A 70767-nucleotide genomic window follows, 5' to 3' on the forward strand; every position below is an offset into this window, starting at 1 on the left:
CCAGGCCAACCTAGCCATTCAGGAAATCCGGCTAAGAGTGCCTAATAATGAGCTAGGCAAGGCTGAGGCTCAGCTGGCCGACAAGCAAGCAGAGTTTGACAAAGTCAAGGCCAAATGTGATGCTGCCATGAAAGAGAAACACGTTTGATTCAGCCTTATAAAACATTTTTAATATTGCTCTTACTTCAAGCTAGACATTTAAATAAATCCTTTAAAAAATCCTGTTTTTCAGGACTTGTTGGATGATACTGAGTCTAGTAAAAATCTGGGTCTAGTTTCAAGGTAATCAGCTGTGATACCCACTTGAAATGAACAATGCAACTGTGAAATGTGTCCTCTCTTAAATTCTTGGATTTTTCTTGTGTAGGTAAAAGTGGGAGACAAAAAAGTAAATGTGATGGATGGCTTCCAGCTCTATATAACCACCTTACTGCCTAATCCAGCATACACCTTAGAAGTCAGTGCCCAGACACCCATCATTGATTTCATTGTAAACATGAAGGGCCTGGAGAACCAGCTACTAGGTCGCATCTTCCTCAGAGAGAAACATGTAAGTGTCTATTTTTTCCATGTTGTACAAGACAGGTTTTACTCACATGGATCTTTTATTAGCGGTAAATAATATAACACTAAAACAACAGTAACAACTTTAGCTCATGACCTAGCAATGGTGTTTTAGGGGCATCACGTGGCAGCCTCCAAAGGGTCAGTTGTGTTAGGCTAGCTGAATCAATGTTTTCCCTTATGCAGTCTTACGTTGTTATTACAGTATTGAGCATGTAATATTGATCGTGCCTAGGGCTGCACATGAATTTTAGTTGACTTACAGAATAACAAAAGAGAGCGTAACAAATTCCAGATTCTTATTGAAGATAAGATAATCCTCACTGCTAGTAAAATTTAATGCACCTTTTTGTTATGGCATTTTAGAACATTAGAACTTCTTTGAATGTACAAATAGGTGGCACAGTGCTTGACCTGAAGACCTGCCCCTCAAAGCCATTCAGTTGGATCCTGGATATGGTATGGCTAAATTTGGTAGAACTCAGCAAATTGTTCACTAACATCATAACCCAGGTAAGCTTAAGTTCCATGTGTCATACATATGAATCCTCCGTGAAAGTCCTTACAAGTTGTTGCTATTGACATATTTTGTAGGTGTCTCAAAATGGGAAACCCTGGAAAGCGTGGCTCTATCTTGATGCCCCAGATGAAGGTGTCATCTCAGATGGATTCAACTCCCTGGATGTCTTCCATAAACGTTTGCTAATAAGATTGGATCATGTTACTTATGTGTTCAATACACAATATGATATTTAATACCTTGTCTCAGGCCAAAAAGAATGTAGGAGAATCCATGGGCATGATGTTTGCTGAGCCGGTCATCTTCAACCTTCACAGCACGTGGGAGGAGGGTGACCCTCGCTCCCTGAGGGGGACCCTTGCACCCCTCTGATTTGCTTCCTTTCTATGGGCTCGGATCCCACCGACCAAATTGAAGCACTTGCTAAGAAACTTCAACTTGGTAAGCTTTACTGCCCTATTAAACTTACAACTTTTATAAGCTTCACATCTTAACCCTGAAGAATCATACACATGCGGCACATCATGACCTCACTACATTGTTGTGTCTTATAGAATGCAGAGCTATATCCATGGGGCAGGGGCAAGAGATGCATGCAAGGAAGCGTGTTCAGACATCGATGACACAGGTGTGTATTCTAAGTCAATTAAGTATGCGTTGTATGAATGAGTACTGTTTATGTGATGGCTGACCATTTCATCTGATCTGTGGCTCCTGTATCTGAATATCTATAGGGAGGCTCGGTCCTTCTGAAAACCAGATCCCGGAGTTTATGGATGAGTTGCAAGAAACTATCTCAACTGCAGAGATCATGCATGATACTTTCAGAGTGTGGGTCACCACAGAACCACACGATCAATTCTCCATCACACTCCTACAGGTGACACTTTACGAAGCTTTAATGTAAGGTAAGTAATTTATTACTTCATGTATTACTTTATTTCCTGACCTAACCTCTACAATTTCTGTGGTGCACTTCTATACAGTACATGTACAAGCTTAGAGCTATTGTTTCTCTCCTCCTTACCTTTAGTCCTCTATCAAGTTTACCAATGATCCACCCCATGGAGTGCGCGCTGGCTTGAAACGAGCATTTGCAGGAATTTCACAGAACCAGTTGGAAGTCAGTGACCTGCCAAAGTGGAAGCCTTTGCTGTACAGTGTGGCCTTTCTCCACACTGCTGTGCAGGTACTGTCCATTCCAAAGTCACAAATGAGGTAGTAAGTTCAGACTAGAAGCAGAGCAAAAAATTAAAGGAATCCTGACATTTCCCTACTTCCTTAAGTTATTCTTAGTTATTGTTTGGAAAGGGAGTAGAAAGAAAGAGATAGATGTGTAATATTGCTTAAAGGGAAAATAAACATTCCTTCCAAATGTCTGTCGAGAAGTATATTTAAGATAGTTGCTAGTTATATTGCAGTGTATTACACAAAAACGCTATAAAGCTATACTATTTAGAATGGATGGTCTACTGGTTGACAAATCTTTCCAGTGGTATATAGTAATGAGGTTATCTTTTGCCCTTTTATGCATTTAAAGTGCCAGCAATCAGTATAATGGCCAGGTAGTGTGAGTGACTTCTCAGATGTTGCAGTTAAATGTAATGCTTATTGAATAACTGATCACCGAAATGCTTCACTCAGAACAGTCTGATTGCTGTTGGTGAATCTAGTCTTTGATATTAACAGAAAATTCCATTGATATCAAAATCACCAATCATGTCAGCAGCACTACAGGTAAATGATACTTGTGTTTGAAAATGTTGTATTAAACATAAATTCTTGCATGCGTTTTGTACTCAGTTCATTCACACATGCACGTAAACCTACAGTATGTCAACATGTGAAAAGAAAACCCTAATGTGTACAATTCTTTAGCAGTCTGAAACTACCACCACTAACAAGAATCAAAGAGGGGAATGGGCAGAAGGATTAATGCTCATAGGACAGCAGTTACTGCATTCACGTGGGGAGGGACCCTGGACTGGACAGGTCACAGGTACATCAAGTTAATACTTCATGTCTGTTCTATATTCACAGGACCTGACGCAGATAAATGGCTTCAAACAGTATGGACAGATCACTTCTTCAGAGGACAGAGCGGTCAAGTGTTCCACCAACATGTTTCTGTTGCCATCCCATGAAGCCAACAACGAGACCACTTGGGCCCACTCTCATACCAGCACCAAAATTCAGGTGAGGAGACCAAGAGAAGAGTACTAGTGAGCAGTTATCTGGGCACCAAATTCTAATTCAGCACTAATTACAGTTTAGGTATAATCAAGCTCTTGTCAGTCACTTCCTGTAAAATTGTGCTTCTGACACGAGACAGGTATTCTGATGTGCACAAACTAATGCATCGCTGTTGTGGCTAAGGATTGAAACAAGCTGTGGCAAAGAGGAACAGACTCAAGCCAGTTGATTGTCTATATTGAAGACAAACCTTGTGTTGCCAGCCTGATTTTCCCTTTGGTTATATTCAGTACTAGCTAATATGGCTTCTAAAGGTCAGTGTTAAGGTTAGTTAAGCATCTATTAGTCAGTTAAGGTTAAGATGCATTACAGGGAGTGAATGTTAGTCAATGGAATGAATGCAAAATTAATCCATGAACATGTGTGCCGGTGCATGTTATGCACATGTGTGTAAGGCAAGAGAGGGAGTGCTGTTTGAGTGACATGTCCTTTTTCTGAACACTGTGAACACTGGGGCGAAGACGAGCAACTGGCGCCAGCCATCAAACACCCCCCCACCCTGTGAGTGATCCCCAATTATGTCAAGAGGGGAAAATGGTGTCCCTTTGAAAAGTGTTCTTAATCAAACCCAATTAATTCCGCTCCTTTACCTTATTATTTCCACCGAGGACCATGTCCCGCTAGTCAGCCTGTTAACTAGAGCCTGGGCCCCAGCGAAGGTCACGCTTGGCCACGCAAAATAACATAATAACGTGTGTAATTAATTGCTAGTTTTGAGTGCGTCGCTAGCAAATTCTGGGTGATGCTACATTAAGTCTTTCTGACAAAGGTGTGGTGAGAGAGGGTTATCACTAAATATAGCACAGTCTAACACTTTTCATCTACATCCTTTTCAGTGATTTATTATGCCAAACTGCTGGGGCATATAAATGGTATGAGTATTTAGCAGTTGCTCTCCCTGCAAAACTAAAGGGTAGCAATTACTGGCAGGGCAGTGAGAGAAATAACTTTATTAGGTGCATTATGTCCTATCCTGGGCAATTATTTTCATAGTACAGAGGTTCTAAGATGCCTACATTTTCTTTGGTTTGATATAATTGTTCTTATTATTATGTTCCCAAGAGTTAACTAAGCCAAGAGTCTGTAAGAAAACATCCAAGGCTCAAAGACTAGTATTAACTTACTGACAAGTCTAAAATAGTTGATATGTACAGTATAGACAGGAAGCAAGTTTCCCTATCTAGTGGCTAAACAACGTCCTTAAGGGTTTGAGCAGCAGCAGTCCATTAAACATGGTAAAAGCTAGGTCAGTATTTATTTTTGTCCTATTTCAAATGTGTATTTTAAAAGATCACAGGTTTTAACCCAACTCATCATCAGTATGTTACTGATGCAATGCTGCCTAGGCAAGCAGGTGGCTTTGATACTTTCAGGTCTTACTTCTTCAGCACTGACACTATAAACGGAGACATCTGCCTTACTAAGACTCAATAACAGTACATACAAAAATATTTCACTTTCTTTTTAAGGTACTATTTTCCCAACAGTTTCTCATATTGTCCTACCTGCCTCTCCTACCTGTTATCAAATCAAATATAATAATCACAACGCTGCACATAGAAGAGTTTTTCATTTTCACCCCTTCCCCTTAGAGAATCTGCACACCATTGTTCCTTTGTAATATACTGAGCTGAACACCTCTCATAAAGCCACTGTTTCAGTAGCTACCCTAAATCTATTTTACTACAGATAGAAACTGTGAAGCATCTAACAGAAGAATCAAATTGATGTCAACATAAAAGAAGAAGTTGACTGTGTCACAAAAAATGGCAGGTGTTGAGTTTAGGTTGTCTACCTATTAATACATTATTGGAAAAGTACTCAGATGCAAAATAGATCTCTATACAAACCTCCATCCAAAAATAAATTGGAGCAGCTAAGCCACACAGGCTACTGGAGGGCAATTAGAGCTTGAGCCCTTGTGGCCTCTGCAGCCTAGCAGGCGGGGCCACCTGACACCCCTGGTTGGGCCTGATGGAGTGGAGCTTCATCTGTCTAACAGCCTGGCAAAGCTCCACAGGCCTGGACGAACACAACAGGCCTCCATCAGGCCAGCTCGCTCTGTCACAGCTTACATGGCCTATTGTACACCAGCGCTCATTAACGGCACTAAGTCATGTTGGTGGCTCACTAATGTGTAGAAAGAAAAACAAGATCCACAATCAAAGTGCTTCTACAGTGGTGCTACTGTAACTTTATTCTGTGTAAAATAAAAGTCACATTCTAAAAACCTGAAAGGACTAGAAATTAGTATATAATGATATCGAAAACTGATGAAAAAAATATTTAAAAAATAATAAACATCCTCACACATTTATAAATGTGTGTTCTAGTAATAAGAAATGTTTTTTTTATGTCTTTGGCTTTTTAGTCCACTGTTGTCAACAGGGATATAACAAAATAAACAACAAAACCTATAAAACTGACAGTGTGAATGCTGCCATTTCTAAAGGCCATGATATACAGATAGTGTTTTGAAATGATGTAAGTGTAACTCTTTCTTACACTGATGGTGTCCACAGGGGGATCCATTGCCAGATCAATTTCCCTCAAAGCATTGCCACAGGACTCAGTATCATATTTAGGTAGGTATTGATAACACTAACTAAAGCATGAAATTGTACTTTGCTAGCCCAGCACCCCTCTGCACACACACCAAATACACACTTACAGTATTAAACACACAAGCAATATCACCATGATCGTATGTCTCTGACAAACACCATTTCCTTCTAGTTGTGGTCCAACAGTTATGTCAGACTTTGCTACTTTCAATAGGTAAGAGAGGCTGCCAGCACCCATTAACTTTCCACCTGCCTTAAGTGAATATTTTGTCAACAATGCATTGAGGTGCATCCGTTATCAATTAGGATGAAGATTAAGATTTAGATTAAGAAATTGAGATGCATAATAAAAAACAAAATTGATATGTTGTGCTGTATCTGTAAATTATAAATGGTGAAGTTTGAGGGGAGGGGCAAAGTTAATCAGGTCTTGAAAAGGGTTTTTTAGGGGCATCTGAGGGCATTCTGTCTGTGGCTGAGAATCCGGGGTTAATCGCTTTAAAAGCAGTAATTAGGTGTTAAGAGGCATGCTTGTCTGTTTAAATTAGCCTCTGAGCCAGATTATGCTCTGTGACTTCCGATAACCTCCCCTATCAGGGCTCAATGCTCTCCAAAAGGCCAGTTTAATGATTTCAATAAAAAGCACACATATCGCCTTTAAACCTAATCAAACTTAAATTTAAATTGGAGAAGTGGTTTTAAACTACACATTTGTGCCCACTCTCAAAGAAACTGTCCAGTTGCTGTCCAGAAATGATAGATAGACAATAGAAAGCCAACCAAACAGATATTCAGGGAGAAAAACCTCTTTGAACAACCTCTTTGTCTGGTTCTGAGGATTTAGATAGCAGCAAATGACCTCAACAGTCATTGATCATTGTTAAGATATTGTGTCTTCAAGGGAACAGGAATATCAGGACAGCAAACTTTTATAAATTTGTTGAAATTTCTCATCAAGTAATAAGTCCAAATACAAAAACGTTGCTACTACTGACCACATGGCTCTACGTAGCCTCTCATATACTACATTGCAGGTTGTCAGTACTGTCTGAAATTGATCAGAAATATACAAAATTAAAGTTGACACCAAAATGTTAAAACATTCATGTTGAAGATTTTCTCTTACTCAAACAAGAGTCTATTCCCAAACCTTTTGAGCTAAACCAAAATAAATGACCCCCAGAGGTTTGGGGCTATGGTTCATTAAAAATTAATTACATCTTTAAAGTGATTTTTTTTTTTAAATCACAAGAACTTCATTTTCAGAGTTGCTTAATAGTGTCAGTGAAAAATATCTGACTCCTTTGGTGTCATGTACCCACTTCGTTGGTACATGAAACAAAAAGCAGTTTGTAAACATTTACGGGAGCAGCTCAAAAATCCGTCCACAGTGCCTCATCAGATCACATGTGCTGCCAGGTTTTATCCATTGACTGAATGTGCTCTTTGGCCTTCATCCTGAGTGCTGCAATGCTGGAACTCCTGTCGTCCTCCATCGGGTATTTATCGTTGAAGCTGGGTGGGCACTGGTAGGGAGGAGGGCCCATTGGCTGCATACCTTGGACCATGCCAGGAGGGGTGTTGAGGAAGCTGTGGCTTGGATAGGCAGGCTGCAGGCCCTGTGGTGAACCCATGAACCCTGGGATCGTATGCATGGGCGTGGCACTGGAGATAGGCGAGGTCAGCCAGGGATCTAGGGGCATCGGGTTGGCCACTGGCCCCACGCTAGGAGGCATTGGGGGACGATTGAAGGATAGCATGGGGGAATCATGGAGCTTCATGGTGCTAGTGTCCATCTTTTCTTGACGTCTCCACTTGGCCCTCCGGTTCTGGAACCACACCTGGACAGAGAGAAATTAAATAAGATGAGATGGTGCAGCGAGGCACTGAGACACAATAGCAAAAATCATGCACCAGAAAATAAAATGTTGCACAGATTGTGTATTTTCTGATACTGCCAATGGGTGGTGCAGAAATCAGAAACTTTCAAATATATTTTGGTGTCCACAATAATTTCCATTTAAATAAACTTTCAACCTTGATAGCAAATAGTACACCATTAAGATATCACAAACTGTATTCCTTACCTGAACTCGAACCTCAGGCAAGTTAACCTTCATTGCCAACTCCTCACGGCTGTAGACGTCTGGGTAGTGGGACTTTTCAAAGGCTCGCTCCAGCTCATGAAGCTGATAGGTGGTGAAGGTGGTACGGTTTCTTCTGTGTTTCTTTTTTGTGTGCTCTTCCTCTTTAATGGTGTCTGGAGACCCCTCAGCAACATCCACTTCATTCTGCAGGTTGCCCATTTCTTCATCACATTTGTCATCGGAGAAAAGGTCAGATTCTAAAATGAAGGACAGGATACATATAGTAAGATGTGTCAGATGTAAGAAAACGTATGTCCATTAACACCTATCAGAGTTGATTTAATAATTTAAACAACCAACGAACCATCTTGACAAATCTAAAGCCAAGGACGTAGGACAGAGCGAGGTGGAGCTAAAAGAGCTATTAAGGATCTTAGAGAGCTAGGACTACTGAAATTTAAAACCACAACAGCAAACCTCTCAGCCAAGGAGTCATTTTAGGGGCAATCAGTTTTGTGCACCGCCCTACCTACGACTGCAAAGTCAAGAGTCATAACATGACATATCGGTGAATCTTTGAAAGTTAAAACCTCAAAGTTTCTTTTGGTTTTCCAAAGACAACTTGGTCGGTATTTATTTATACTAAATAATTCAAAGGTTTTCACACCTGAAGATAATAGATAAAGCATTTCACAGAGCAGCGAGTCACAAAGTAAAACCTTCCGTGTTTTTTATGGACAAACTAAGGCAATGTGTGTGTGTGTGTGTGGCTTTTCAAAAGTCACTCCCCACATTACTTCTCGTGTGTCACCTTGTTTCAACCAGAAATGTGCTTATCTATCTGGACTTAACTGCATGAACACGGTTACATTCCACAGCTTTTCCAAAGATTGAGTCTTTTATTTAATTAATTCTGGAGACAGTCACAAGAATAAAACCTAGAAAATGACTGTATAGTATTCTGTATACTAGTTGTAATACCCTTTATGTCTGTCTTTTATATCAAATAAATAATGAATGCATTATATTTGATCTACTATATGTTTTCTTTTGTCTAGTTTTAAGACAAAGATGTGTTACCAGAAGAAAACATATTTACTTAGATTCGAACAAAAACATGATCAAAAAGTGAAATCTTAACTCTTCTCCTCATGATGAAACAGCTTAATGACTGGAGCCCTTTATATAGTTTGTAAACACCATGGGGTTCGGCATGTCCAAATTACATCACGTCTTTCACTGAATTCTTCCCTTGCAGTAATCCCATAGTAACAGATGCTACCAGTTAAACCTGCGAGTCCCCGCCTCCTCTTATAACAAGGGACTTTAGTTGGCTAAACAGTCATAGTCCAGATTGTGTCTTCCAAGAAATGGATGTAGAGCAAGTGAGCCATGTGTGTGATGCACCAAAGCTCGTTAATCATACCAAATCGTTTAAGGCAATATGGTCAACAGATCACTGGTTTGAAATAATGACCAAGCAGCAATAGCTTTGGGTTCAAGGTAGTTTGTGAAATCCTTAAAGTACGATTGTTTTAAATGAGTGGGGAATGTGTGGGATGATGGCTTTTTATACCCATCAAAAGTTGCTGCCATTTGATGTTTTTTATGTTCTTTGTGTTATTGTTGACCATAATATGATGGCCTCTAAATTAAACATGAAACTCTTGATACATTTTTGTCAAGATGAAAGTTTCAAAGTTTGTCAGGAACCACTCTTGCAGCTCTGTGGTTTTGGAATATTATCTGTCGCATAATCTCATAAATTACAGGCATTAAGCACCTTCATAGAGGTGCGTAGTCTGCCCTGTCAGTCATGCCTACAGAGCAAATTGTGATTTTAATCTCCACTACTGCGTGATACAAAAAATGTTTTAAATGATCTAAATTGAGGTGCAAATCTTGCAGATAGATCTCAAGTTAATTTTCTCTAAGGGCTCATATAAAAGTCTTCAAAATATTGCTTTGGTATACTTAAACAGTGGCAGTAAGTAGGAGAGTAGATGCTGTGGTCAGCTGGGATTACTTACAATGGAACCTGAAAATGAAAACATTTCACAACAGAAAAAAGTATCAATACGTCATAGAAACACAAATCACTCTTGTCTCATAGAGTATTCTACTTCTCCGCTGTCCATCCATTCGCGCTCCTCCATTGGTCAGACCTGCCCTTGGCGTTTGTCTGCTATGGCTGCTGGACTGTCAAGTCAATACACCATTCATATTTTCAGATATTAAGCTTAAACAACAGTTGCATAGCAGGATATATTCAGACAGTCAAGCTTTATTACGTCCTACATATACTTTGAATTGCTGTGTGTCTTGGTTATGTAGAAATCTGTAGTTTCCACGTGTCCACAGGACCCATGTGAATAACATCAGGCCACATTCAGGCATAGACTCTGGGAGAGAATATGATTTGCAGTTTCTTATAGATATGCAGGTATTATTATTCTACATCACTCTAACTATTCTGTTTTTAGCTTTTTTCTATGAAGCAGTCATTTTGTTACCAAATACCAAACCAGCTTCATCATGTCCATAAATTATATATACAGCAGGTGAGTAGCTTCCTATCGTTTGAAGGGTCATCAGACATTAGTGTACAAGTAGTTGTAAAACAAAGTGGATGAAAACTATATATATAAAGAGTATGTATCAAACAACCGTAATCTCTTATTACACTCAAATTTATCTTAGATTTGCAGTGGGTCCAAACTTACAAAACAGCTGTCCAACATCCCAAAGTTACAAAAGATAACTAGTGTGCCAACATCAATGGAGCTTTCTTAAGGTGGAGAGCGTAGGTGTAACTAATTACATTAATCTTGGCTCTTTGCCATTTAGATGCGCCATCGAGATAGTATGCACAGTCCCAGGGCCCTGGCACTAAAACACTTGAATGGAATGTAACCGTTAGTCATATTAGCACTGTAGCTACACGTGTGTGTCATAAGTCAAAAGAAAAACTGAAAGACCTGTTGCAGGGAAGTGTGTGTAAACATTTAATATATTATTATTATTATTATTAATATTTATGTACGTTAAAGATGTCACCATAATAAAATCTCCATCTTTGACACAGTCTATATGTGATATTCTCAGTCTGCACTTTAATGTAGTGCAATGCTTTTCCACTCACCAAAACTGCTGCTATTATTGCTAATTTCTCTACTTTTGTTATTAAGATCAATGTCAGACAACCAAGACATCATCAGAGTGGTTTCTAATACATTGGGAAAACTGTATGGGAGTATTTAAACCGGACATACGAGACTCTGACAAAGTTGGTACAGCTCTAATTCCACTTGTTGACCAGTTAAAGACAAAGTCCCCTGAAATCATTACGATCCTGACGAAATATATTAGAGAGTGTTTGTGCCTGACGATAGTTTCTTTTCTGAAAAGACTCACCATGGAAGGAAGAATGTTGGGAGCTGTCACCCAGTTCTGGAAGGTGCCCATAGGGGTCCGACGCGACCTGCTTCTCAGAGTGCTGTGAGTTTTCTACGTTTGTTTTCTGGCTGTCATCATCTCCTACTGAATGGAGTAAAGGGTCTTGGTCTTTAGTGAATCCCAGTATGACATCGATACTGTGGACCCTGCCTCCACCGCTCGACCCGGCACCTTTTGCCATGTCATAGTTGTCCAGGCAACTATCGTCCACTATTCCCAGGGTATCCATTGACAAATGCATCCGATCCTTTTGAGACACTTTATCTGTTCTTTGTCAGAAAAGAGCAAAATGCTTCCAAGTGAGACGAGGCAGAGCAGTTGTTGTACAGAGCTGTTGTTCTGCTTCACGTGCGATGGAGCAGATTTACTGTGTGTGAGGCGTGAGGGCCGTATCCTTCAAGGATCGCTCCGGTGAAGCTGAATGTATTGTTTACACAAAAGCAGTAAAAACTCACATCTTTGTCTGCAAAGGAATGAGAGAAAAGAAAAGAAGACATGACAAATACAGTAAAGCTGTGCATTTAAGAATAATTGAATGACTTGGGAATATTCTTTGTAGATGGTTTTTACATGTAAGAGTTGTAGTGAAAATTATTAGCAAGCAAGTTCCCTTGTTTACTTGAAATAGCGAGTGAATATTTTCCTTTTTATACCATAAGAAACTTCTCCAAGTTATGCTATGTTAGTATCATTTCCATTACGATGGATAATCACAATCACAAAGAGTCATGTGTTGCCTACACGCAGGCCTCTTTTTCGGCAAAATACTAAAATAAAGAAAGAAAAAAATAAAAGTAGGAATTCAAAAGTGAATCAGTGAAGAATCTTTGCTCTGCACACTGACACTTTTTGGATCAGTGAATATGTTTTGTTTATCATGTCTGGCTTCCATTAGTTTTTACTTTTAGACCTCAGCATTTTGCAAGTTTTTGCACAGGTATGCAGTTAATTTGGTTTAGAATCTTCCCCAAAACGCTGCACTTGGACAATATTTTCATCTCTTACTTGAATACAAATGAGCATTATGGAAACCCATACATCAATAGATGCCATAATTGACAGAATGCACGTTAAGGAATTACATAAAGTAATCTTACCTTCCTTCAGGTTCCTACCACAGGCTACGCTACGCACATGGTGTTTCTGTAGTCCATAAGTAGACGATTGACACTAACAATATCTACTGTAGGCACTTGTTGCTCCCAGTTAAGTCCTTGAAATCCCCTGCACACAAGTGAGCAAAGGACCTACTATTGGAGTCCTGTGCATCGAGCACATGTAATGTCTTTCTCTCCTGACAAAACTCTACTTAACCACACAAGACACCAAAGCTTGTGGGGGAATGGTAGTAAAACCAAAGGGTTTAAGAGGTTTATTAATTGGAATCCTCCCCCTTTAAGAATGACTGACAGTTGTTTTCTGGTCAAGTAATTGCTCCAAATGTGTCCTGCATTCAGACCACAGAGGGAGGCCATTGCTAATGAAGCCTCGACAAAACTTTCTTTCAAAAAATCTATTGTCTGAAAGATAATGGCTTGTACTGAGAGTTTTCTCTAATCCCTTCATTATAGACAATGTAAGGGAGAAAAGACAGAGATGGACTTTTAACTTGAATGGCTACACACTGTAAAGACTTATATTGAAAACACTTTTCATTCAAGTAGGCACTTATTTCTTTATGAGCATTATTGCTTTTGGAATAAACAAAATAAATAATCACTTCTTAGAAACAAAGCAAACTGATTACATTAGATTTTGTGGTGGAAAAAAATAAGCAATGTTATAATGGTTTCCTATTTTGGATTTTTTTTCTAATTGTACAGCATTACAATAAATACTACACAACTAATATAATATTGTATATTGATAATAATAATCACATTTCTGATGCTGTGTTTTTCATGTATATACCAGGGGGACCTACAAGAAGCCAAAAAAGCAGTGTGTTAAAGTACAGGTCTAGAGAAGCAATGTAATGAGAGACAATCCTCTATTTAACATAATTAATTCAAACACAAGCAAATTGTGGACAGCCTTTAAACCTTTAAAAATGTTCAATTGAGACTATAACATACGATCATATTGCCTAATAATGTTTCTAATGAATACATAACAAATAACTGTTTCACGAATAATCTTGTTGCTCAGCCTCTGATAGTTCACAGTGGAATTGGGTTGGGGGCACCAGGGAGCATTTTGTCCTGCAGCCTGCAAGTTTCTCTTTTGCCAGCTGGCACTACCAAAGCTGTGGCAGCTACAGTAGGTGTTGCAGAGATCAATCCCATCCTTAATGAGCCTAAAGACTTCACTAGAGATTTCCTCTGACCTCACTCCGCCTATCGGAAGCTATATTTAGGAGTTTTTTGTACGCCAAACAAAAGATCCAACAGCATGTTGTTGAGAAAACAAATGTTTCACAAATGCAAATTAAGGGGTTTTCCCATTGATTTAAGTCTCATGCATAAACCAAGCCACATCAAGAGCATACTCAGATTATGTTAATGTTCCTTTAACACCCCCACCCTTTTGGGGGTGGTCTTCTTATATTAAGACAATATTGTATTGAAAGTTAGGGTAAGACCCTTGCAATGAAGTTTTTTACCTGGATAATTTTTGCAACAGGGCATTGTTTTTGTCATGACCACAATGACCAAAAATACAAAAGTCTAAAACTAATACTTAATATATATTGCAAGTTCATATTCATAACATTTTTATGGTACTAGCTGTCTGTGAAAGTTCTGCAGTGCTAGCATTCCACGAAACACCATCTTCTGCCAGTGTGCCATTGCTGCCATATGGCGACTATAAAAAGAGTCAGGCCTGTGGGGTGTTTTGTAGAGCCGTCTTTCACCACCTTTCAATATAAGCACAAAAACGAAAGAGCATGCAAAAACATCTTATTTTCTTCACTCATTTATTCATTAATGAATAAGGCACTATCACATTTATGCAGTTTTTAAATGATTTCAGTCAAGGATTTCAAAACAGCAAGGTAGACATTGAAAGGAGCAGTAATTGCCTTAGTAAGCTAATACCATAAAACAGTCAGTGGATTTAGTGGATGATAATTAGTCTCAATTAGTGATGCAAGTGAGAAGATTCATTATGAGTCATTAAGTACATTCAGTTGTCAAGAAATGTATATTTAATAAGAAACAGTATGCACTCATTAAATTATTTTCCCTTTCCCTTGGTTTGAGGTATCACATTCATTTTATAGGCCAACATTAAACCTGGCATACCTGGCAACCATGTTGACACGTCATAGCAAGAAAGTCATAGCTGTAATTAAGAACATTAATGAAGGCTCAGTTCCATTTAAATGTTTTAGTGCGCCAGCATGTACAATGCAAGACTTGAAATGGTATATGGAATTCAGCCTATAAGGAATTGTTTTTAATTACACCTATTTGAAGTAGTCAAAAGGTCTGCTCTTACATTTGTGTTTGGACAGTTGGACTTGGAAATGCTATTCCAGTGTGGACAGATAATGTTTAACATATTCTTAGATCTAATTCAAATATTTTTGATGACCTTTACTGTTTGGCCCACTTCATTAAAGGCTAATATTTATATGAGACTTGCAAGATGCTCCTAACACCACCCAAGTCGTTGGCAAGGGAAATTGATAATCATTTTATCACATTAATATATTAAAGCTGTCCCTCTTTGCTTGTTTCCCCATTATCCTAATTGAGTACAAATTGGTTAAGAGGGTGCAGCATAGCTATCAAGCTCCTTAGTTTTATCAGATGACAATTTAAGCCCCTGAGATCCTATTAGGAAGAAAGCGGCTAATGTTTAAAGGCGCTGTGTCAGCTTACTGGGGGAAAGGGGGATGGTGAGCAGCAGGGGGATGACAGGGAGATGATGGAAAGGGAGGGTAAAATGCTGAGAGACTGGTCATGTGATCAGCTTGAGCTGAAATGTGAGGAACTCTGTTACATCTTGTACAGTCGTAGAAGTTCCGGTTCATGATCATTTTGTGTGAGCCAGTTAGAAAAAATATTTTCTTATATATATATTTTTTTACTTTTAAAGAACTTTAAACCTTTATTCACTAAATGGTCTAATTAAAATTTTATTTTGTTCAAAATTTAAAATGTCAGTTTTGGATATTTCACATGGCTATAGAAGTAAAAAAAAAAAAAAAGGTACATTTTTTATCATCTAAAACAAGTAATCTAATGTGGCTGTCAAGTAACAAAGCGGACAAATAAGTATCAGGTTAAAAAGTTAAATACTAGATTGAACAGTTTGTCCTACATATAATGTGTTCTATAGGTACAAGCTACTCAAAATCTGTGCACATACAAGCCACATCCAGGGACAACGAGCTGTACTGTAGTTGAAGTGCATCCTTGATGGATGTACAGTAAGTTCATGAACTACCTTATTTTTAACCCAGTAAAAGTAAATATTTTGAGCACTAGGGTATTTACAGGTATCTATTAACCTTTTGGTCTGTCATAATAGTCAAAGGAGTTAACCCTCCCTCCACTCATCAAGATTAGGACCTTCCTTGTGTCCCTCACTTTAAGTCCAACTTAAACCCTTTTAACACAGCTGATGAGCGAATGCCCCAAAAATAATCACTTCTTAGCACTTCAAAGACTGTATATTTTATATTTTAAGAGATTTGGATGAAAAGCAACAATTTATCAACTGTAAACAAAGCGAATTAGTTCTAACATAAAGATGGCAAAGGAAGTAACTTAAGATCCGTGAGGTAGAGAAGGCCTGCATAGCTAAAATCAGTTTACAACTGTAATACCTGCAAAAGAGGAAAGATGGATGTTGCCTGACAGAAATCATTAGCCGTTAAATGCACATTGAACTTGAATGGTCACTTTTCCTCTGCAGTCTGCTTTATACCCGTCACTCTGGCCTGGGTTTTGGTTTTCAGTGTATCCACACTCCATATTTTGAAGTTTATTGAGGAATTAATCATTGGTCTCCTCCTCTTCCTCATCTTAGTCCACCATTTTGCCAGTCCTCTGGCAGGTGTCATCTCAGCCATCTGAACTGTTGCAGTGTCTTGAACACTCTGTAGAAGACGTAAAATATTATTACATTCAGATGATGAGACCATCTGCGCTTTCTGAATGATCCAGTTGTGTTTATGTTAATGTTGTTTTAGATGGTGGCAATGCACATTAAATCTTACAGTCCTGTGACACCAAAATGTTTTGTACAGTAATAAAGGCAGAATGAGTAGGATTTGTCCATTGAGGTTCATTAACACAACATTCATAGTTGGCCCCTCCTCCCCGGCTTGTAGCTTCCAAGGTGCTTACGATCCAGCAACTGGTCACTATACGTTTTTATAGAGTTCCGCCCTCACACCCTGTGTGCTGTTTTTGGTTAGGGGCTACTCACCTGGTGTCCAAAGGATGATGCCCAGAAACATCCCAAACACAGCAAAATAAGAAAATACAGGAAGAGGGTAGAGACACCGCCACACACGTCTAGGGGGTCATAAGTGTATCCTAGTAAGCAATGCCATGAGCCAGGATACACAATACCACACCCTTAGAAATAGCATACTCAAATGAATTACAGTTATGAATCACACTTGTGCTTTTCCTGCTATGATATGTCAACATGTCTGCCATAAAAAGGCCTTTTTACAAAAAAACTGAATTTCCTACAAAATAATGAAAGTAGCACAGGAATATTATTAAGTAGAAGTACTGTTATTTCCATTATTATTATTGAGTAAGGGTATAATTAACTTTGGAAAGTACTCAAGTAAACACGCGAAAGTAGCTCTTTTGTAGACTGTGTCAACTGACAGTTGCAATGGCCTCTGCAAAAGTAGCTGTATTAGCATGTAGTATAATAAATGATAAACTTCATTCTAAAAATGTTATGAAAGTAGAATTATTGAGAATTATTCAGCTAAATAGTCATTTTTATCTTCGCAATCCATTAATTGTATAAATTGTATGAATGTTGTTGTGCATTTGAATGTGTCCCATATCTCTGTATCCTGTCTGTCTTGTGTCCAAGAGGCCTAAACCCAAACAATGTGTCCTAGCATAAGGACAGTGTATTAAAAGGTTAAAGGGGAGACAAAGAAGCAGGTGGCTTTGAGTAAAGCTTTCCTTAAGGATCAGTGTCTTGTCATTAGCAGCATTACCACATTAGAGTAATGTTGTTAGCAAGGGAAAACAAATCACACCAGGAATGCCTGATCAGAGTCAATAAGATAATTCTATGAAACATTATCTTAATAATCTGATCAACTACTCACATTGCACTGTTTTGATTTGGGTAAGAAAGCTGTATACCTGTCGTCCCCAACTGTAAATGACGTGTGGATCTCTGCGTGGATGTAATCGCTCTCATTTTCTCTCATGTGCTATTCTACACTTTTTCTCCTCTTCTGCTTGTACTTCATCCTCATTTTATTCACAAAGCTATGAGGGAGGGCTTGTGCTTTGTCTTTTACAACTGAGTACAGATTGACCTGAATTTTGACAAACTTTGACAAATATGTGTAACAACCACAAATTTGAACATTTCACCTAACTTTGCCTTTGTGCCTCTGTGGTTACCTTTTAATTCAGTGTTTCATAAAGGGTAAAGTTTTGGTCCTGATTTGGCTTTGTTTAATGTAATCCACATTTGAGTTAGACTGTGTGAACCAGGTAGAAAACTAGACATTTGTTTTCATTAAAAATTTGTAGTGAACAGTTTGGTTTATCTAATTTAAATAAGGCAGAAAAAACAGTTACGTATTCACCTCCTCAATCCAGATTTATGTGTCTGGAAAAATTTAACTTGACCGTCATTTGTGTTATAAGCCCACGTCTATGTAGTAATTCTGTAGTGATGTCTTCATCAGTACTATACGGCAGTTTCCATATTGGTACTAGATTTGACCCGTGTCTATTTAAGGGTGGTCTACTCAGGCCCTGACCCTTTTTTAATAAGATTAGCTGCACCAAGAGCTGCGGCTTGGCACAGATCCGCGGTTACTTGATGTCTTGGCCAGTCGTGCACTCCTTCACCTTATTCCCTTACACTGCCATGTCATCAATACACAAAGATCATCTCAGCATTTACTGAGATATTGTTTTGTGCTGAGTCAAAAACACAAACCAGTATCAATTCCTGCTCCAATGAAATCACAGAAACTGCAGAAGGCAAATTTACTGAACTCAGTCAGTGAGTGGCTGTGACCCAGCCACAGACCTAGATACTGTTTCTTACATAGATTAAATTAAATGACGACTTGTATCTTATCCTTCTGTTGTCTGTTTAATTAGTTTGTTTAATAAAAATCAAAAAGGGGCTGTGAAACAAATATTTCCTACTTTTACCCTAGCTCAGATGAAGGATATAGCTTGAATAATCTTCAAATAAAATGTCTTATTAAACAACAAGAAATGACTGACATGTCTTATTCAGACTGCCACACTTTAAATTGCACAGTGAGACCTTAACTCCATTACTGTTTGCCTTTTTACTTAATTGAAGATAACTAACACATCAGCATTACCTGAGATGGTAAGGTGATTAAATAATTATTGTTTTAAAGCACACTGGCTAAGAGACGTGTTTAATGGCGGCTTCTTGAAACCAAGCCCTGACGAGTTATTACACACAGAGCCTAATCTGCTTCTCTGGCTAATTTGAGCCCCAAGGAAATAAACCCCCACCCAAAGCTACCTTATAAGCCTCGCTCGCATCCGTTGATGTCACACATGCAAACATAGCCACACAGGAAGCGACTTCAAACTGCCTAATTCTCACCCACACACTTGTACATTTTGGGATCTGATTATAACACACAACATTATAATAGATTATGTAAGACTTGGGTTTAATGGATGGCTCTCTGAAAGCAGTATGTTACTGTCCAGATATCAAATGTGATGAGATATTAGAAAGCTATAATAATGGGGTTAAATTAGTGCATGTTTACAATTACAAAAGAAAAATAAAGTAAGATTAGGATCTTGTTTTCATCATTTTAATGATACCTTTATAATCACACTTTTTTAGTTTAAGGATATACAGTCACAACTCAGTTTCTGTGTAACAATGTTAAATCTGGGCGGGAAAATACTTTTCTCTAAACTGTGTGGTAATATGACTGTAAACTCAACATCACTGACAGTGTCAATACTCAATACAGATGTAGGTTTCTGTGTAATAACCATGAATCATAGCTGGAAAGTGCAAACCCAGCTGTTTCATTTTACTGTAAGTGCTACCAGCATGGTCCACATTGCAATAGCACCCTGTGTCAATGGATGTACTTGGTCCAGATTCAAATGTGGACGTTTAGAGAAGAAAGAAGGCTGTATACCAATATTATATTATTCCGTCACTGTTATCTCATGTTTTGTTTTGTTTATGTCTGTGTTTATATCTGTGGCTCTGACACAAACATGAAGTGGGAGCCTACCCTAAGTAATACTAATCACACCTGCTAATCCCTGCTTAATGGATATGTAGGTCATATTTTCTCTTTACAACCACTTTCCACTCTATTCAATAATTCAGTATGAAACAATCTCACATTAATTATGCTCACTTTTGTGCATAAAATAATACAGCTCATTGTTATCTATTGTGCAAATTGCTTTCAGGCATACACACTAAAACATTTAAGCATTTTAATGTTATTTGAGATCCCTGGCATGTGTGTACACTCTGTCCTCAACACAAAGCACACATTGATTAACCATTTTTAAGAAGGATATCATGTTTAGTTTACCTGTTGTTCTACATCAGTCATTTAGCATCAGTCTTTCTATGAAGATATAAGCATCTCTGCTTACCATCTGCCTCTGGTGCTCCTCAAACTCCTCCCTGGACATGCCTTTTGGACTCTGGGGTTTCCTTTCCTTCTTCTCCTGCTTTACTGACATCTTCATCACCTCCTCTGGAAAAACTCTTCAATTTGTTAACCAACATTTGATTCATGAGAAACACCATAGCTCAGTTCAAATAAATGTCATTCAGTCCTTTAGGGAAAGGTGGAAGGGAAGCCGAGGGCTGGTGGAAGGGAGAAGGGTAACGCTAAAACCAATCTTCTTAACAACAACAAATTATTAACAAGAGCTGCTGCTATTCAAACTCCCCAATATGAAACCTTGGCTATTGTGTGTCAAGATGATTAGACTGTATTGATAACTTGTGGCTGGAGTAAAACCGATAAAGAGCTTAGCTCATAATTGGAAGCCTACAGACAATGGAGAGTCTGTACCTTGTCTGTCAGATGCAGCAGAACAGGATATAGGCCTGAATAAATATAAATAAATCCCATAATGCAATAATAGCACACAGATTCAAATTGTTTGTACCGTCCTCCATCCTTTCTGCTTCCTTCTTACAGTGTTGCCCGTCACTCAAAACCTCATTAGCATGTCAGACCTCTTCAATCATAGGGCACAATGTTGACAACTTTCACTATATATTGGACTTGATATTTGGGAAGTCATAGACATTTAATCATGTTGATCTTAGTATAATCCTTTGCAGTCACACATGAATCACAGTTCACACACTAGTTAAAGGATATTTTGTGGATTATTAGCATGTCCTGGTGGGACTTCTGTCACTAGTGGATTTGTGATTTAAGGGGACTCAAGAAGCTGTAAGATACTTAAAATCTCCTTGATCAGCCCCTGTGTCCACTACTGCTGCCATATATTGCCTTCTAAGACTCAGTATTTTAGGGACGCTGTGGACTTAAAACCTCCGTGACCTAAACCTCTGTACCTAACACAGAACTAATAAGGCTATGGACATTAAGCTCGTGGGACTTAAGATCACCTAATTACAGAAGATCTATTCAAATGATTCTCCTGTTTTGTGGACTGAAGCCAATTTGTCAACTTTAAGGGGTTATTGTAAAATGGACAATTCCAGATTTGATATCTATCGTTTGTTGAGTGTCTTCAGACTTATTGTAATACAAAATACACACCTGAAACGTATTGCCAAAGTATGCCCAAGTAAGGACTTGTGTCTCTGTGTGTCTCAGGGCTCTATGCTATCCCCATTAAGCAAACGGCAAATACATGGGTTGTGCTGCAGGACTGGTTTATCAGCTTTATATGGATATTTTGATATTTTGTATATTTGATGTTACCAAATTTTCTACTTGCTGGAAATAGCAACCAAGAGCAAAAGTTGAAGCCTGAACAAGTGATGTTTTTATTCAAGAATGAGCAGCGTAAAGAAAGGTTATTTAACCTTGCCTTAAAAGCTATGTATAATGTATATTTATTCAGAGAAGATCAGAACTTCACCCGAGGGAGGGGTGAGGACACAAAGTTGATGATTGATGGAGTGAATCCACCAAAAGGAAGCTGTCTTTACTGTGGTGGCTGAACTTCATGCATCAAGACTGTTCAAGGAATAGCATTTCAAAGGTGATCTTTTTTCCATCTGTACCACTAGACTGAGGACAATGTGAGATTTATTTTTTTTAATTCACTTTTCATAATACTTGCATGTTACTTCCATTGACATGTTTTTGTCACTGTTAAAGTCTCTTTATTTTAACTATATGTTAATTCTCATAATACTAACCTGCTTTTGTGTTGTATATTCTAGCTTTTATGTCTTTTGACAAACTTTGTAAACTCTATTAAGATTAATATCTTAATGGTACTTGTCCTAGTAATGCCAGTAAGAGACCTTCTTTTTCTGCAGTCTAAACTACTTGGAGGGACTGAATATCAAAGAGATGCTGCCAGGCCCTAATGACCTGCATGAGCTGGACTCAATAGAGGTTACAGAGCCCCAAGAAACCCAAACATACCACAGATGTAATAAGCCCTCAGGTCATGTATCTTCATCCCAGAATGGATGTAATGTTATGGCTTTTCTCAAGAGAAATACTTTTGTTGTTCTCACAATGGCTGCTGTTGCATTAGGTAAGTGGTTTTCAAACACACCGCTATATGTATTGACTCTTCTACATTTGGCATTTGGGACTCACCCTTTGACACCATTCTGTGTTTCTCTGAGGGATTGGTCTGGGCTTTGCTCTGCGAAACATTAACATGTCAGCCAGGGATATACAATATTTAACCTTTCCTGGAGAGCTGATGATGAGAATCCTGCAGATGTTGGTGCTTCCTCTCATAATTTCCAGTCTGATTACAGGTTAGATCCACACTTTTTCAATCAATCGGGAAAAAAATGGTTTGACCCACATTACACATAGCAATAGCTTCATTATAATAATCACCAGAGAAGATAAACACACAATAGAAAAACACAGTTTAAGAACAGTTTGTGTGTAGAGCTGAGGCTCACAAACTAAGTCTAAGATGTCCTAAAATTGCCACTATATAGAGAATAAACTAATTTCATTTAGGTATCAACATGGCTTTTGGTCAAGCACCACTCTCAAACCAAACATGTTTTGTCCCCCTTGTGGTAAGGGTCTACAGTAAGAATGAGATGTTGTTTCCCCATTATTCATCCATACAGCACCTTTTTTCTGGTATAGTTCCATGGGGCCACTATGGACTTCAGTTTCCCCAGAAAAGATATCTAGTGACGACAATGTTTTCAGCTAGTGTGTAGTAAAAGAAATGATTGTTTTAATGAAACCAACCCTGGACCATCTGATTTGCTTGAGTTTACATAGCAGACAAGGATTTGTTTAATTTATTATAATAGAAATGATTAATACAGCCACGCCTTTTTTATTTCAGGAATATCATCTGTGAACAAGAGGGCTTATGGGAAAATTGGGCTAAGGGCCTTCACCTATTACATGGTCACCACAATTATTGCTGCATTCACTGGCATTGTCCTAGCTGTTCTTATTCAACCAGGGAAATCATCCAGGACTGCCTCAGTGTCCTCTAGTGGTAATGCAGAGGCTGTGCAGGCTGTGGATTCCTTCCTAGATCTAATCAGGTGTGTATCAATATCTTACTAGGAAACTGAACAGGGCAACAAGGCAACTTGTAATGATACAGTTAAAACACCTAACTGGTGTTTTTTATTTTTAGAAACATGATTCCCTCAAATCTGGTGGAAGCTTGCTTCAGAAAGGTATGATCTACAATAGCTATGAATTGTGTTTATATTCATACTGTCCCTGTTTCATACTTATCAAAGATTAACATTTAATTACACTTTTTATCTAGTATAAAACAGTTTATTCTAAGAAGAGTCTTGGTGTCATCAATATGACTGAGACCACTCAAAACAGTGAGATTCCTTTTTTTTCCTGTAATTGAAACCAAATCATTTTCCCTTATGTCGTAATGTAAGACATGTAATATGTCGTCTGCCTGATCTTCATTATTGTTGTTACATTGTCACCACACCACCTACTCTGATCAATATTCCTGTGACCCCTAAAGATGACAGAGCACCAGTGCCGGGCACCTCAAACGGAGTCAATATTTTGGGTCTGGTGGTCTTCTCCGTTGCCTTTGGCCTCATCCTGGGCAATATGGAGACTGAGGGGAAACCTCTGAGGGTTTTTTTTGACTGTCTGAATAAAGCCATCATGCATCTGGTTGACATAGTCATCTGGTAAGTACAGGAGGCTATCATGTAGATGAACTGGCTGTGTGTTGTCCTGTTGATGCACCATTTCATTTGCATTAGCTATATATTTTATGCTAATACCTGTCCAAAGACTGAGGCCTAGGAGAGGTAATCACTAGTGCTTACTGTTAATTATGGTGCTGTTTAACTGCTGTGTTTTATTTTGCTTGGTCATAAGGTTTTGGGACATGATAAACAATCAATTGCCCAGGTGTTTGTTACATACCTGAGGTTGATTGCTTGTGATTTACTGCTTAGGTAATAATCTGTGTGCACTTACAGTGTGTGCTCCATCACACTAGCTATGAAACCTTGTGAGAACATACTCAAATATGGATATACTCACTGACTTTACATTGAGCCTCTCTCATTGCCACTCCTCTGCTGTGTCTCACTTCCATATTGCAGGTATTCTCCAGCAGGAATCCTCTTCCTGCTGGCAGGACAGATTGTGAAGATGACAGACACTGGAGAGATAGGTCGCGAAATTGCCATGTATACTCTCACTGTGATCACTGGCCTGCTAATCCACAGCATCTTCACCCTTCCCCTCATCTATGTCATTGCCACACGCAAGAATCCCTTCAGGTTTATGGGTGGTCTACTCCAGCCTCTCACCACCGCCTTTGGGACTTCGTCCAGGTGAGCCAGAGTCTTGATATTCAATGTATTAAACACATTGCAGACACATGAACGATGGTGGAATGTCGTCTTCCTTCACATACTATATGGGGTTTTTTCACAGCTCTGCAACCCTACCTGTTACCTTACACTGTATGGAGGAAAATCACAACATGGACAAACAAGTGACACGCTTCGTGCTCCCTATTGGGGCCACAATGAACATGGATGGGGCAGCACTCTATGAAGCTGTAGCTGCTTTATTCATTGCCCAGGTTAATGATATGGAGTTTAACGTGGGTCAAATCATTGTCCTCAGGTAAGCTTAGGTAAACACATTTAGCTTGAGAAGCTCAGACTAATAAATTATATTTTTTTCAATTAATCCATTAACTAATTTCCATGAGTTACTGAAGAATTAGCAGATATGCATCCCTTACTTAGGACTAGTTCCCATGGAGTTGAGTGGGTTTCTTCTCAATGCTTAAACATAAATGCAGGCTGTCAGAGCGTGGATCCACAAACATGAGTGGTCAAACGCACTGTTAATGTTTTGTTCCTGTTTTCTGATACACTAACAAGGATTACATCACATAACCACTGCTGTTTCTGCAGTTTGATTGTCACAGCTGCAAGCACTGGTGCGGCAGGCATCCCACAGGCTGGCATGGTATCCTTGGTGATTGTGTTGGCATCAGCTGGACTGCCCACTGAAGACATATCACTGCTCATGATTGTTGATTGGATTCTGTAAGTGCTCGTGCAACCAACATCAGTGTCAGATCTTGGGAGTGAGAACTTTTTGGAAAATGTGGACATTTTGATGGTTTGATCTTCACTTCTTCACGGTGTTTGAGGTTTTGGAGTTTAAGTTAAGGTGAGGGTAAAGGTTGGTATGGGTATGTAGTTATATACTATGTAATATCTAACGGTTAGTGAGTACACTACATCAATGATCTTTACAAGTAGAAAAATACAAAGCTGCATATTTTATCCTGTCTGTTTTTACAGGAAAAAAATATAAAACTTTGAGACAATTTTCAACTAATCCAGTGAATAATGTTAATGGTTTCACCTGTAACATGGTTACCTACATTTGTGTGTAATTGAGGTCAAGTCACACTGAAGTTCCTCCTATAACCTCAGATCCTCTTGCATGTTTGTTGATAGGGATCGTCTAAGGACTGCCACCAACGTGCTGGGTGACTGCATCGGTGCGGGTGTAGTGCAGCATCTGTCCAGACATGAGCTACAGAGCTTCCAGCTCACTTCCTGCAGCACTGCAGTTTAAGCTTTTGTATTAGGCATTATTATAGGCTGACAGTATTGGATGCTTAGGTACAGCACAGTATGCTTTGTAAATGAGATTTGTCACACTTAGGTTGGGTAAGTGTGTTTTTGTTTTGTTTTTTAGATTTAGAGAGAAATTGGCTCTGTAACCCCATTAGTAACATCAACTACTATCCTGTACTCTTAAATTACTTTCTCAAACTCCATATTATTTGTACTACTGCTGAATAGTCAACAGGACTTTATAGAAACACTGTTTAAATTAGGGTGCTCAATATGCTAACTTTGTAAAATATAACACAGGCTTTACATGAGGTTATCAAGAGGTCAGTCCAACATAAACATGAGTGGACCAGCACATAATTTCCAGCCTTGAGGCGTTGCGGTTGTGTCTTTCATAGATAGGGATCACTCTACCACCATCTGGTGGCAGGAAAGTCAACATGCAAGACAAAATGAATATCTCTGTGACCTAGTTGCACATGGGCGATGCATATAAATACATAAAGAACTGTTTAATACTTTATGGTACTGCATTTACACACAATAAAATGTGGACCTGCAACTGAAACAACAGGGGTGTACAGTTATTAAGGAAAATAAATGATAATTAAAAGATAACATCACCTTATTGAAAATAAAAAAAGGTACTTAAAGATCTTTAGATAGCCAAGTACTCAAAACAAGATGAGCCACAATTTAAATCTGGGTAAGCCTGTCTTGGAAATAAGATAGAAAGACTTATATATTAACCTATTAACTTTATTACAGTTGGTCATTAAAACAATGTTGGGATGTTCTTAAACATCTATAGCTATGTACTCTAAATTCAGCATGGCTCAACTGCACTGAATCTGTGGGAAAACAAAGAGTTTTAGTCACAAGTCTGGGCATGTTGCAGTATTTCATTGCTGTGCAAAGTAGCGTTATTAATAGAAAACTGTAAAAACACCCAAAATGCATTTTCTGCCAAACAGACAATGGCAGGAGAAGAATAGGAAACTGTGGCCGCTCCCACTGGGCGATGAGTGTAATGCCAGAGAGATGCTACTGACATCGCCCAGAGCTCAGTGCAGCTGTGAGGAGAGCAGGAGAGCAGGAGAGAAAGGGGAAGGAGGGGGTGTGAGCTTCACAGCTAGTGAGCAAGAGAAATGGAGGGGGATTGTGTGGTAGGAGGGGTTTCGTCAGGAGTGAGAGAGCTTAAAAGAGATGGTGAGAAAAAGCAAGAGAGGGAGAGATACTGTGTGTGTGTGTGTGTGTGTGTGTGTGCGTGTGTGAGGGAGGAAGATGCTGTTGCCAGGGAACAGCGGTGAAGTAGAAACGTCCATCTTTTCCAGCTCGCAGGAGGATGAAAACACATTGAATCATGAATGCAAAATGGACTGAATGTGAGGAGAAGGAAAACCGCTGATCCTGACTCCGAGCAGCTGAAGAGAATCAAAGAGAAGGTAGGCAGGTGTGATTACATAACCACCACAACACAGCTCCCATATGGGTGACATCATCACAGCAGGATTAGAGCCCGGGGTTGGGGCATTAGTGTTGGTGGAGGGAGGAGGGGGATGGAGACGAGCAGAAGTAAATGGGAGGAAGAGATACAGAATGATCATCATGACACGGGCTAAAAGCGCAGGGTGAGGATTATCTTTTGTCCAAAAAGCAGAACGGGATCTGACTGGCAGAGGAGACTGAAAAGATGAGAGCAGGATGGCATTTGCGGTGTGATGTCTCTGACTCTCCTAACCGTTCTCCTCTCTGCAGGAGGACACGATTTCTCTCTCAGCCTCCATTCACGGCATCAGTAAACAGCGAGAATTGACCCGCAGCCCAGGTCCTGAGCACACGAGTGTCCCACCTGCAGATGTAAACAAAGATGACCCTCAATCTGCTCAGGCGGATTTAAGGAGGAGGAGGAAGGAAAGAAAGAGGAGCATCGGAAAGCAAAACAGGGAAGCTTTCAAAACAGCGAAGAGGAAGTCTTCCTCATTACAGTATGTGAGTAACCTGCCTTTACACGAGCCGTGATTTTTCTGGTTTTGACTGGATAAAGCGCTCTTTTTTGGGGCAGATTCTCAATCAATGACATGATATTTAGTGCTTTGTTTCATTCTGCTACTATGATTCAAATTACTGAGACAGTTTCTGTTTCCATCTGTCAGGTAAGGAAAGGATGGCAGTCGTGACAGCATAGCTTCTCTCCTCTCACACACACTTTAAGGCCCTGAAAATGTAATTTCTCAATCAGCTTCTTAACATAAGTAACCTACATTACATGAGCACACATTCTTCTACCAAATTTAGAACAGTTTTTGTTATTTCACATTAGATATTATAAATGTTTCTCTGTGCTCTCACTGATTTGAAGTGGACAGGCCTCATTTGGAACGAGGTGGTCACTTCCTTCTGTGTACCAATCAAACCTGATCAAACCACAGCCCTTCAGTCCTGATAAATGATACCTAAAGATGTAACTTTGATTCTTACTTATTTAGTCAAAAATATATATAGAGAAATACTTAAGACTGTCCTCTTGTCTGTAAATTGCAATCAGACAAGTTGAGGAAGGCTGTACTCGATCATGACATCCCGCCTCACCTTGTCTTTTATCATCATTGGCTCTAATGATGTTTATCTCCAAGCTGCAAGCCATGTAAATCATTTCATAATGCAGAGAAGGAAAGAATACAATGATGTTCAATTCAAGTCGAAGCTCTGCTGCTTCACTTACATTTTGTGTACTATATGTCAAAGAAGGAGACTTTTCCAGAAAAATTTAGTAAAAAAAAATGCACGAGTATAGCTTCTGTATTTGGAGCATTTTCAACTATTTGCTTTCAATCTCTGAGACAGATTGTTAGGTGTTTGGTTTGATAAGCACAACACAGTGAATAGCTCACGAGATAGTGTTTGGGAAAGGAAGGCTGCTCTGCCATCTGGACTCAAATCCCTACCAAACACATGCTACTGCAACATTACTTTGTGTCCATCAATCAGCTGTATGAGCAGATGAGCGTTGGCAAGAGACATCTGCACAAACAACAAACCACACGCACTGATCTGCTGCTTCCGTGTGAATTTTCCACTTCATTCTCGGCTAGTCACACCCATCGTTCATTCTGAATTTAGCAGTGTGTGTCAGAAAGCTTTTTTAAAAGATTGGAGTGTGAGAACAGAGGAAGGTGACTCAACGTGTGATGTAGCCAGAACAATCTTCATTAATGTGGCACTTAAGGAGTTCCCCATCAAGCTCACATCAAACACTGCAACTTTCTCATGGGATGATACAGTGTAAACACTGAACCAATCGTTTAGAATCCAATCACAACACAGCAGCATGTAGCCTGAGGACCTGTGCCTTTTAGCCCACATTTTCTCAATACACGCTCTGATGTGTCTCACTATAGCACATCAGTGCCATCCCAGTGGACAAATGGACTGTGGTAACGTCTGCTGCAGCATGAACTCTGGCTGGGACAGTGACTTAGGAAGGATACTCCTCCCCCATACTCACATTTCTGACACGAGACCCACACATGACGTTCACATGCATGACTGATCTTTATATGACAGCCTTCAATGACTGATCCAAACACGAGACACTGTGAACCAAGAAAAAGACACGCATTCTGTCATTTCTCATTCTCTGGTTATGTAAAATGTGGAAGTTCAGATCTCTATCTGCTTTATGGCGACACTTTATGATTTGTTTGTATCGCCCTGAGGTACTGTATGAGCAATGTGCTGTTTTATTTTTGTCTCCTCCACCAGAGATACAGGGAAAGGAAATCCACTGAGACTTACTTTTGCCAATCTTTTATTTATTATGACTTCATTATACAATAAGTGCCCATGGCAAAACAGCACTAGCGTTTTCAGAAATTGTAGACTTTTGTCCGGTGTAAACTAACCATCAGATCTCACATTTGCTTTGTCTTTTACTTGGCCTATTTAAGGGGTACTCCAGCAATTTCGCTTGCATACACTTGTAGGACTTGTGGTTAAGATTTAGATTCAATACTTTATTGCCATTTCAACATTGTCGATAGAAATTTGGTTTGGTGAGCTTACACAAAACAAAAACAACCACCTCACATACAGTGACCACCATAGGAAATAAAAGTCAATTAAGTAATAAGTAACAATAATAAATAATTAAGATAAGCATTCCCGTGGGGATGCTATCAGAAAAAAAGAATGATTCAAGCTCCATAAACATTGAATCCTACATTTCCCATAATGCAATTGAATACCGTCTTTCATTAAACCCTCCCTGCCGGAGTTTGTAACGCTGGCTTGCTGTCATAAGTATGTAAAATGGGTGGAGTGTCTCTTTAAGACCGCGACAAGTCCTGCATGTTTTAACAAAGTTTTAACTTGGTTTTCCTGCTGAATGACATTGTTTTATCTGTTTGTCAAACACAGTGAGCTGAAGCCCGTCCTCCCTGGCAGAGGATGGGTACAGCAGAAGCCACTTTACGCATGGACAGCATGGAGGTTAAGGACGAGTGGCAGGATGAGGACTTCCCCAGGTAATCCTGTGTGTATGTGTGAGTGTGTGTGTGTGTGTGTAGTTTGTCTGATTTGTGTACAGGCTCAGCTATGATGGGAAGTTAGTCACATGTGTTGAATGCTGAAAGGCAGCAGGTGTGTTCTTTTCTTGATGTAGTCGTTGGACGTTACGTGACGATGTTGTATCGTGTCAGTGAACAAAACAGCACCTAGCACAGGAAAAAAAAGAAGAAAAGTCAAACACATCACACTGTCCAGCAAATGAAAAATAGTCGGCCACCCACACTCTTTTACTGACAAGAATAATTTCTACAGTAGAAGTAGAAGAAGATGCGAGAAAAAGGACCAGAGGAAACAGATTATTGAAGACATCCATGTCCATGTTTGATATCTATCTACTGCAAGTCATCTCGGTATTTATAAGATATAACAATATAACTATGGTATTCTGGTAACTAATAAAATTAGATGAAGGAAGAAGAGGAGTCAGCAGAGGAAAATTAGACAAATTAAGTGTTTATTTCTATTTCACCTTGATCTCAACCATGTGTATAGTCCTAGAGAGCAACGTTTAAGAATGCTTTTACTCTGCAAATCGTTTTTCTCCTCCCCACTGTTTAATCCCCTCTTGAGTATCTGTTGGTGCTGTCTTTACCTTACCAATACAAAGCTGCTGACAACATAATAACAGCAATTATTCCAGCCGCTCCATCAACTAGCCCATACTTGTGGTGTTTTAGGGTGTGTTTGTCTGCGTCTTTGTGTTAATGTCGTTGTCTTTCTCTGTTTGTGTCCAGTGTGTGTGTGTGTGTGTGTGTGTGTGTGTGTGTGTCTGTATGTGTGTGTTTGGATGAGTGCTATCTCCTATAATCTAGCCTTCTTGTCCCCCAGCACTAAGGGTTCAGCTGTCTTATTATAATGTCAGAGGGGAGTTGGTAATCACTGGTGTTGCTTTCTCAAACAACACATGTTGTTCCCAAGGACACACTGTAGTTAAATCACAACAGAGACATTCCAAAAACAAAAGGCTGAGAGCGTTAATGCTACGAAGAACTGCGCATAATTTGTAGTTTATTTCAGTTTTTTTAATCATCAATTTATTTTTAATGTTAATGCTTATAACTAGTAATTATAAAAAAGACCAAAACAATCATTAACTTGGTAGCAGGAAAACAATAGGCCAAAGAGAAACTATAATTCCTATGTATGTGAATGTCATTTCATTTGTGATTGAAACTGTTTCCGTTATCGTTGTATTTATGCTCTAGGCCACTACCAGAGGATGGAGATGTCGATTCACCATGTGGCCTCACTGACAACAGAACCAGTAAGTGGAATAAATACAGTGCATTAGATATAACTTATTTTACTATATTCAGTGTCTAAACGTTCCTGACCTGCCTGTCCAGATCCTCCCACCTCTCTGAATGTGGGCGAGTCCATGGCCCAGCGTAAGCGTCGCACTCTGGTCGCCCCCGACATGAACCTCTCCCTGGATCAGAGTGAGGGGTCGGTGCTCTCTGATGACTTCCTGGAAACGCCCGACGACTTGGACATCAACGTGGACGACATAGAGACTCCCGATGAGACGGACTCGCTGGAGTTCATCAACAATGGAAACGAGCTGGAGTGGGAAGGTCAGACAGAGGTCAAATTACATTGACATTTTTAGAAACATTTAGATGGTCAGTACTGAGGGTGGTACAGATTTTTTTAACGTAAAGGGATGCATGTTGGAATTTATTTGACAAGCAAATCATATTACCTGCAGTGTCTCTGGTTTGAGTCCTGCCTCAGACGTCATACGTTATCTTCATTTGGCTGTCCAGTCACAAATTGCTGCTAACTGTCAAATACAGCAATAAATTAAACATGAAAACAAACACTGAATGCCATAATCTCATTTCTGTCAAATTGTTCACTCTAGAGCAGCTGGCTGTTTTTCATTCCCTGCTTTGTCTTCTGTGTTTCCATCACTGATACAGTACAACAGCACCACTAATAATGGTCTAAAAACTAAATGTTTATACTCTATTATAGATTTTTTGCTGGGCTATTGTGTATTGGATTGTAAAATATTATCAGGTGTTCCTTTTATTTTGTCCACAACCTCTAAGTATAGTCTATGTATATAGTATTTTCAAATCTGAGAATAATGTTGTGTGTAACATAATTTTTTCACAATGTTTAATTAGTCCGACTAAGACCAGAAATGTATTTGTAGAAAGTGTCACAAGCTGTGAATCATGTTGACGTTTTCTAGCAGACAGTTTCAAAAAAACGTGAAGGCAAGTGGGGAAGGAAGGTTAAACAGCTTCTTCTGTGTCACCTTGTGTCTAGATGACACCCCTGTGGCCACTGCCAAGCGTCTTCCAGGTGAAAGCGAAGAGGAGCGAGACTCTTCTGGTCGTCTGTGGCGAACAGTGATCATCGGTGACCAGGAGCAGCGGATTGACATGCAGGTCATCAGACCGTACCTGAGGGTGGTCACACACGGAGGTTAGTAAAAGAGTGTGTGCGTGTGTACTTTGATTGAGTTGTATGGGGACATCCTCTCAGTTGCCAGTTTATTAGGTACAACTAGCTAAAACTAATGCAGTCTAATAAAACAGTCCTGCAATACGTCCTCCCCTCAAGGTGTCAGTTTTAGAGTGTGTTGATTCAACTGTAGAGTGATTTTAGAGGACGTAATATGTATGCACTATACTGAATATAGTCAGCGCTATACTAAAGACTCTAAAGACTTGATTGAAACTCAGTGTTGGTGACAGGTTAAAACAACTCAATCTTAAAGCTGCGTGACTGTCCCATCCTGAAGAGGGCAAACAATAAAAAGAAAAGCTGAGAGGCAGCAACATAGGGTAGCAATTGATAAACACTACAAATCCATGATAACGCTGTCAATGACACAATTGTCCAGCTTCATGTTGTAAATGCAGCTGAATTATACTGATTGTGTGTCTCTCTCCTCTTTCAGGTTATTATGGTGAGGGTCTGAACGCCATCATCGTGTTCGCAGCCTGCTACCTTCCTGACAGCGGCTGCGAAGACTACACATACATCATGGAGAATCTCTTCCTGTAAGATCCAGTCCGGTCTCGTAAGGGACTCTTTTACAGTAGCATGTTGTGTTATGAAACATTGTTCTTCTACTTTAGTCTTTTTTCACTGTGTAATTGATCACAGGACATGACTGGAGAAAATGTTTCTATGGAATATGCATGTCAAATCACATTTGAAATTATTATTAACATTAAATGCTAAAAACAATAAAGTTTAACAACACGCATTTTCGCTTCAAGAATTTTACCTCATGAAGCACATATCTGGGTCAGATCCATTCATCTTTTATGTTACTGTACAGTCTGAGTCAGATCTGAGCTTTTTTTTTTTTCTTGTTTTTTCTGTCCTCAGGTACGTTGTGAGCAGCCTGGAGCTGCTGGTGGCAGAAGATTACATGATTATTTACCTGAACGGAGCAACCCCTCGCAGGAAGATGCCCGGCATCAGCTGGCTGAAGAGATGCTACCAGATGATTGACAGGAAGTAAGACAGACAAAACAGTTTGGGCAAATGTGATGAGAGAATATAGTCAAGAACGTAAAACTAATGATAAAGATATATCATGATACAATTTGAATTAGTTATGATTAAAATGATTAGGAGAAGGAGGAAAGCATCACAAACACATTAAATCTGAACGTCTCCTGCAGACTGAGGAAGAATCTTAAGTGTCTCATCATCGCTCACCCAACGTGGTTCATCCGGACCGTCCTGGCCATCTCAAGACCTTTCATCAGGTGACTTCCCTGAGCAAATGTAATAAATAGATAGAAGATAAATTACGAACATAAATAAGTGACACGACACAGTAGATGCATTCAGACCATCATGAAACATAAGAACATAGCTGTTACATAATCATAGAGCGAGAGCTGTGCTAAGGCCTGGCCTTGATGACATCGATACAGATATAAGTTTTCAGATAAGATCATTTGTGACAATAATTTGCATGTTGTTCATTGTTTTCTGCAGCGTGAAGTTCATGGATAAGATCCGCTACGTTCACACCCTGGAGGAACTCAGCCAGATCATCCCCATGGAGCATGTGCAGATCCCTGAGTGTGTGTTGCAGTAAGTACTCTGGGCCACCAAGGGTCACTGCTGAGACACTGCACATGTCTATCGCAGCGTATGTTATGCATTGCATGCTTAGAGTAATAAGACCTTGAAAGAATGCTCATAGTAAAGTGATCGAACTGAACTTGAGCCTGAAATGTATATTTGTCACTGTTTATTTTAATGTCCTCTGACAGCTGAAATACTCTGTAGTCTTTTGTGGCAAACACCAGGTAGCTTAAACCTAATACTAAAAGTCCCATACAGCATACAGCAGACCAGAATTTATAAAAAGTATAAACTTATATTGATATTCATATTGATTCTTAAGTAAACTGTAGGTGGCTAAACTTTGGAATTCATTAGTTTTAGCTGGGTGAGTCTCATAACCAGATGCTTTGGGAAGTTAATTTACTACATATGATTTGCAATAACATACTGTAATGTAATGTGTTTGCACCACTGTTGAGAAATATGTTTATGTAATGTAATCAGTCCAATATTTCTGTTCTCATTTTTTAAAGGTATGATGACGAGAAATTAAGAACACAAAGGGAAAGGTGAGCAGTAGATTGATTTTATGTAAAAATTAAAAAAAAAAGAGTTTTAATGCATGCTCTCGTTCCTGCATCTAAGTATCATTATTCATATGTGCCTGTCTTACTTACAGACTTGAGCAAGAGCAGCAGCAGACCAACTCAACACTGCCCAAAGAAAGGTGACCTCATTTTGCAGTCCATACAGTCCAGTGCCAATTTTGGATGAATAAAATGCTTTTCTACTGCAGCACCACAACATGGAACTTCATTCTCTTATTTAAAACTGGTGGCTGCTAGAAGTCTGAAACCATTTCACTTTCATCTCCTACATATAGTGCAACTTTAATTGTTCAGTTATTTCATTTAGTCAGATAAGATACTGAAATCAGGCAACTCCCTCTATCAGTATGAAGAAAATGTGATGTAAAAGGCTGAATAGCAAATGAATCAATTGCTTCTCTTTGTGTGAGCTGTTTTTGCAGCCACGTGGATATATTTTTCCAACAGAAAGCACAACCTAATATGGGCTACATGACCAAGAAAAATATTTATATTTACTTATGGCTTAACTTTAATCTGTCATTTCCAGGCCAAAGTCAGTGATAGCAGAGGTTGGCCGTGACATCTGACATTAAGGTAAGGGTTCTCATTGACTTCATCCAGGCTGGTTTGTAATGTCAGCCCTCTGTAACTAATCTGACATACAGGGAAATGTTCTCTTCATACACATGCTTATGTGCGCAAAAGAGACACGATACAGTAAATCACCTTAATGCTGGACGATGGCCTGTCTGAAGTGTTGGGTCACTGACCAAAGGTCCAGAGGGGTCAGCTCTCAGTTCAGGGGCACCAAGATCCAATTTACAGTATCATACCGAGTCAAGTGAAGCCACAAGCAGGAAGAATGAGAGAATGACTCAGATTTCAGTTACTTAAAACTCAAATCTTCTCTTTAAAAGATGTACAGCATATTAATGTTGTAGTCACAAATAGAGCGATTTTCTTTGTCTTATATTAAAGTTAATTAAATATTTTGTTGGTTTGGACAAAACAAGACGTTTGTTGAAACGAAAATTAATAGATATTGACAATAATCATACTCACAAATCAATCAAATCTGTAGTACATCTCATTCATGGGTAGTTAGGAGAAAACTTAAGCATGCACTCGTTTCTTTAATTACAATCACTTTCATGTTTTGACTCCAAACTGTCCCAAAATGTTGCCGTCCACATAAATTAAAAGAATTAAAAGTAAAGAATGTGTTTCCTCTCTGGCTCTGAGACAAGCACAGAATATAGTGCTGTTTGATTACTCAAATGTCAAGTCCGGTCCATTTTCTCTTTTGCTAAGTCATGTTACAGTTCTTTAAATCAAGACTGTGTGTATATTAGCAGTGTTACGTAATCCTTATACATCATATTCCCTGCGTACCCCGTGTTACATAAAGCACATCTGCTCGTCTCTTTGAGCCTGCCTGCACACAACCGATCGATTCTATTTTTAATGGGTCTTACGACCAACGTCTGGCAAATTGATCTGCGTTGCTCAGCCTGTCCTGAAATTGAGGGAAATACCCACGGCAGCAGGTCAGGGTGTGCGAGGTGGGTTATTTTAGACCCCCCCCCCCCCCGCTTCTGTTCTGTTCTGTGCTGCTGACGGTTCCTATCAGCCTCCATATATCAAAGGAGCTATCAGCCGGAGGACTGGCCAACATCCCAGGAATTGACACAGGCACCATCTCCTAACCAAATGCCAAGCGAGGAAGCTGGGGGAAAATAAACCTGATATGTGTCAAGTTGGATTTAGTTTAGATTTTGTGCATGCCTACTGACAAATTTAAGGATTATGTTAGAAATGTTGTACTTGTGGAGATGCACAAATGTCAGTTGACTATCAGGATAAAGGTGACGGAGAAAGAAAGATAATTAAACTGTGTGTATTTGCATTACAGAGCTTTAAACTGAAGAACCAAAGGGGAACATTCATTCATTAAAATGGGAGCCATCACGCCCTCAGTGCAAGACAATCATTTTTCAGAAACTTTATCTTCATGCTTGCTTCTAACTAAAGGTTAATATTACACCAAAGCATTACAAGATATAGCTAAAACAAACCGTGTCTGCTCCATGCATGTCAAGTTGAGCTTTATCTACAGCATGACCTCAGCCATATAGATGAAAAATGAAGGACTTGGATGAATCCTCCAGCATCTTCCGACAGAGCCGGGAATATCGTCCGTTTCAACGTGTACATACTTGTGTATATATTTTTGAGAAAGGTGTTTGGTTTTTGATATGAATGGCATGGGTATTGTTTGGTTTCATGGCTGTTTACTGAAAAACAACGTGCAATGATATTGTTCTTCTTAGACCTACAGTAGGTGTTACTGATGCAAATGTGTGTTATAGTTTTCAAGTTTTCCAGAGTTTGATATGAAGGTGGCATGCTTGTTTATATCCTTCTGTCTCTGTTACATTTGTTTTTGTCAGTTTTTAAGTCACTTGCCATCATGTTTCAAAAGGTACTTTTACAAGATGGAAATGAAATATATTTAAAGAGAGAGTTCAAACTAATTGCTAAAAAGTGTTATTTATGAAAATGTGCCATTTACTGTTTGTAAAAAAAAGATAAAAAAATAAATGAGTGAACTAAAACAAGCTTTGGTCATGCCATGCTTTGTCACCTGTTGTATCCAACCTTGACTTCGGATACAGAACAGATGTCTTTACAGCTTATATTTTCATCCTCTTTATTGCCTCTAAATGTGTTCCACTTTGGTCCAGAATGTTTTTGACACACAGTTGCTGATGAGTTATTCAGGGGCATAATTATGATTTATGAGTGTGTTGGCCAAGTCAGTTGATGGTCTTTGTTGTCACCTGACAGTCTTGTGCTGCTCTTCATAGCAGTCATTTGGACACAATAATCCTCAAGTGACCTTTCTTTATTTATATATGCAACTGTGATCACAAGGTATTAACACAGTACATAACCCATAATAAACTGTACTTTCTCCTGCATGTCCCTCAACAGTTTTACCATTCCCTTTTATAGTCTATTATGCAAATTAATGATCATATGGAAATTAATATTATTATATGGAAAGTATTTCTTGACAAACGACAGTCGGATGCAATGACTTCCCAGTGTCATGTCGTCAGGAAGTAACTCCCTCTAAAACCATCAAATTTGTGTTTTTACATTTCTTTTTGTGTACAGATTAAACAACCAACATATATGATGTTAATTAGTGAGCTTTTGGCGTACATTTGAACTTTGGTGTGAGCCAGGCTAGGTGTTTCCCCCTGCTTCCAGTCTTTATGCTGAGCTAAGCTAATCACCTCCTGGCTCTAGCTCCATAGTTAAGGCACAGACGTGAGATGTGGTATCGACCTTCTCTTCTAAGTCTCTGCAATTGTATCCCCCAAAATGTCATACTCTTTAATCTAAGCCTGGAAATTTACGTAGTTTGACATTATCTCGGTGGATTAGCCCCTGGGCACAATCTTTAACAGTTCTAACAGGGTGGAGAGGGAATATTACAGTCAAATTCAATGACCGAAAAGTAATACAACTATTCAGCAAACTGCTGGTCAAGTAAAGGTTTGTCTGTCTCCTGAGTCTAAGAAGGAAAAAGTATGTGCGCCACATGCTTCACATGCTTGACCACGCGGTTTAGCGCCCCACAGAATGTCTATGCAGGACAGTTTTGTAATCCCAGATTCTTTACCAGAATGTAACAGTTTCTTTTCACTAACATCGGACTACTACAACACATCATAGCTCTTATATCAGTCAAAGTTGATATAAGAGGTAAACGAAATATTATCATCACATGGTGTCAACTGGCATCACTTTTCCTGTGGGACTGTCATGACAGTGAAACATGAAGCCCAGGAACATGAAACCATGTGCTCTGATAAATGGGACTCAAAGTTCACCTCTTTCACACTTAAAGCTACAGAATAAGAGCAGCTGTGAACGAATTTTTTTCAAATACTGCACAAACAAAATGAACACAAGGTTAGACTCCACACATCCAGAGGTGTGTAACAGGGCCGATAAGCAGTGGGCGCTTAAGTTCAAAGAAATAGATGTGTGTTATCAGACTTTTAGCCATGAGGCACTGTGGTCACATGGCAGGTGGCTATGCACTCCTGCTGGTTGCATCAGAAATATGCATGACGCAGCAGGCAGACACACAACAGCCGACTAAATATAGTGCCTCTGGTTTTCACCCACCGGAGCTGTCTAAGCATGGAAATTTTTCCCTCTAAAAATCCAAATAATCAAGTTTTTCTCTGAGCTGTGATACAGATGTTTCAGTAACAGGATGTGACTTTTATTCTCTGGCATGTGTTACAGTACATTTTAATGATTGTTTGTAGCCCTTGCCCTCTCCCCATACAGTGACTTTTCTAAGACAAACCCCCCCTTTTGATGACTGGCATCTGCACTTAAATCAAACTTCTTACATTTTGGTCTGAAAGATTTGGAGTTTAAATCAAATTGATTTTGAAATTAAGAATAAATAAAGATTTCACAAGCTCTAAACAATCAGCATCAGTCGTCTACAGTAGCTCTCTGTCTGGGACTTTCCAAAGAGACAATTAATTTAGTGTTTCACAGCTTAGACCCATCACCATTTCTCTCCACAGCTCTGCAGCAGGTGGAGAATTTGGGCTCCTAAGTCCTCCTCCTCCCATTGGTGCCGTGTGGCTGTAAAGCGGCAGCTTATTGGCTGCAGGAAAAGGGGGCCGATTGGTTTGAGAGTCTGTGACGCTGCAGCTAAATCCTTTATATGCCCCGCAAAGAGATTGTCTATCAATGAAGTAGTAAAAGGGGGGGACATCTGTGGCAGAGGAGAAGGAAAGGTTAGTTTTGGCAGGGGTTCCCTTCTTTTATTTACTGAATTCCAGCAGAGACCAATACACAGAAGTGAAAATGAAGTTCATCATAGGCATTGGAGGGTAAGTCTCATTTAAAGTATTTATCTATTTGTCTAGCAATTAGAATTTGCAGAATCCCAGAGTGTAACTCATCTATATGAACTGAAATGTATCTTAATTTCAGAGTGACCAACGGTGGGAAGACCACTTTGACAAACAGACTACTAAAGACATTACCCAACTGTTGTGTGGTGCATCAGGATGACTTTTTCAAGGTAAAATAGTCACTTTCTTTTGAGCCTTTGACATTTAAATCACTGTATGTAAAGTTTAAAGTTACAGTAATTATTTTAATGTATTAATATTGAGTTAAAGTATAAATAGTTCATTTTGATTTGATTTAATTGATTTAATTTGATTTAGTTTGCTATGTTAAATTTGCCCTTGAGGACATTTTGTACTCAAACATTTCCCACCAGTCTGACCTGCAGATGTCCTGTCATCTCAGTAGCCTAGTAATACATCTGGCTGATTGTCTCCTGGACAGCCAATGAAAGGACTGAGCGTCCCCACTTCAAGTCAAATTTGTTCCAAATTCTGCAGCCAACTTTCTGCATGATAATTAACCTAATTTGGCTTAAAAGAAGCCAGAAGATTTTGTCTGTACCACATCCATCTTTTCGTGCTGCATTCAGGGCCAGTAAAGTTTGATTGACCATCGATCACCAATTGTTTTTAGTGTGACTTATCATATGTTTTACTGCTAAAGCAATACATCAAGATTGTCGTCTCAGGCCGCACAACTGCAAATTCATCGCAATAGCATACCAAATTTTTTCCTAAAAGAAAAGTAGTCCGAGACGGTTAGCTCTACGAGCTAGAAGTTCTTCCTCAAATGAGGCAACTGCGAACGTTAGCAGCATAGATTTAAAATATTTTACAATAAGTTATTAAGAAAAAGCTGTGTCCTAAGGTATTACAACCGATATTTCGCTAAAGCAAAATTGGGATTAAACATTTTAACCGCACACAAAAATGTCCGCGTGCGCTACTTTTGGTGGAGACGAGTCCTTGACTTGTCCTGTCCAGGTGTGATCAGCTCCGACTGGTTACTAGGTTGCAGCAATGTTTTATTGGTGACTGTTATTTCAGAAACCCGATCAAATAGAAGTCGGGGAGGACGGCTTTAGACAGTGGGATGGTAAGAATGGATTTCACGTAGGAAAACCATGCAGTAATGTACTTTTTCTTTCCTGCACATTTCTTTAGTTTGGTAACCAATCAATCCTAAACTTTGTGATAATCTATCATCTATTCTGTGAATGCTACAGACATTCACTAACCGTTGACTAATGTGTGTTATAGCACATTGGTGAGGAGTGTTTGTTGCATGTGTGGTGAAGCCCGCTCTTCTCTCCTCTCTCCCTGTATCAGTGATCACCGCCCTGGACATGGAGGCCATGGTCAACACTGTGAAGGGCTGGCAGGAGAACCCGGTCAAGTTTGCCCGCTCACACGGCGTCAGCCTGTCGCCTGAAGGTGAGGAAGCTGACTCGGATAAGGGGATCCATATTCTCATCGTGGAGGGTTTCCTCATCTACAACTACAAGTGGGTCATGTTGCCTTCTTACTCGTTTTTTCTACACAAGCTCTAAAATTTAACCTACAAGCCTCTTGACCTCTAAAGCTTTTCACTAATCTGAGCCTTGGTTCCCCTCTGCAGGCCTCTTATTGACGTCTATGACAAATGTTTCTACATTTCCATTCCTTATGAGGAGTGCAAAAGGAGAAGAAGGTAACAAGCTCTTGGAGTGACTTTGACAGTTACCACTTAAGTGTTAGACGAGGTACTACAGGCTATAATGTGACTTGATTGATTTTGTTTCTGCAGTACAAGGACATACACAGTCCCCGACCCCCCTGACCTGTTCGATGGCCACGTCTGGCCCATGTACTTGATACACAGGAAAGAGATGGAGAACAACTGTGACAGAATAAGTACGTTGAGCCAATTCCTCACCTCTGAAACAAAATATCAAATCAGTCCCCCTATCCACATCCATAACATCAAAATAAAAGCAAAATATTCCTCGTTCTCCTTCAAAAATAAAGATTTGAACTGCCAACTTTTAATGTAAATGACTCTCTTCTTTTTCTGGACAGAGTACCTTGACGGGATGACATCAAAGGAAGATATCTACAACAAAGTGTATGAAAGCGTTCAGAACTCCCTGCTGAACAATTTATAGGTAAATAGAAGATTTTAAACTATACTCACTGACAGATCATTGATAACAGTTTCATTCAGCATGAGTGACTTCTCTCTTTTCTCTCTCTCAACAGCGAGACGGGGACAACAACGGATTTGTGTATAGACTTGTAAATATCATTTTGCCTCGATGTGTAACACACAGTTCTGTACTGTACTTCTAGCCTGATTTGTAAATAGTTAATCCTGTAACTTATTAAGAACTAATGGTAGAAGCGTTGTGTTTTGTATAATCCTGTGTAACTTTTTTCTAAAAGAAAAGCCACCTCTGGAGTTCCCAGTGTTTAACATCAGGGACGGATCTCAACTCTGATCTTGTTGTATTTGAAAGTATAAAACGCCTACTGGGAGGAAGGATTTGGGTCTCGCAACTAAATGAAACGACTGAGTCCACTTTATGTCTCCTGTTTTGTTTTTTTCCTAACTCACTTCACACACACCCATGTGGCTCACATAAAGGTCCTGTTCAGGATCACAAACCTCACATTTTACAGCACAAACATTTATGCACATTGAGGATGACTGATACCATCCTGCGGCGCTACAATGAGGCTTCTTATCACCCAGATTAGATTTAGAGCCTCAATAAAAGTGGCTCGTAAACTGAATCACAAACAGTGATTTCCTCTGAAAGACAATAGATGAGCTATTGTAGTTTACAGGACGGAAATAGACAGAAGGACAAATAAAGGTGATTTGATTCAGTCGCCTCTTAACTGTCATTTTAAACATTAATATATACATATACATATGAAAATAACATTTGAGCACAGGAACAGAACAGGAGCATTTGTATTGTGTGAGGAAGGCAAGCGTGCCGTTACGAATTAGTATGTTTTCTCTTTAACATCACTATCTATAACTTTGATATATAAAAGGGAAAAAAGAACCATGACGTAACATTTACATTAAGGATAAGTCCTCTGGACATCCTCAGTTTTGTTTCAGATTTTCTTCCAGAGAAACACATAATAATACCTTTTACTGTAGCTTTGAAGTTAAATCTTGACGATCACTCAGTCAGCTTTATTTTTTTATATTTTATCCAAAAGATCAAACGTCCTTTCAGAAGTCACCCACATCGCTCTACCCTCAGCCAACACTGTCTGCCCAGAAATGAGGGGAAACATAAAGCAGTAAATCTTAACTTTTATTGATATTTCAATATCAAAAACCCAGTGAATACATTTAAAATTAAATTAATGAACCATAAAACAAATGACTTGTGTCTGATCGGCATTGATGACTAAGACATCAAAGGATTTATATGTTTGGAATAGCATTATATATATATATATAGATATATATATAATGCTATTCCAAACATATATAGATATAGATATACATTATCGATAAGCCTTTAGTGTCATATTGATTTTTTCTCAATCTCTCCTTCTGATCATATAGATCTCCTCACATTGTACACCAGCCAGCTCTGTCCAAGGACCTGGCAGAGCCACAGAGGGTGTGCTGGGGGGGGGGTTTCAGGGTCTTGTGATGCGTTTCTGGGAGTCTTTACATGCCAGCAGTTGGCCTGGAGCAGGAGGTGGCTGGCTGTTAGTTTATATTTAGGCTAAGTGCCTTTGGTGTCAGGGGAATATACAGTACTGAGTGCACAGCCAATTACAGACCTATACACCCACTCGTCGCTCCACAGCCTGGTCTGACTCAGGGGCCAGTCCCCCACATGCCACCACCTGGTGGGTAAAGTGAGAACCTTTTGGGGTGGCATGCGCTCCCACGTCACCCGCCGCCATGGCAACCCCTAAAGTACAGCTGGGGCGTCCATATTTGGGTCGAGAGGCAGGGACACAGGAGATGAGCGGCTGTCACATGCTGTGCAGACCGCTGTGTGAGTGACGTAGGACCCCTGAGGCATGTGAACAGTTGCGGTTATGCCACTGAATGAATGACAGGAATATTTATGGCTGCCTCACTGTGACAAAACATATGTGAACAACTGAATTCATTTGTAACTCTTGACTTTAGAATTTCTAAGCAGCATATAAACATTAAATAAATCTGTTATAAGACGCTATAATGTAGTTGTAAGCAGGTATAAAGGCATTTTATGTGCTTATTAATTTACAACAAATTTTGTCAACAATTATAGTTTCTCCTGTGAAGACATATTATATATTATCACAACAGTGTTTTATGTTGTCATTCATTATCTGTTTAGCAGCATCCACGTATGAGAGCCCACAGGAGTAACATCCTGCATGTTGAAAGTTTTTACAAAGGAATAAACTTTTTCAGTCTAACAAGATCTGACAGCCTCTTACTAGTTATCTAGAGTCCCAGCATTAATCCTCAATGGCCACCTCAGAGAAGTCATATTGTTTTCTTTGTTTTTATTTGCTTTGTTTGTTTGCTGTGCTGGCTTTGTGAACGTGGCAACAGTTCCTTAGGGTGGTCTTTTGTCTTTTGTATATTCTCTTGTAAACTAACTACCAAGTTTTAATATTGGTTGAAACTTTAATTTCAATATTTTTATAACCCTTTATGACAAAAATAAATCACATATGATACGTGTTAAGAACTACCACCAAGTTTTTAAACTTCTAAAGTCCAACATATACTGACTGACTTTCTTTTTATTTATTTATATTTACTCTATTTGTTTCATCTGCTCTTTTGGACTGCCAATGAAAATGAGCCTTTGGGGTAAATCTGACATCTACATTACACTGGCTTTAATTAATGTGTGATGATAAATTAATTAATTAATAAATACAGTTTATACAGTACAGTAAATGCAGTAAAATTCATTCATAAAAGATCCATGATTCAAATGAATAAATAGAATACCTCTGATTTAGATCCATGAAACCAATGCCTACATACTTGACCTACATATATGTTTAGCATATTCAGTTCTAAAGACAAAATACTTTAAATTACTCTTGTTATAATTTTTGTAACTGTGCAGATCTTTGGTCTTCAGACTTTAACATCGTACAGTGGAGCTTAAAGATAACCTCTTAAATCAGAAGGTATCCACATTTAGGTTTGGGTCCACTGGGTTAGAAGTCCTCTAAAGACAGTTTTTAATAGCTCACATATTAAGTGCTCTCAACACCAATTTGTCACGTGTGGTTCGACCAAAACGTGAAGATAGAAACAGCAGCATGTTGCTCAAAGCTGAAACGTGAGGAGAGCTGACGCCGCTGATTTCGGCAAAGGTTAATCAACGATAAGCGAGACATGAGTCACAAGAAACCTGATGGTCTGCAGCCCAGCAGTTGTCAAACAACATTTATCATTTATTAGACATTTCTATTTTAACTCAGGTTAGAAAGGCACCTAAAAAAACGAAATGTCCACTTAAAGGGAGAGTGTCCCACAACAGAGTGTAATCATTTTCATTTTCAAACATTTCTTCAGCATCTCACCTGCATTGTCTCCCCATGATCTGTGGTAAACCCTCTGGATCTATCATTTAGTAGTAAACTCCTCAGACTGGCAGTGTGAGGCCTCAGGGGAAGACAACAGGTATATTCCTTGTGGGGAAGTTTTCTTGTGGTAAAACCATTTAAAGACCATCATCTTCGTTAAATCTCACAAGAAGCAAAGCTGTGAGCAGCCCTGGATACCTAGATTCATGGGATAAGATATATTCAAAGCGTAAAAGAATTAGTCTTTCACACGGGGAAAGATCTGCTGCTGTTGCTGCTGCTGTAGGTGTACCAAGAAAACAACTAGAAACTTTATTTTATTTCTAAGCACTCCTAACATACAGTAAAGATTAGTTTTTGTGGCAACATTTGTTGTGATTTGTTTACTTTCAGGTCAGACACACAAGAAAGACTCAATTCAACGTCAATACTTACTGGCTAAATTTTGTGGGTTACATGTCCTGCTCGGGAAGTCTTGTGCCAAACCAGTGCCGAGGATCTGTGGCTCTTATAAATCTGGACTGCAGCAGAGAGGAGGGCGGGGCTGGACTTTGGACCAGGGGAAGGTTTCTTAGACTAAGAATAGAAAGGCACTCAGGCTGAAGCATCCTGATGCCCTATTTGGCAGGTAACAAATACTGAGGTCTGCGTGAGTCCTCTGTAGATAAATGTCCAATCCTATTTGTGACCCATATCAAACCACCTATGTTAATAACAGTCTTTGGTTATATGTAAAAGCAACATTGAGCAACGTAGTTAAAGAGGCAACAGGCTGCACATCAGCGAGTTATCATTATTGGACTCAATCTGGGCCCAGTACGACTGCAACCATTGTCACGTCCCATAAACACAGACAATACAACAGACCACTTGATGTCAGTGTTGCTGATCTCCTTTCAGTGGAAACTGCTCGAGATTACTTTTAGTAACCACTTAATGAGCTCAGCTTGTCTCACATCCTCAGTAACCAGTGGTGGAATGTAACTAAGTACATTTACTCAGTGCAATTTTAAAGTACTTGTACTTTACTTCGGTATTTCCAGCTTATGCTACTTTATACTTCTACTCCACCTCACATTGGAGGCAAACATTTTACTCCACTACATTTATTTTAGTTTAGACAGCTTTAGTTACTAGTTTCTTTACATTGATACAAAAAAATTATTATTACAGATAAAGCTACCCGGCAGTGTATCAAATAGTTAAAATTGTCTCCATCTTTACTAAACAATAGTAAAGTAGTTAAGGATACAACACACATTTGTAAGTTGAACATTTGTCAAAGGAAATAATCGTTCTATTGTTGAGTTTCTTTAAAAAATAAATAAATAAATAAAACAAGACTTAACCTTAATAGCCAAACTAATAATGAAGTTGATAATAGTAGCAGTGTTCCTGGAGGATTCCGGACGATGAGGAGCAGCAGTGTCTGCGGGATGGTGACACACAGATGCAGCCTGCCGCCGTGTGGTGGAGGTTCAGTGCTGCATGAGGCCTTGAAGCGACGGACTGCAGCCTCTCCAAAGCTGTTGCACAACGTTTGGATTTGGTTAGAAACTACCATCTGATAGCTGTTTGAAACTCACACGCAATAAACTAAATATTTAGATATTTTAAGTTTTCTAATGGCATTTTAAATACAACAGTTCTCAGTAGAGTATATTTTTCTTGCGTAGTTTATATTTTCAGCGGAAGACTGAAATCAAAAGCTGACTTTCATCAGATAACTGTTGTTTTTTCCTCTACTGGGCAGACTGGTCCTTGAAAATAAGATTGAACTGTACCATTTGGATGACTTCAGTTCACACCCGTGCGTAAAGTTTACTAAGCAAACGTCCTTGTGTAAGTCTTGTGTAACAGAACTTAACCACGGCGAGGCGTGGGTTAAATTTTCTTGCTAGAAAGTTTGACTTTACGCAAGTAACTGGGCTGAATTCGACAACTGAACAGAAAAAAGGCTCCAGCCCTCCTCTCCTCTCCACTTGTCAGTCCTCCTGAGAACTGATATGTGGTTCTGTGTCAGAGCTGGAACTGAGAGCGCACTCCTGCTTTTCATTCACTTTCCGCAAAGCAACATCTGTGCGCGCAATTCAACTCTTAATCTGATTTATCATTGATTTACAGGAGGGATGTATTATTCTAGTTTTATTGCCATGGCAAAATGGTCACTTTTATTTTATTACTTTTTCCAGGGACTATTTCCCCTCATCTTTGGGCAGCAGCAGCGCACAACTGGCCCCTGGCGGCACCGGATTCAGTGGGAGAACAACGGGCAGGTTTATAGTTTAATGAGCACTGGATTAGAGTACCAGACTCCGGTTCGGTCCAGAAGCCAGTCGAGGGTTTATGTGAGCAGCAGGAGGGATGGCACCAGGAGCCAAATGCCGGGAGCGCACAGAGGAGCGACGCTTGTAAGACCCGGGCAGGCCGATTCCAGACAGTTCAGGACTGATCACGGTTCAGATCCAGGATCTATTGCGCCAGGACACGATGTTAGACAGTATGCACCTATTAATGGTCGTGCGTCAGGGGCCAGACAGCAGCCTGTGCGCCCTTACGGAGCAGGAGCTTCAGGTTACCCAGGCGCACGACGCTTTAACCCTGAACACACCAACGCCATCAACGCCTCGGCACCGGGGAGTTTTACAGATTTTCCAGGTAGAAGAGGTGGTGTCAGTGTGGATGCTACTGCATTGCACACCAGAGGAGGAGAACCAGGACCCGGTGCGCAATACCAGCAGTTACGCGCGGTGCCAGAGGCGATGTCTGTGTCTAGGCAACCCGCGCAGACGGATCACTCCATCTCAGCATATCCCACAACTGTGGAAAGAGAATCTGAAGCTCCTGCTCAATTCCCTGCACCCAGTGAGGAGGTTTCAAACGAGGCAACCGGTAATGGAGAGGACATGGTTAACGACGACCCTCGAAACCCGTTTAAAAACCACAGGAATTCTGTTTTCTACAACATGTATCCAACAAGAGGAAGGTCAGTCACCCGCACGCGCCGTCCGCCTGGCACAGGACATGGAACAAGATATTTCCAAAATGGTAAGTTAAGTGCCCTAATCATATTAACTTAGCCTTCTTAATCAGATTTAAACGATCTTAGACGAACGTGATGGTCCAGTGGGAGCATCAATTTGGATAAAACCCACAGTCTCAATAATCATCCATTACATAAAAATCACGTTTTAAATCAGCTGGTTTTATGAATATTTCAGAGTCAGCCGCATGTCTCACAAAAAGGAAAAAACTGAATGACAAGAAGGGAAAAAATATTATTTGGATCCCAGACTGACAGCTCAGGAATGTAAAACACTTTGAATTATGCCAACAAACACAAACAGCTGTTCTTGTTTCCAGCCTGGACAACGTCTATCTCAGTGAATAAAGCAGGAATAAACTGGCAACATTGAGATTTCAGAATTACACAACAAAACTTTGATTGTCCCTTTAATCTCTTCTCCCAGGACTGCCAGACCTTGTGCCAGACCCGTATGCCATCCAAGCAGGCGCTTATATCCAGCGCATGCAGATGTATGCGCTCCGCTGTGCAGCTGAGGAGAACTGTCTAGCCAGGTAATCTGTGGTGCCAAAAGTGATTCACTTCTTCAGACACTGAAGCAGACACGCAGACACACCTACATATACTCACTCACACAGGTATTTCCTTTGTTTTTACTGCTCATTGAAGGTTAATTTGACTTTTTTTTAGCTCAACTTTTGGTTGCTTTAGCATGTCTGTGTAGCTGCTTCAATGTGGCAGGATAACTGCTCTGTTGATAGAGTTACCAAAACTGTTTGATCCTATTATGGAGCAATGATTCTCCAACATGATGTCCTGCCAAGACATAAATGTTCTGGGTTGGTTTTCCCAAAAGCATTAAGCACAATGGAACAAACCCTTTGCACTCCGTTACTTTTAAGAACTTGCCCCGGGAGCTCAGCCAGTAGCACTTTCCAATGCAGCTCATGCCTGTTTCCCCTGTGATCCATCCAAGGTCGGCTTATGGACCCACCGTGAGAGACATCGACTTCAGGGTCCTCCTGCGGTTCCCCCAGAAAGTGAAGAACCAAGGCACCACCGACTTCCTTCCTGTCAAGCCGAGATATCAGTGGGACTGGCACAGCTGTCACCAGTGAGTTTACTCAGCCTACAATGAAATGACCTCACATCATTAAAATGTTGTGATTGGCGCAGCTCCATTCAGCTCTGATATGACAACAACAAAAAATCCACCACACCCTCAAAATTCATTCATTTAAGAACATAAAATTGTGGCTTCCTGAACCCTTTTTGAGAGTAAGTAAGAAGTCCTTTTTTTCTATTCTGTTCTGTCCTGCACCCTCAGACACTACCACAGCATGGACGCCTTCAGTAACTACGACCTGCTGGACGTCGTCACTGGACGTAAAGTGGCCGAGGGACACAAGGCCAGTTTTTGCCTGGAGGACACGGGCTGTGACTCCGGATTCAGGCGGCGCTACGCCTGTACGTCACATACACAGGTAACATACACTTATACAGTATGTAAAGTACATGTTGTATGACCTTTAATCAATCAGGTAATCTCACTGAGATCACAATTTCTTTTACGAGAGAGACCTGAGGAAATCACAATCACAGACGTCTCTAAATATGTACAAAGTTAAACTGTGGTTATATGGTACAAAGTCCTTCCAAAGTCCTGGAAGTCAGTCCTCCCAAGTTTAGTATTTACCTTTGGGGTATCTGGCCTTGATCTAGGATCGTATCACAGTCCTAAACAGCCGTTTCATGAAAACTGGACATTTCAGTCACTCAGCAGCTCATAAAATGCATTAAAGAAAGAATGTTCTCATCTAATCTTAACCATTTATCAGGTAAGAAAGAAAGTTCATGTTTTTTTTGTTACAGTGCTCTTGCCAAACGTTGGATTTTCACACATAAGTCGCCTTATAGGGAAATATAAGGAGATGGCCATCCAGTATGTTTGCCAGTATGACAGTCCCAGATCGGGGCTAGAGTTAGTCAGTCTTGAGGTCTGGTCTGGTGAACAGTAGCTTTAAATTTGAGATAATGTACTGAAGCTTCTTTAGTAGGAGACCTTTATAACGTAGTGGTTAAACTGTTAAGTAGTTAACAAATTGTCAACAATTTTTAATTTAACCACAGTCAGCAAGCCAACTAAGTCGCATACTAAGAGTTAGTCGACCATTTTGCATCACTTTGCATGCCATACAGTAGATCAGCATCTCCCCTGTTTAGCATGTAGTTCAAAGTTTCTGTAGAAGAAGATATATATATTTTCTATTGTATTTTATTTAGTCAAACAAAACATACTGTAGGTAAAAGGCCCTGAGCTGCACACTGAGTTACTTTTGTTATGGAGGTTTTTTGCAAATCCTCCAGATGCAGTTCTGAGAACTGTTTTTATAACTAAGACTCCAGTGTATGCCAATAAAGAAAAACATCCCGAGGACATTGGAATATTTATTGTATCTGTTGTCTGGGCTCTGTGATTCTGGCTTTGCACTGCATGGTGCTGGTTTCCTGTAACAGCTTTGCTTCCAAAGAACTGTTTGCATAACTAAAACTCAAATCTACTTCATTTGCAGCGCTCATAGGAAAATAGTAGTCAAAGTCGTCTCAAGAGCCTCAAAGCTTTAAACCTCACTGGGGGGATTGGGTTGTGCTTTCAGGGACTGAGCCCAGGATGCCATGACATCTACGCCGCCAACATCGACTGTCAGTGGATCGACATCACTGATGTCCCTCCAGGAAACTACATCTTGAAGGTAACACGTGTCACATTAACTTTATATCAACTGTTCACTTGTATAAAATCAGCTATTTATGGATTTTTATTTGTTTATTTAACTGTTTTTATTTATGATCTTTTCAGGTTACTGTTAATCCCAATTTCCACGTCCTGGAGTCAGACTTCACCAACAACATAGTGAGATGTGATATCACATACACAGGAATTTATGTCCAGACACGCAACTGTCGAGTATCAAGGTACTGCACGAGTGTTTCTGTTGCATGTTGTGTATTTTAAACATTTATATCCTTTATCTAGATAAACTTAGAATTAATAGATTATATACGGGATTGAAAATATATGAGATGACAATAAAGAGATGCTGTATTTACAGTTTGGATGCCTGTCTTCTCACATCTCTTTTTTTTCCCTTTTTCAGGGGTTGAAATCTTCCTTTTCAAGCGTTATCTGCAGGAGTTTTGCAGCAAACATCTCCCCCCGTACTGTACAGCAACATCGACACTATGACTAACAAAAAGTGCAATTGCACGTGTTTAATTGTACGTTTACACCAATTTTGTACATTAAACTAGTGAGATCCTCAGATATACTTGATTATGTATTTCTACAAATGTGCCATGATTCATAACAACTTGGGTTTTTTTGCCTTAACAAATACAAGTACTGTGTTCATATACATTTATTTCTTGAAAGCTGGTTTATTGCTTGAAGTGTGTGTTTTGCTGCCACATGTTGTCTTTGCTTTGTTTTTCTGCTTTGTGTTATCGTTATGTGCACATCATTAGTTTTTACAGTTTTATTTAAAGGGTATGATATTCGATATTTTTTACAGATCTCATGGAAAGACCAAAACCGACAGTGTGTTTAGTCCGTCTCTCAATACTTTCCCAAGCCCACTGGTTCCTGTTGAAGAACAGACATCTTTAAAAAACAATCACAAATATATAGTTTCATTTTTTACAAAGACTAATATGTTACTCAAGCAGGAGCAAATAGTGTATTTGTTGACAATTTTTTTATGGACTTGGATGTGCAAGTCAGTATTCATGGTAGGTGTACAGTATGTGGAATTAACTCCAAATAAACTACAGTGCCCATATTCACGATAATGAAGGAACATTTAAACTGGTGAAATTATGTGGCCCATGATAATTTTTGGACATCACTGGAGCTCTGTGGCACAGAGAGATAAAATATATCAGGCTTTGATCACAGACAACACTTGTTAGTGAATTCATTTTGGTTTTGGTCTTTGGGTTTGTTGGCAACAAGAAAAATACAGAATATCACCAGACGTATCCTTTAACCACTTGATGGTCACTTTATCAAATTGCAAATATCTCATTTCATGTTAAATAGTAAGGGTCGTATGTTGGAGTATGTGTGTATGAATGTGTGCTTGTGTGTAACTGAGTGAATGTGGAAAACTGCAATGTAAAACTGTTAATATTGCTAAAACATTGTTGAAAACCGTATCATATGTTGGATTTAATGCAATAAAGATGGTGAGGAGTGATGAGTTTATTATTTTAACAGCTTTTCCTTTTTCTTTTGAATCAGGCATCAGTTTAATCTTCTAAACTGCCAGAAAATCTAAATGATTCCAGTTTATCTATTGATATCTGAGGATCTGGACCGTAGCTGCATGCTCGTGTTTTATTATAAACGTGCCAAGGACCATTAAAGAATACAATCCTTTAACAGCTTTAAATCCAGTATCCTGGGTGGACAAAAGTGGTGCTCTCAGCGCTGTGCAGGACTGAATCAGTATTTCTTCCTCGTCCTTTTGAATGGAGGAGCTTTACTTTGAGTGATGCGTGCAGATTGTGGCCTCAGAGACAAACAGGCCAGCAGGCAGACGCTGGCGGCATGTTTGCTGACAGGCCTCTGTGAAGACACAACCCGCAGAATCTTATACAGCCGTGCCATATCTACTAAAACACAGCCAGAGCACGATGAATGGAGGCCTTTTCTCACTCTCTCCTCCTCTGCGCATGTTAAAAGAAGTGTCTCTCAGCTTCCTGGCCCAGAATTCATCGCATCATGGCTTCATTCCATCCACTGGGGATCGTCTAAGACGACAGGCGTTTTAATAGCACTGGGATATTTTGTCTGAGTGGGAGGATTGACACAACCCGCCAGAGAATATCTCCGGCGATTCATTCAAAGAGGTTTTAACCAAGGACAAATGTGTTTTTGCAGCAAGCACTAGACTGTTTCAAACAGCAAAAGAGAGACAGGAGAAACACTAAACCTGCTCAGATTGTCTTGCGTTGTGCTGCACCTGATTCAAAGATGTTTTTACCATGAACAAATCATTCTCTCAAACAAGCTGTATATATCATGAAGCGGTTTTGAATGATGTACTGGAAAACATGCAGCCTCCAGACAATGTATGCACTGTTAAATGCACAGATGTTGGGTATTTACAACGAAACAGACCTCAGTCGCAGCTTAAGAAAGCAGCGAACCGGGAAGATTAAGCGCAATTGAAATGGTTTACGTTGGAAGTCGCCAAGGTGCTTCCCTGCCAGAAGAGATTGTCTGTGTTATTGAGAGTGTCTGGAAAATCCCCCAGACTCCTAATGAGTCGACTCCAGTCCTGTCTGACTAGGAATTTTCAGGACAATATTTACAGACAGTGACTCTTTCAGCAAAGGATCGTTGAACAAGGGGGTTAAAGTCTAGATCTGGACAGAAGTTAAACAAGTGAGAGTCTACAGCCATGCAAGCGCCTCTGTGAAACTGTACTTAGACATAGCAGCGCTTTGAGCTAAATGCTAACATGCTGACAACAACCATGTTAACATGCTGATGGAAAGTCAGGGGACCACGAAAGTTATAACCATTCATCTTGAAGGCAACATTAATATGTGTACCAAATTTCATGGCAGCTGAACTTTTTAAACCAAATTCCTGGGGTTTGAGGAGTGATGACCACGAGCCCTGCCGGGGGTAATGTCGCAGAAGGCCTGCTCATAAAATGCACCGACTTCACAGATACTCACTCCAAACTAAATTGAAAAGTTGGCAGCTATTTAGCTATTAGATATTAGGTCTGGACCAAAGAAGTGGACCGACTGTCCGACAAACAGACTTTGTCATCCCTGACAGAACGCAACTATCACAGCTAAAAACAATGTTTGATGTGTGCAAGGTGACAAAAACATTTGATTTAAACTGACCAAGAACGATCTCCTTCATTCAAGTCAGTATTCATTCATATCATTCGGCATTAATCTTTTGATTTTTACTTACTTTGCACTCTCTTGACATTGTTTTTTCACTCACTTATAAGTCAGGCCAACATTAGCATCCCTAGAGCCAATGAAAATTAAACGGATGTTGAACTTCAAGCTGTCCGATTAGGTGATGAGTGATTGGCTGACTGTGTTCCTCAGAACTCAGCTGGCCTCCTCCTTTTTTGGACCAGCATGTCATTTTAAACATGTCATGCTGTAGAGAAGACAGCGACTGTTTGCTCAGCTGTGGAGCTTCACATCAACATCTGGACGGAGTCTCTTGTTAGCCTTACACAAGCACAGAACGGCCAAAAAGAAAAAGGGAAGGCTGGCACCTCTCATTTGGCCTCAACAAACACAATCCAGCGTACAGGTAGGTAAGGTGAGGAGGGGATGAGTTTTTGCCATGTGCCTGCAGCATACACTGAACATACTGTGGCAAGGAGAGACATTTTCCGGATGCATCTGCACGTAGGTGGGCAGTGTTTGGAGAGGTTACTAAGGCCAGGGTTTGGTATTTGCAGGTCATATTTCAACAAAGCGGGGGCCACGTGAGAGCCGGCGAGGACGTAACGGAGGAACGTGCTCAGCTTAAAGAGAGCGTCTTGACAGGTTGGTTTAGGCACGGAGCAGAGAAATTCCTCAGCAGTTCTGTCATCCCATTGAGATTAAGAACAGCGCCGAGGTCAGCCGTAGACCAGCCGTAGACCAGCAAGGGCCTGTAGGGCAGATATACTGGGCTGCTTCCTCACCTGGGGTCACTTACAAAACCGGCAGACACTGCAGCGTAAATTTAGGGAGTGAAAACTACAACGTGCGCTGTGACAAAACACAGAGGAGTCATCTTGGAGGGAGATTGACGATGAATTCAGTTTCTCTTTCAAGCTGGGTGGTATTGTGACTTGGGTGGTATTTGGAGGGACGACTCAAAGGATTTGCTATTCTTTGATTGTTGATCCACTGTACTCCGTCTGTAAGCTCTTCATCTTTGACTTCAAACACTTGTATTAATTTCTCTCTGAACCAATCTGTTTTGTTCATTTCAAAACGCCTAAAGGAAGCCATAATGGAAATGGCAAAACTGATTTGATTGTGAGCTTCTCATTTCTTCTGATCTCTTCTGAAATGAATTCCTTGTTTGATTGTCTTGAAAAAACAATTATGTTTTGTTGACACCAGAGAGAAAACTGAAAATCCTTAATTGATCATAAATACAACTCAGTTACTCTTACCTTATAGTGTTTCAGGATTACTTGAGTTAGTTTTGGGTTTGTCTACAAGTAAAATCATATATTATTACAACTTATTCAAGCTTATAGACAATAATGTATACAGAGTTATCTTCATCAAACACAGCAGTGACTTTAATTTTAAGTTGATTAAATTAACACACAACCTAGAGTGTGCAAACAAGTGTGGTTTTATTTTTTTGGGATTGATTCTTAATTTTCAGTCTTATTGGTATTTATTTTGATATTGTCTGTTTTTATTGTTTGTCTTGTTATTATTTTATTATTTCTGCTAAGGTTACGTCTGTCCTTTCTTTTGTACCGGGAAAGCACTTTGTGATTTCAAAGGTGATGTTTAATAAGACAAAAAGAGTGTTTTACATCAAAACCTAAAGAAATTAAAAAAAGTATTAAACTAAATTAACATAACATTACTATTACTGACCAACACAGGATTTTTGAGGCCAAAGCAGATTTTAAAAATCGTTTTAAAAATCTGTTGACAATATATCGGCTAATATTCTTCTTTTTTTTCTTTTGCGTAAACACATGTAAGTATACCTTCTTATCTCCAGTGTTTTAACTTCTCGCCTTGCTGCTGTGATGGACAGATGTACTCCAGGACGCCATGACATCACAGTTGGGTGTGGTTACGGGTGCAACAAATCACACTCATGACCAAAACATGCTTGAAGCTTTAAACCACAAACACTGCTTTTCAGACTGGTGTTAAATTTCTCTTTTAAGAATAAGATTTGTCAATACTTTCTGTTGGACAAATCATGTTTTTACCACCTCAAACTTTATATGTATTTCTGTACTGTTATTTATTATTACTATCGACATATACACAGACAATTATGCTGATACCGATATATCTACAAGCTAATATCAGCTGATATATTGGGGTTGCCAATTTATTAGTGGGGATTTATTAATATAATTTGGCATGATCCAGCAATATATCAATAAAAATGTACGTACTTAACTTAATATGAAACCAGAATCTGATTACAGTGCTTTTCTAGTAATTAAAACACACTGTAGTCAATTTCTAGGTAATCGATTAGCACCACATCTCATTACCTTAAAGCAGCTACTGTCTCACCCTGTCTGGCTCTGTGTTTCAGGAGGCTGGTTGGATCTATTTGCACCTAGCTGTTGTTCAGGATCAGGCTGTGGCCTCTGAGACTGCAGTGGTTCAGCGTGTTGTAGTTTTCCATCAAGAACCTAAATAGACCAGGAAACAATACTCTACTGGACAGGCATCAAACCCCTGTGGTCCTAACAGCATCCTACTCATGTATTATTTTTGGGTGGATGAGAGAAACGGGAGGTGGTAGTACTAAGACTCTGTGTTGGTCTTGGTCTGAATGTCTGTCTGACATTCCAGGGTCACTCCAGTATTTACAAAGACGGCTCGGCCAACGGCTCAGCCGGTGTGCCTTCTGTCTGAAAAGACATGGACAGGGTATGCAGAAAGACTTGGATGCAAGGCCAAGACGTGGCCTTTCTCAAAGCCAACCAGGCTTTAGGTGATGCAGACTTTGAGATCTGAGATCCAGGCCTGCAGACCTCGCAGAATTGATGGTTGTTTGGCAAATTCTACTTGGTATTCAGACAGCGTTCTGAACATGTCTTATAAAGAGATATTTGTTTCCAAAGTTCGATTTTAGTCAAATAGAAAAGTTGAAAGAAAGGTCTTATAAAAAAACATACTTTTATCTCACTGCCAAAACAGACCTCTCCTATGAATAGCAAGCAGATTGATGTTGTATCTGGAATATGGAAAATACTCTGACACAGTTCATGACTAAGCTATGAAAATATTTTGTCTTTGCTCCTGCAAAGAAACACAGAATTTAGGAGATACGATGCTGCACTTATGATTCATTAGTCCAGTGCTGAAACATTTAGTTTCATGTTTTATACATTATATTTAATTTACTGCAGTCCTGACATATTATTCTCTAAACGATTACTCAGAAAAAGTAATGAACATTAATCAATAATTGAAATAATCCATAGTCCTATTCTAGTCTATACTATTATCAAAATCATGATACAATAGGATGCTCAGAGGGCCAAAAGAAAAAAACATTATTTGAATGTTGCTCTTGACAAGTTATAATGGGCTTAGCACTTCTATCTAACCTTCAGCGGCTTGTCGACTCACAACCTCACCTCTCACTCGCCATCATTACATAATTACTCTTAACTGCTACAGGCTGCAGGCACAGACAGTGAGTGACAAAGTGGCCAGGACACTTAACAGTTTGCGTGTGTCGTCCTCCATCTGTCACCACAGCTCTCCATCAGTGATACAGACAGAAAGAGAGACACAAGAGTGAGGGATGTTTCGCGAGGTGGATGGATGATACCAGTTGTCAGAGGGAAGTGTTGTGCTCTGATAGCAGCAGGAGCTTGTGAGAGTAGAGTGGTGAAAGTCTCAGACAAGATTTAAACAAACAAGAGACACAGATGCTGGCCCGACTGGCCCGGGACGCAGCAGCGGGCACCCTGACAGAATAAGACCACGAGAGATCACACACTGCCATCTCCAGATCAGCCCGAGAAGTATTTCCGCAGCTTCCACAACCATTTGGGATACTTTTATCAGACTCAGTGGATGCATAAATCATTTCCCAGAGTCAGGGGCAATGAAATGCTGGTGTCATTTCTTTTATTTTATATTCAAATGTGGGACATTCAGCGGTCAATGCAACATCTCGAGAGTTGGATCATTGAGTTTAATCTCAGCTCTGCCTCTCCAACTGTCTTGTTGCCATGCCGATTATTCTTCTTACAACCATGTAGCAGTGACAACAGTCTAAACTCTTTATTTGTAAAATACATGTACAATAATTTCAGATGACATAAATCTTAATATAGCATACATGAGGTTAGGTAGTATTCAAACTGGTGTAAGCTGCCTGAAAATAGATTTCTTTGCAATAAAAAAATAGTATAAATAAATTAACACTGAAAAGTTTCTATTGGTGGTTGTTGAGTAGCAGTTCACAGTTTATCCTTCTCATTATTTGTATCTACATCACCAGTAACAGCAAAAGCAGAAACTCTTGGTTTGATGGCCACTCCTGCATGCTTGTGCGCTCGCGTGACATACAGCCGTGGGTCGACTCTTGGGGGAGTTTTCCCTTTGGAAATATCCCCACCTTCAGGCCGCGCTCTGTTTCCACCGGCTGACAGCTTGTCTCAGTGGCATCAGCTCCTGCTGGAAACATCATAACAAAAAAGTGGGGGGAATTCAGATTCAATATAAATTCAGAACTCAGCTCATCGGTGCTCACCGCTGCTCCACAATTAAATACTGTACAATCTGTGCTTCTTCTCAAGGCTTTTCTTATAAAGTAATTTATTGATGGAGCCACAGAAAGTATTGATCGCTACTGTACTGAAAGTGAAGCAGTGTGTGTATATCCTTGACGGAGCACTGTAAATCAGGTTTTATCAAAGTTTACAGCTGTAAGTGTGTGTGTGTGTGTGTGTGTGTGTGTGTGTGTGTGTGTGTGTGTTTGCTCTTCTGTCGTGAAGACAATGTTAGTTTTAGACCTTGAGAGTGACGACATTATGTAGAGGAAATTGGTTGTGTAGCAACAGAAACATAGGATAAAACACAAAGCATATGAACACATCATAAGCCTCTCCTGTATTGTGCGTATAACACGCTGCCTTTAGATATTCATCAAATCCTGAAAACAGACAAAACATGCCAGTTAAATTTAGTGGTGACGTTTGTAGTGTACCAATTCGTTTGTGGTAACTTGATTAAACTCAAATATATTTGGGAATGTGCACCACTAAAGCACAATATAAACTGAATTTATAAAGTTACCACAAACCATACATGGGGCTTTTTTGGGCCCCCAGGGGTCTGGGGCAGGCCGACAGGGCAGGTACCCAGTTTACAAGGTCAGTAATCCAGCATTGGTTCTGATATAGATATCCACATTTGTAATCCTGTAGTCCTGACTTTCCTACCTTCTTCTGGGTGAGACAGTATAGTATTGTTTTAAGATAATTCGCTGAATTAAGGGCAGTTTGAGGATTAAGACTAGGGTTAGGGAGTGTGGTATGTTAATGAGAAGTACAAATGTGTGAAGATGTGAGTTTTAGACCTCGAGAGTAAAGACATTCAGTCCCAACTTTTGCAAGTGAAATATACTTAAGTTATAGATAAGTATCAAACTTATAACAACTTATAATTCATTTTCCCTCCGTAAATTTGTCTTTTGTTCTTTCATTTTTTATGCAATTGAACGTCGATGCTAATGTCCAGATTTCTGTCCCATGTTATTTGTGTAATAATGGACCCCATGTCGACTGGCAACCACATTAGAGGAGGCGTAGGGGAATCATTTGAGCAATAAACAAAAGTGGGGTTTGAGGGAAGACTTTTGAGGGAAGGTTTCAGGGTGAAGGTCAGATTTGTAAGGGTTAGGGTATGCATTATGTCAATGAGGGTCCTCACAAGTATAGAAGTATAAACGTTTCTGTGACTGGCTGGGTTGCTTAGCACAATCTGTTGTGCTAGCCATTTAACATTGAACCTGCTCTGAGTGACTAATTCAGATGATTCAGGGCTTTACAATCTCAACAGCATCGTTGCTTTGAAAGACTTTGGAAGTGAAAAGAAAGGACAGTGTTGAGCAGAAAAGCTACATTACACTTTTAATACACTGATTAAACTCATATCGGACTATGAAATGAAAGCCTGTGCACCTTTTTCGACCCGTTTCTCTGGCTGCCAGCCCCGACCTGAAGCTGCAGCCTTGGAAGCGCGTCTCTCCCTGCAGCATAATGTGTAGGGCTGCTATGCTGTGCAGCGGTGCTTATGTTTATATGGATGTCACAAATATACCAAGAGTTTGCCTCACTCCGTTCTGGCTTGTGGCCAGGGGGTTTTATGATTAAAACCAGATTGTGCTTGCCCAACTCGGAATGGCCAGAAAAATAGATTGCAGTTACGCATACTCTGCACAAGAGGGGAGTACAGAAACATGCACGTCTGTCTCTGCAGCATCTGTAAAGGTGGACTTTTTGGAGGAACAATTATGTATGTATCTGCCGTTTAATTTTTCCCTCTGCTGGAGGGAGTTTTTCACAGATGTCGTCTTGTTATTAAGTCTGCTTCTAGTTCACAGTCAGTAATGACACATCTGACTGTGGCACGAGAAGAAAGGTTTAGTTCCTCCTCATCAACCCCATAGCAGTAAATTATGCCAATTCTGAGTCAGAGCTATGATCATCCTGTAAATATAATGATGCCTATTTTGTGTCACATGATTGGAGTCAAGCGGCTGTGGGGTCTTCCTTAGCCAAAAAACATCTGAGCTCCTGCCAACTCTCAGTTCCCTCGAAGTGATGACTAAGTTACACTGCAAAAAAAAAGTCTGTCTTGAGATTTTATCTTCCTGTCTGCCTTCACATAAAGTGAGAAAAAAGGTCCATATCAAAAGACATTTTAAGCTGCTTAAATAAAACTCACCATATTTTGAGAATTGTGCTTTAAAATATGTGAAAAACCAATGGCTAATCTTGTTTTGCGAGATCAGAAGTTCCTCAGATCTACTCAAAAAAAGTTGAATCTTACATCAGGAAGTGAACTTTTCTCACTCCGCTGGCTGATTTTGACCACATGTGTAACCAAACTTAAGAATAAACTCTCACTTCTCATTTCACTTGCCAAGACAGCCACATTTTGCAGTGTAGCGAAGACTGGGAAATCATGTGACATCAACAAAAGCAGACACATTACGCCCCCTCCGCCGCCGCCCACACACAGACATCACACACACACACACACACACACACATACATCAAACACACACATAAACCCTTTTTTTCTGTCCGGGAGGAACACTGCAATTCATTTACTGACTTTGAAAACTACGCTGCCAGTAAACACGGCAAACGTCATCAGCTACGAGTGCTGACAGAAACATCAACACTAAAAGAGGAGAGAGAGAGAAAAAAATGTCCTCTTGTGTCTGAACTTACCATGAGTTGTTCCCCTGCCTGGTCCCACTCTGACCTCCATGCGCTGCAGCAGGGTCTCATGTTTCAGGCCCCCATGGCACTGGGGCAGACCACCTCCCCCTCCTTCACACCATGCTGGTGCTCTGGCGGCCTTTCCCGGGGTAGGCAGGGGTCCTCACTGGCTTGGGAGGCTGGTACGGGCCCTTCCCACACCGCCCGTTTTGAGGGTACAGAGGAGGCTTCTGAGTTCTTGAATTGGCGGTGCTGTTACCAATAATGACCTTAGGGTCTAGGCTCTGTGGGTGGGGCTCAAGATGAGTTTGGCCAACATGGTTGGAGTCTCTGGGGGGATACAGGTGAGGCGGGTGGCCGTTCACACCAGGCCTTTCGTGGTTGATGTCCTTACTGTGGCTGGATGGCGTGAAGCGGCTTGTTTTGACAACCGCTGCCATGTGAACAGGGGAGGGAGAGTTAGTTCTTAAGATGATGCGGTCTTCATCGATGTGTTGCAACGCCTGGACTGGAGCATGCTTGTGATTGGGCAGCCTGACGTCACCTGCATGAGTTGAGCTGTGAAAGTTACCAGACAACCCCTGAGTGATGCAGGGCGCCTCCTCGTTGATGTCGATAGTGGCTGTGAGACGATCGATCTGCTCGACCACCTGAATGGCAATAAAGAGAGTCGGTACTTGTCCAAACTGCAGTGGTGGAAAAAAAATTACGTAGTACATTTTGAGTTCTACCAAAGACATGTTTCTCAAACTTCTCAGAGGTAAAACTCCCCAATATTTCAGAAAAAGCAAAAAATGATATGAATACAGATTTGTGCAGCAGAACACAGCAGAAAAGTTTTTTCCTCTTGCCCTAACCCTCTGATTGGGAACCACTGGACTAAACTATATATGAAGCAGTTAACATTAGCTCCACATCGACCAGATAAAACTGAAAAATGCTGAATAGGCATTGATACATCAGTATTAACAATCTAATGATGTAATTATATATCAATAACAGGGGCCATTTTTCATGAATGAGTTCTTTCATTTTTGATCCTTTTAGCACATTTAGCTGATAATACTAATGTACTTTTACGTAAGTAGGATCTGAATGCAGGACTTGTACTTGTAATGGAGTGGTATTGGTAGATGTACTTAAGTAAAGGATCTGAGTACTTCTTCCGCCACTGCCACACTGTATTTATAACCACAAGTTTGTCTCTGACTGTGCTAAAACTGAAGCAAAACTGGGATATCTTGACATCCTTTAGCTTCCAACTCTCTCAATTCACAATCATGGAGATTTTCTATATGTAATGTTGCTTCAGTACAACGCCAGGCCTTGCACAGATGCATTCAGCTGTGAATCAATGCAATTTTACAGCTGCATGCAAAATGGATACTGTAAGAGCAAGTCATAATTTAGTACAGTCTCAAGCCAGGCTTTTTAATGTGCTGGCCGGAACGCCGCCAATTTCAGCAGCGATCTGCGAAAGGTCATTGCAAATCGTTCTCAATCACCACTTCGGTAAGAGATGTATGAGTGAGTCACAAACAATGCAGTCAGCATGCACACGCACACATACTGATTTGCTCTCACGAGCATGCACACACAGATTCACGACCCGTGTCAAACTGATTGGCAGCATCTGAGCTTCGTGTCAATCCTTTTAAATGTCACAATGTCCAGGGGAGCGTCGATAAAAAGGCTGGGACATCTGCACCTGACGCAGACCTTCATGTTTAGTCACCTGATGTACACTTAAAGAACAAACATCTATAATAATTGACCCTCCTACCTCTTTCATCTCCACGTGAACTTGCTTCAAGCCCCCCAACACATCCTCCAGATCTGTCACCACTTGTCTGATTTGATCCCTCACCAAATCCTGCCTCCTCTTCTGCTTCGCCACCCCCGAACCCTGCCACTGGTGGTCGTAGTTGCTTGTCGATTTTGAGGGCTCTGGACTGGTGATGCCAGAGGGAGGGACGCAGGGCCCCCTCTGTCTGCTTTGGTTCAAGTGTTTTTGTGGGACTTCAGTAGGGAAGAAACCTTTGTGAGAGCCACCGCGTCCATTACAGCCCTCCTCTGATCCACCCTTCAGTTTGTCCCGGTCCTGATGCCTATCTCTTTCCTCCCCTCCCTCAAAGAACACAGGCCTCGGTCCACAGTGGCCATTCGGCATGTGTAAATGACCCAGATGGGGATTGTGTGGCTCCGAATGGTAGTTCTCAGAGATGCATCCACAACCTTCCTCTTCCTCATCCACCGAGATATACCTGACAGTCCTCCTGTGCCTGTACCCTTGACCTTTGACCTGAAGATGGGGGAGAGGATGTGGTATCCCGGCGTTAAAGGGGTGTGCCCTGGTGTCGCTGCGCACCACACAGCCACACTGTTCTCTGACAGACGGGTAGTGTCTCACCTCAGGCTCCGCCGGGTAGCTCCACTGGGCAGGGTTCAACTCCCAGGGGCAAACTTGGCTCAAGTCATCCGACTGGCTGTAAGGGCCCGGCCCTGCGAACACAGGCCTCCTCTGTGGGCTGCGATGACCGCTTCTCTCAGCTCTGTCCACTACGAAAGCTCTCCCTCCTACGTCTTTCACCCGAGGAGCCTGGATGTCTCTCCAGCAGTCCAGAGATGGGTGGTCTGTCTGTCTGGCTGATGCTGGTTGGTATCCTGGCCCACCGTGATGGCCGTACGCTGGCTGCTCATAGTGGACGCAGTGCTGGCAGGGGCAGGGGGTGGACGTGTTGATGTGCTGAAGAAATCGGTGGTGTCCCGTTGTTTGTGCGCCTTCTGTGTACATGTCCAAAGAAGTCCAGAGGCTTGTGTGGAAAACGCCTTAGAAAACAACTGGTTTCCTCCCGTCCCTTCTCTCTCTAGCCCAGTCATTCACTCGCTCTGTTTTCCTCATCTGCGTCTTCCCACAAGAAAACTTTTCTTCAGCTCTTTTTTTTTTCCCTCTCTACCCAAGACTTCTCCCTCCCCTTCCTTCCTGTCTGTTGTTTCCCTTACTTCTTCTCTCCTGTAGTTGTTAATCTCTGCGCCTGTTCTTTTCTTTCCTCTGGACCCTCTTTCTCCTACTTCTCCTAACTTTTTCTCTGCTCCCTCTTCTTCCTCACCCTGTAGCCCTCTCTCCTACACGGGGCCCCTCTCCACCTCCCTCCCTCTCTGTCTCTCTTTCTACCTCTCCCGCCTCGTTGTTCTGTCTCATTTGCTGCTGCAGGCTTCTAGTCTGTCTCTCTCTCTCTCTCTCTCTCTCTCTCTCTCTCTCTCTCTCGGTCTGGCAGTGTATTTCCCGTTTCCTCCCCTCCCCTCTCCCTCTCTCCTCTCTTTCTCCACCACCTCTTACTCCGTCTCTTGCCTCTGGTAAATTCTCTCACATAGTCGGCTGTACCTGAATTTATGAATTCCTTCTTTCCCCTCCACCTTAAATCCAGCCGCCTTGTGAGGCTCCTCCGGCAAAGGACTCCATATGGGTTTCCGTCTCTCAGAGAGTGCGTGAAAGAGTCCCAGCTCCGGTGCTGAGCTCATTAGCCCAACTAAAGCCTTTGCACTCTGCAATTAAACGCTGCCTGGGATTCCTCGGCCGCAGACTGAGAGAGGAGGGGAGGGGAGGAGAGAAGCACTGGGGGAGGTGGGGTTTCTAACATATACAGAAGAGGGAGTAGACAGCACTCTGAGTCAAGGAGACAGAGCCACTGCCTTTGTACAACATTTTTTTCTGTATTCTGTATCTCATTTTTTCTACCTCCCTCCCCACCAGTTCCTTCCCCTCTTTGTCCTTTGCCACTCCCGTCATTCCCACTCTATCATTGTCTTGGTTCAAGTGATTTCACCTCAGCAGTTGAGCAAAACTTTACTCTGCTGAGGCAAGCACAGACATTATAGTAGCACTCTATAGAAAGGTATGCACCCAAGTCAAATCATGTGTTCAAGCCACGTTAAACTCATGATGCTTTTCATTATAAATCAATCTCTGCTCCCTATAGATAACCATAATCTCAGGATAAATGGAAAAAAAACTCCTTCATACAAAATTAGAAAAGCAGGATGAGCGATCAAGATCTCTCTCCCTCTCCGAAACAGCATAACACTGCTGTGTTGTGGCTCTTAATCCACAGCGACTGAGGACAGCCAGGCGTTTATTCTCAAAGAAAATAACTGGAGCTTTGAAAACAATGGGTTGTAAAAAAGAAACTACTGAGAATAACAGCAGAGGAGGATGAAGGAGATTCATCCATCCCAGCAGGAGGATGAGCAGTTCAGTCCCAGCTGCTGAGAAAGATTGTTGTTCTAGATGAAACACAGCTGGAGTGACTTTACCTTAACATATATTTAATCTCACATGAGGGCGAGGATATGCACATCTGTAGGCACACTCACATTCACACTAAATATAAACAAGGCTGAAAATAAGTAGTTAGAATTTCTTTTGTTACTGTAATTGAGTGCATGTTTAATGTATATAAGTGGTGGGCGATGTGGATAAAATCCTCTATAGTGATATTAAGATTGTGATAACAGTATCTCATTTGGAAAAAAGAAACTTTTAATGGGTTTAACCTGATTTTCGTGGCCCCTTTGAGGCAGCAGAACCAAGCTGTGGATACAACATTGACATATTATCAACTTATAAAGTTAATACGGCTAACATGCTGGCAAATAGTGGGTTATTTACACATCCAGCAGTTACAGAGAAACATTACCATTCATTTGGAGTCGTGTTTCTGTCCACCTGGCGAATGTAAGTCCTATATTCACTCTTATAGCTCTGTGTTGTATGTTCACCAGCTACTCGCTAACTGTGTCTATCGGCTGTTCTGGTGCTGAGCAGGTTTTAGAGCTTGAGAGTGCTGTGAGTGCAGTGAGAGCGAACCAAAACAGTTAAGTCGTTGACCGTAAAACCAAAACAATGCGCTCAAAGGCGCTAAAACGCTCCGTAGAGCTGATGGGGTGATAATTCTTTGTGGGTTCATCACTACGAGTAACCCCTTTCATATACAAGTAGTCACGGGACTCATTGTTAATATAAAAATATAGCCTGTTTTTGGTTTAACAGTTAATTAAATACCTGAAAAATCAAAGTACGTCATCACAATCTAACATTGTCATAAATCACTTCCACAATACAGGCGCACAGAACAGGTATAAACCGTATGACAAACTAATCTCCCAGACCATATATATATATATATATATATATATATATATATATATATATATATATATATATATATATCGTCTAATCTCCCACCTCTAATATACAATAATCTTGTGTTATATGCACAGTCTCAGGACAATTTGACACACATTTTGTCTCTCAATAGGCACAGAATCAGGAATGAGCCCATTGTAAAGTAGCCACAGAATGAGCCCCCTGCAGTGAACAGTCAGTCAGCTGAGATTTATTTTTAGTGTCCTTTCAACCTTTTTTGGAATTGCATCATTGTTCACTTTTGCAAACTCCTTTTTCACATTCCTTGGCTTAAGCAAAATATTAGCAAAGTCGTAATAATTCCACCTGAGTAGGACATTTTGGTATATTTTCCACCCTTGAAAATAAGCGCTGCACTCCAACTCTATCCGTCTCATACATATGCATCTATACAACCCTGACAGAAAGACAGAAAGATGAGAAAGTCGATGAGAAGAGACAGAGCAACACCTTAACTTGTCATCTTAATCTCAGCATTTCCCAGTAGGGGTCCCTGAGACAGATCTTTGTCTACGAAAATCAAAAGTTGTCGTTGTCAGTTGCTGTCTGCACCCATACACATAGATGGGTGTACTGTAGCATGTGAGTGTGTGTTACCTCAGAAAGTTCCCAGCTTGTGCAGCTCTTACATCACACTGTTTTGTGTTGGCCTGCCCACCTCCCGCTCGGCTGCACGACTAGAGGGCACCAACGAAGTAGAGGATGTGAGCCACACTTCACTTCACAGCCACTCTACATCCCCCTGTCCTCGCCAGGGTCAAGATGACCTAATTAGCACATATGGATACTTCTAAATGAGTCTATAACTGGAGCTCAATATGGTGTTGGCCATGTGGCCTATTTACCCTCCTGCAGATGCACGGCCCCAGATATTTACTGATCCGGACTTAAGTATCCCACATCACCCAATATGCAAATTATTATGCATTTGTTTGCAAGACATACTGTATGTGATGTGATTAACGTTTTGCCTGTGATATCACCTTACAGTATAGGCTAGTTCTAGCCTCATTAATCTGGCTCCCACTGTGTTGATTTTAAATGTATGTATGTAAGTCCCAGACTACATGGCTGTATGTTTAAAGCCATATTGTCCCTCAGCCGGTCTGCAATCATCAGACAATGATCAAATAACGAATTTTGTTGTGTCTAATGTATGTCCCTTTTAGCCCTTTTGTCAATTTAGCCTTTGTTTTATTGTTCTTTCAAGTAAAGCCTACCTATATTCCCTTTTGATTTTTGTAAACTTCTGTCTTTGAAAAATGGTATGAAAATAAAGTATTAGGTGTCTTCAAGATGTATTTACAACATCCCCGGTTTAATATATATAAATTAAGGCAAAAAGGCCAAAAATAAATGCAGCATTTTATTAAATCATAGCATTTTTACCTCGTGGGGTAAAGGCATGGACAATGTTCTCAGAGCAGATGGTGTTTTGATATGACTCAGTGAGTAAAACAGGTAAAGTTCCCCTCAGTGGCCAACCACGCTTAAAATGTATCCTCATGTTGCACACATGGCACATCCTCAACAGGGCTGTGTGTCATTTGAAAGTGTTTAATATAATAATTGAGTTTCACTACCGATACCCAAACTATACTTCTCAATATCTCAATTTGAGAAATATAAACACGTGTTTTTCAACAAAACTTTTTTTTCAGTGTTAAGACTGTCTAAGAACTTTATCTTAATAAAATTGGGTAAAACTATGAAGAAGACTATGTACCTGACTCAACACTCAACAGTACTTTTAAATACTGTTTTAGAAACTACCAACACATTTAGTTTGATATATTTAGATTCGAAATCCTAATTCAAACTATTCAATGAAAACCTAGTGCAGTAACTCCAAAATACAAACTTCTCAGGAACTATGGAGAGCAGTTTTTAGATTTAACACTTGTCAACTTTGCTCAGTTTAATGGAGTTAGAGTCACAATCTGTAGCTGTGAAGTGTGTGTCATTTTCTGATATGAAAACGTGACTCCCATATCAGACTGTTACTTCCACACAAGCACAAAGATACGGTGTGTTTAATGAGTTCTCTATGATATAGATATCAGGGTGTGTTACTGTGAACATTGTGTCAGAGCTAACAGAAGTAATCTAATAATGCACTGGCCACATTCTCTTTGTTATTTGCAGGCTTGTGAACATGTTGTTCTCATGAGTATTTTAAACTCCTAATCATGTACATTATAATTACAACACTGCATAATCAAGCTTAAAAAGAGCAGGAGACAACAGTGACTCCCACCCCCAAAAAGAAAAACATGCAGCAGGGTGCCCTATGGAGACATGTAGCTGCTCACATCAATGCTTTAATGTACACTGAATGTATAAAATATGACGGGCATCTTACAGTACTTTTCTGCATCTCTTTATCTACCCCTTCTCCTTAAAAACTGCTGCAACCTTAATACAGAAAATCAATGAAAGATAATGGCTTTCACCTGCTCTCATGTCATTTGTCAAGTATAAAAAAAGAGTGAGTATCCCTGATGTTTTGTGCATTCAGAGCACACTGGGTGTTTTAATGAGGATGAGCAGTTCCTGCATCCGTAGATGAGGTCAATCTAATTTCACTCCCAAACGATCTCCTATTGTGAGTAAATTATTGCATTTCCCAAGGAGCCACCATCACCATGAAACAGCAAGTAAAATTTCCATCTAGCCATGAAATGAGATGATATCTTTTTATGATGAGAAATAGAGTAATACCGACCAATGGTGTATTAAAAGTGTCAAAAACAGGGAAAATTCACATAAATTAAGCCAATTCGCCCCTCAGTGCCGTCTAAAAGGTGTTTATATGTCCAAAAACCTTTGAAGCAAGATTGAACTCACTGAGACAAAAGAAAGCAGCCAGAAAAACAGCAGTCAGAAGTGATTTCTCCACCATGAGATAGTGACTAGTGGCAGTGTCAAGCCTATTTTACAGAAGACCACGTTAGATCTAACACCCAGTGAGGTCATGTCTTATATCAGTGCTCAGTGTGTCTGTGTCCGTGCACGTCCTGCTTTCAGGCAACACAATGGTTATGTTGTTCCAAAGAGGATTATAAAACAATTCCTATTTCCAAGCCAGGAAACTCAATTGCATCATGGTGCCACAAAAACGCAGCGTCATGCAATTCATAAGATAAGTTTTTCTTTGAGTTTCTGTGGGAGAACAAAATGGTTTTAGTATGGGAGACAAAATGTGCTCTTGCTTTAAAGGGCACAAAAGTAGACCATTAAATCGCAGCTTTTATCCCGTTTCTCTTTGTGCAAGGTTGGAAAATGACTGTCGAAAGAGAAAACTCAGTCCGTATGTTTCCATTTCCCTTATTAGAATTAAAATCTATGACGTTTTGTCCTTGAGACTATTTCACATGGTCAGCCATTATTGCATGAAACTTATCTTACAACACACGTGCAGACAATCTGCACACGAAGCCTAAAAAGTCCTCAGGGGGCCAGTAGCTAATTTGTCTGTATGTGGCGAGCATCAAGGACACCACACGGGAGTTAGCTGTTAAAAGACGACCTGAAATCCAAATGACAATGGCAAAAAGCACTAATGGACAACATAATGACGGGGAGAGTGAGTGTTACCTTGAGAAGCACAGCCGAAATGGCTCGCAGAAAGCTGTTGCCATGGTTGACAGTAAGAAAATGGGAACGAAATGATTCATTTTGCCCTGTCG

At 40.2% G+C, this 70767-nt stretch overlaps 6 protein-coding genes across 7 annotated transcripts; 4 read left to right on the plus strand and 2 right to left on the minus strand.

The window, feature by feature from the left end:
- Positions 1-7304: 7304 nt before the first annotated feature.
- Positions 7305-11685, minus strand: rx2 (retinal homeobox gene 2). The gene is made up of 3 exons (XM_070919341.1): positions 11403-11685; positions 7989-8245; positions 7305-7742 (listed from the first exon to the last, which is right to left on the minus strand). Exons 1-3 carry the CDS (start codon positions 11683-11685, stop codon positions 7305-7307), a joined length of 978 nt encoding a protein of 325 aa, XP_070775442.1.
- Positions 11686-22155: 10470 nt separating this feature from the next.
- Positions 22156-25899, plus strand: LOC139296355 (excitatory amino acid transporter 1-like). The gene is made up of 10 exons (XM_070918737.1): positions 22156-22348; positions 22443-22580; positions 23138-23345; positions 23441-23483; positions 23579-23642; positions 23798-23972; positions 24396-24629; positions 24733-24927; positions 25224-25358; positions 25779-25899. Exons 1-10 carry the CDS (start codon positions 22159-22161, stop codon positions 25897-25899), a joined length of 1503 nt encoding a protein of 500 aa, XP_070774838.1. The 5' UTR covers positions 22156-22158.
- A 4451-nt stretch (positions 25900-30350) lies between these two features.
- Positions 30351-37053, plus strand: LOC139296312 (caytaxin-like). The gene is made up of 12 exons (XM_070918672.1): positions 30351-30427; positions 31676-31734; positions 31817-32044; positions 32748-32906; positions 33385-33487; positions 33822-33953; positions 34121-34207; positions 34443-34541; positions 35051-35086; positions 35197-35244; positions 35655-35701; positions 37020-37053. Exons 1-11 carry the CDS (start codon positions 30351-30353, stop codon positions 35692-35694), a joined length of 1068 nt encoding a protein of 355 aa, XP_070774773.1. The 3' UTR covers positions 35695-35701; positions 37020-37053.
- A 2912-nt stretch (positions 37054-39965) lies between these two features.
- On the plus strand, positions 39966-42583 carry LOC139296216 (nicotinamide riboside kinase 2-like). Its single transcript, XM_070918566.1, has 8 exons — positions 39966-40038; positions 40142-40232; positions 41110-41158; positions 41392-41566; positions 41681-41752; positions 41849-41955; positions 42121-42206; positions 42301-42583. Exons 1-7 carry the CDS (start codon positions 40013-40015, stop codon positions 42204-42206), a joined length of 606 nt encoding a protein of 201 aa, XP_070774667.1. The 5' UTR covers positions 39966-40012; the 3' UTR covers positions 42301-42583.
- Positions 42584-47777: 5194 nt separating this feature from the next.
- Positions 47778-51814, plus strand: LOC139296357 (protein-lysine 6-oxidase-like). Its single transcript, XM_070918740.1, has 7 exons — positions 47778-48672; positions 49095-49203; positions 49626-49763; positions 49977-50133; positions 51307-51402; positions 51510-51625; positions 51808-51814. Exons 1-7 carry the CDS (start codon positions 47778-47780, stop codon positions 51812-51814), a joined length of 1518 nt encoding a protein of 505 aa, XP_070774841.1.
- A 6707-nt stretch (positions 51815-58521) lies between these two features.
- On the minus strand, positions 58522-65040 carry LOC139296700 (uncharacterized). Of its 2 annotated transcripts, none has more exons than XM_070919178.1 (3): positions 63656-65040; positions 61882-62522; positions 58522-59092 (listed from the first exon to the last, which is right to left on the minus strand). In XM_070919178.1, exons 1-2 carry the CDS (start codon positions 64664-64666, stop codon positions 61986-61988), a joined length of 1548 nt encoding a protein of 515 aa, XP_070775279.1. In that variant the 5' UTR covers positions 64667-65040; the 3' UTR covers positions 58522-59092; positions 61882-61985. The 2 variants fall into 2 exon arrangements, with proteins under 2 accessions (XP_070775279.1, XP_070775278.1); XM_070919177.1 differs by having other exon boundaries at positions 58522-59095.
- Positions 65041-70767: the final 5727 nt, after the last annotated feature.

Source organism: Enoplosus armatus, chromosome 14 (assembly GCF_043641665.1).
Source record: "Enoplosus armatus isolate fEnoArm2 chromosome 14, fEnoArm2.hap1, whole genome shotgun sequence".
NCBI classification, from domain to species: domain Eukaryota; kingdom Metazoa; phylum Chordata; class Actinopteri; order Centrarchiformes; family Enoplosidae; genus Enoplosus; species Enoplosus armatus.

Bases quoted from the DNA above. Each gene is read 5' to 3' on its own strand.
- LOC139296312 (XM_070918672.1), top strand. From the start codon at position 30,351: ATGGGTACAGCAGAAGCCACTTTACGCATGGACAGCATGGAGGTTAAG. The intron at 30,428-31,675 runs GTAATCCTGTGT...TTTATGCTCTAG, and splicing joins CAGGATGAGGACTTCCCCAG to GCCACTACCAGAGGATGGAG. The intron at 34,208-34,442 runs GTGACTTCCCTG...TGTTTTCTGCAG, and splicing joins ATCTCAAGACCTTTCATCAG to CGTGAAGTTCATGGATAAGA.
- LOC139296357 (XM_070918740.1), top strand. From the start codon at position 47,778: ATGGCAAAATGGTCACTTTTATTTTATTACTTTTTCCAGGGACTATTT. The intron at 49,204-49,625 runs GTAATCTGTGGT...GATCCATCCAAG, and splicing joins GAGGAGAACTGTCTAGCCAG to GTCGGCTTATGGACCCACCG. The intron at 51,403-51,509 runs GTAACACGTGTC...TGATCTTTTCAG, and splicing joins CAGGAAACTACATCTTGAAG to GTTACTGTTAATCCCAATTT.
- LOC139296355 (XM_070918737.1), top strand. From the start codon at position 22,159: ATGCTGCCAGGCCCTAATGACCTGCATGAGCTGGACTCAATAGAGGTT. The intron at 22,349-22,442 runs GTAAGTGGTTTT...TGTTTCTCTGAG, and splicing joins AATGGCTGCTGTTGCATTAG to GGATTGGTCTGGGCTTTGCT. The intron at 23,643-23,797 runs GTGAGATTCCTT...TGACCCCTAAAG, and splicing joins GACTGAGACCACTCAAAACA to ATGACAGAGCACCAGTGCCG.
- LOC139296700 (XM_070919178.1), bottom strand. From the start codon at position 64,666: ATGTACACAGAAGGCGCACAAACAACGGGACACCACCGATTTCTTCAG. The intron at 62,523-63,655 runs GTAGGAGGGTCA...ATTGCCATTCAG, and splicing joins TTCACGTGGAGATGAAAGAG to GTGGTCGAGCAGATCGATCG.
- rx2 (XM_070919341.1), bottom strand. From the start codon at position 11,685: ATGCATTTGTCAATGGATACCCTGGGAATAGTGGACGATAGTTGCCTG. The intron at 8,246-11,402 runs GTGAGTCTTTTC...CCTTCATTTTAG, and splicing joins CCAACATTCTTCCTTCCATG to AATCTGACCTTTTCTCCGAT. The intron at 7,743-7,988 runs GTAAGGAATACA...CTCTCTGTCCAG, and splicing joins TGCCTGAGGTTCGAGTTCAG to GTGTGGTTCCAGAACCGGAG.
- LOC139296216 (XM_070918566.1), top strand. From the start codon at position 40,013: ATGAAGTTCATCATAGGCATTGGAGG. The intron at 40,039-40,141 runs GTAAGTCTCATT...TCTTAATTTCAG, and splicing joins TTCATCATAGGCATTGGAGG to AGTGACCAACGGTGGGAAGA. The intron at 41,956-42,120 runs GTACGTTGAGCC...TTTTCTGGACAG, and splicing joins GAACAACTGTGACAGAATAA to AGTACCTTGACGGGATGACA.